The following is a 72,089-nucleotide window of genomic DNA, read 5'->3' on the forward strand; positions in this document are numbered from 1 at the left end:
ATACAAGAGCCCTCTTCACCGGTTAACTAATGTCATCAGTTACATCCCACAGCGTTCACTACAGCCAAGCGCACAGTTAAAGCAAATAATGCCACTTAATGAATATATCCTTGAGGCTATAAATGTTTACACTGTTGTGTCATAGGTTTTTGCAACAAGCTCTGCAAATCTGAACATGCCACTGACCCTGGAAAGGAAAGCAGGCTGAAGCAGTCATGTAACATATGGTATTCATTTCCACACAGATATGGAAGAAAAAGGGGAGGCTACTGTAAACGCGCTCATCCCGCATCCTTTAGTGCAGGGGTCTTCAACGTTTTCAGGCCAAGGACCCCCTAGCTGAGAGAGAGATGAAGCAGGGACCCCCTACTCTACATTGTATAAAATTGTGTTTTAGAGTCAACTTTTTTGGTTTACGTTTACTGTTCTTTTTTCCCTCCTCACCAAAGAACTCTTTGCCAAAAATAGCCGATCTACAAGCTCACAACGCCTCGCGCTGCGAGGCATTGTGAGCTTGTAGATCGGCTATTTTTGGCTCAAGTGCTCCTCAGAAAAGGGATGTTAGGGTTCAAACGGTTATGGTGAGAAAAAAAAATCATATCACACAAAGATTTGGCGGACCCCCTGTAGTAACTCTGAGGACCCCCTAGGGGTCCCGGACCCCCTGTTGAAGACCCCTGCTTTAGTGACTGACCAAGGCAGCAACCGGAATAGGAATATTCGAGTAAAAGATTTAAAATATCTTCAGGGTCAAAACGGCTGTCAGCTGCCACCTAAACGATGACAAACAAAATCAAATCAACCCGAGGAAATGAGCCATGAAAAAGTGATTGCTCTAGTCTAGTCTGGTCTATACATAATGCCTTCTTTTTTTTTGTTGCAATTCCGTAACTGGAGAATTATGGGATTGTGTAAGGCTGCTGACTTCACTGCAAACATGAGAACTGCATGCGCATATTGCCTGAGTGTATAATCAAATCAAGAACATTGATACAGAGGAGTGTACAAATATCTCTTAGTATGTGGAGAACAATGGATCTTTGTTTCATGTGAGGGCTCTTTAGAAAGCTGACGGACTGGCCGAAGGTAGTGCACCTCCAGGGACTCTCAGAGGGCCATTCTGTGCTCAGCGTTAATTTGTTGTGCTTTTATTGGATAATTCAGACATCAGCAGGGCCCATTTAAGATAATTGTGTAAATTATTTGCGAGCATATGTGCTTTGTCATGGCAACCATGGGAAACGTATCACAGAGAAGATAATGCAACAAAAAAAAAACTAAGCTAGAGCTTTTTGGTATGACGCACAATGAATTGAGTTTGCACAATGCATGCGTCCACCAGAGATGATCCATGTGATCGAGAAGACGGATCAGTAATAACACTGTGCTTAGTGCGTAGGTCTCAAATTACAAAACTAGACTACGCTCTTGTGCAGCACCGGATAGGTCAACTCTAAGCCCCCACCCCCACCACCCACCCATATCATCCCATTGCTGATGCATCCACACCTTGGCTCATACATCAAGTTAGGATCTTTCTTGGGGCGCCAGTCCTGTAACTAAAACCTCAACTACAGGGGATAGGTGGGGATTTCCCCTATACAGCCCATCAGCGAGAAGATACCCAAGACACAAAGAAAGTGCAGAGTAAAAACCCTCAAGTGTTAATTAAACTCGGCGAGTGTAAAATATTTCCACTTTCAGAGTTAAATTAACATTGGATTTTTACAGCGTACGCGTGGTCATGGCCTTGGAGGTTTCCTCCTTTGTCTGTATGGCTCTTAAAGGGATAGTTCACCCAAAAAAATACTTATTTTCTATCAACCCCACAAAGCCTTGAATTCACAGAGATTTTTTTTTGTTGTCGCATTCCTAAGCCAATAATTTGATGACCAGCGGAAAGATGCTAATGTCTGCGGTAGGAGACTCAAAGATGACACTTTGAGTCTCCTACCGGAGCTGCCACCAGTCATCAAATTATTGGCTTAGGAATGTGACAGAAACTAAAAAGATTCCATGAATTCAAGTCTCCATGGGGTGTGTAATTGATAGAAAAAAAGTCATTTTGGGGGTGAACTATCCTTTTAATACTTATGTCACCCTTAAGCCCTATTTAAAAACATTGCGAAAAAGCTGATCTACAAGCTTACGGCACATCAAGATGCGACATGTCGTGAGCTTGTAGATCTGCTATTTGAACTATTTTTTACGATTTCGTTTTTTTTTCTTCACTTCACCTATTACGACATGCCCAAAATAGAGACGCCAGGGTGAAAGTGGTTAACACTCCTGTATAGTAGCAGTCGCTGCTAACTATGAAGGGCTCTCTTGTGGCCTGGAGTCACAAACCCCCCCAGAGTTTGAAGTGCATACAGTAGCAGTTAACAAAACAGTGCACTTTGAAATTTCAGAGGAAAAACTACAGTAAAATGACTGTGGGAAGCGTTGCGAGCCAAGGCTCGGGGCCAACAACGTGTGGGCTTGACTGAGCCTGAAAAACCTCATGCTGATAAATGGCCTTTCCAAGTAGACAAACTAGGAACACAAGGCCCCCGCTCCGCAAGACTCAAACTGCTACCTTCTACTGCTGGCTGAATCTGATTACAGGCAGCCCCTGAGGACAGTCAGGTCATTGAGAGCACAGAGATGAGCAAACAATAAGATATTATCTGAAGGAATCTCCAGCCCTTCCAAAGGAAAATGCTCCCTCTCAGTGTCACATTGACGATAGGATCCTCAACCTGACATTGAATCAGCCATTTAAGAAGAATGAACACTGCTACCCATTCATAGATACTCACTAAAATAATGAGAGCTCTTTTTTCACCCTTGTTTAAGACATATAAAGGGAAGCTCATGAGGCTTTTGCGAGACAAGGCTGTGCAGAAATTGGAGCATGCAGCTGACTCAGATGAATATGCCTTTACAATGATTGGGTATTGAATGAACAATTCTATAGTCTTTCATTACAGTTCTTTGAAAGAGGGATATAGAATACGTGTGCTTGATTTCTTGGCAATTTGCTGAGTAAGTGTATGCAAATTTGTACTTGCCAGTAAAAAAAGAAAAAAATATATATATAAAGAATATATATATATATATATATATATATATATATATATATATATATATATATATATATATATATATATATATATTATGTGTGTTATTTTCATGTCACTATATGTTATATATATAACATTTAAAACGCATTTTTTAAATGGTTCCTCATGTTAGGCTGGCTACTCCAGCTTATCTAATATGTTGTTAGTTTGTAAAGGACTAAATGTAATTTCCCAGCAGTCTTTCATTACTATGAGAGCTGTAGGCTGAACAAAACCTACTTCTCTGGTCATGAAGTTTTTGGACGTGGCAAATTCCACTTCCTCGTCTTTTCATACAGTGACATCTTGTGGTCATACACCCTCACGCATTGTTGAACTGCACTGAATGCATCCATTGTAATGGCAATTGGTAAACATTAGTGTCAGTAAACAAACACTGTAGTGTAGTCCAGCGGTTCTCACCAAGGGGTCCAGGCAGGGACCCCAGAGGTGCTTGAGGGGGTACCAGGGGGTCCATAGATAATTGAATGATAACCAAATGTATACCCTCAGGGGTCTGAGTTAAATTAACATTAAGGATTTTACAGTGTAGATTGGGTTCCAGGAATTTAGCTTTTTTTTTAAATGGGGGTCTGAGGCCTAATGGCATCTTGAAATTAAAAAGGTTTTGAATCACTGCTGTAGTCGACTGATCATAATATTCACTTACTGTACTGTATGCTGGTTGGAACAATACCCATTGAAAATGTGACTATGTTACATAAAAGCCAGTGATGATTTGAATTATTGATGATGTGACATAGGCCTACATAACTTCAAAATTAGGCTATATTGCAAAAAAGATAGATGCATGAATGCAATTGAACTAAATGTCGTTCCACTGGCTTAATATAATCTAAAACTACTCCAAGTTAAAAGAAAAGCTAAAATACTACAATACTAAAATCACCACTAATATATAAAATCCCAGTCAGTTCTTGAGACAGAAATATTGCACAACAAGGAGTCCTCAGCAGCATAGGAGAAAGGTTAGGGGATATTGCGCTTGTAGGGGAGTATTTTTAAACAGTGAAATAGTCAACACATAATATATGTATATCAACAAAGCAATTACACTTCAGTCAATGATCGGTTCCACATTTCAGTCAAGCCATCCAACATGTGTAACATCCAACTTAATAACTTTGTGCTTATATGAGAAATATTTGGGGACAATGTCAGTCCACTTGTTTGGGAAAATGTCAAGTAATAAAGAACCTGGTGATGGGCATATTCACTGAATACTATCCAGACTCCAAAACCATAGATTCTTCTATGGCATCGTAGCCATGGACGAATTATAGCCCGGGCCAATGGGGCCAATGCCCAGTGGCCCTTGACTACCAGGGTTGGGCCAAGAGGCTTAAAGGAGTAGTTCAACCCAGAAACTACTTATTTTCTATAGATTTGTTTTTTGTCACATTCCTAAGCCAATAATTAGTCTCCTACTTACAGATGAATTAAAGTATTGGCTCAGGAATTCAAAAAAAAACTAAAAAGATCTCCATTCATTCAAGGCTTCATACTTATACAGTAGGTTAGCGCTCAAATATGTAGGTCCCTCAGCCTGTGCAGTAGCCTACAAGGACCATCCTATATATGGCTCTAACTGCACGGGCCCCGGCCCCGGCCCCAGCCTTTCTATAGCGCGAGTCGATAATCTGACCATAAATCCTGTTAACAGGTTTCCACAGGTGCTTTCTTGACCCACAAATGCTGTGTTTGCGTTGCCCACCCGACTGTCCATTCTGGGTACGGGCCTAGCATGGGGGGCCCTCAAAGATAATTGGCCCAGGGCCAGGGGTCCCTTCACTTCCGTCCCTGATTGTAGCCAGTCTAATTGAGCAAAATAGCTCTGCCTACTATAATGAACAGTTAACAGTTTAAAAATGTTTAAAAGTTGCTACTTACTTGCAATTTTATTCGTAGACTCTTCATAGGATCTTCTTGACTGAATATTCACCCCCCCCCCTATTATTTATCCCTCTAGTCCAGTAGGTTCTCAAAGTGGGTTCAGGGCCCAGGGGTCCTTGAGGGGGTTCCAGGGGGTCCCCAGCTAAATGTGTTAATACAGCATCACAATAATTTTAACCACTTTATCCATGTCTGCGTTGTTGGCTATTCAAAAATAGCAGATTTGCAAGCTCACATCGCGCCACTTTGGGGTGTGCAAGCTGCAAGCTTGTACATCTGCTATTTTTTTTTAAATTTGAAAAAATCTTTAAAGTGTTGGGAAAAAAAACATTTTAACACAAATCTTTAGAGAACTCGCTAACGCTCTGGACCAGAGCTAAATATATATCAATTTGGGGGTCCTCCTTGGCACGAAAAGGTTTGAGAACTACACACTGTGCACTACACACCAAATCTCTTCGCCGAAAATAGCCCAAGAACAGGGTCGCCAATCTCGCCATGTATGTGGTTAAAAAGTATGGGACAAAATTAGGGTTTGAAGTTGAACTACAATCATGGAGGGCATTCGTATCAACTCTCGTAACACGTAACGACGCGATATTGCCCAGCCTGCAAGGCAGCACGAAGAAGGAGGAGAAGAAGAGTAGGATGATGAGAGGAGAGAAACTGAGCCAGTGAAACAAACATCTATAGATTTGCTGTGGTTGTTAAAAGCTGAAGTAAAAAGAACGTATAGATATTGTGCTTTTAAACTGAGAAAAGAACAGTGTCTTCCAGGGCTAATTCCGTTGCCAGGTAGTGATTTGAAAGCCAGCTAGCTGAACCCCTAAATCGTATGGTGTCAAGTGCTAACTGTTAGCTGTCAAGCTAGCTAGCATAGCTGTAGCCATTGAGGGAGCAATGGCGTTGAAAAGAATCCAAAAGGTGAGTGACTAGAGAGTGCTCGATTATTTTTGTTTGTATGTTTTTCTGTATGTTTGTGTACTGGATAGAACACTCTTCTGACGTAGAACGCGAGGCGCTCGATGGAAAATACTTGATAAATGACCGTATAGCTGGAGAGACTTGGGTTGCTGTTTTGCTTTGTGTTTTTGTGCCACAAATATACTTGACAGTTTTCTCATTTATTATACTTATAAGACATTATTGTTTTCCATCGACACGCTCGTGCCACTGTGTCGATGGAAAACAATAATGTCTTATTCGTACGATAAATACAATAAAAAAAGACGTATTTTCTACTTATAATAGGGGTGTTGACGCGCCTATTCTGTTGAGAATATACGTATTGTTTGATTTATTTGTTGCCGAAAATACGTCATTTTTTAGGGGGTTTTCAGTTGAAAACAACATAACTTCTGTTGTTGACACGTTGGTGCGAAGAAAGTATTATTATTAGACAAAAGATGAGCTAAACAATGGTGGCCATTTGACGCATTGCTTGCTTGCCACTGTGAGAAGTAAGTCACATATTTACTTTTATCACCACGCTACAGTCAAAATTGTCTTAGTTGTACACATTACTTTAATGGTGGACTAGTTGATGTCTAAGGGGATCTGATTGATTTGACAACTATAATGTACTGTAAAATAGTTCTCTTGTTCAACTATGACTGGTCCTGGTTAGGTTTTTGAACCATGGAAGATGGTTGTGCTTGTTGCTTGACAGCTGTTTGCATGTTGCCAAAATTGAACCCCCAACGTCAATGTGGCCATATATGGGATGGCAAATGGGGCACTGGAGCAGGCCAGTGTGTGTATTTATATAACAGAATGGACTGGCTTCTTCATGTGAAGACTTTGTAATAATTCACTTTAAGAAATGCTAAGTTTTGTTTGTATTAGCTCTTAGTTTTGTGTCGGTATCTTTGGCATGCATGGTTTTAGTAAAGCAGGTATAGGTCAAATTGTTTAACGTTTACTGGTGGTATGACAAGCCAATGTGCTGTTTGTCATACTAGTTTAGATTATCGTGGCCTTTATTATGCCTTTTATATATTTGCTGAATCAGCTCTCTCAAAACCACCAGGCTACTTGGCAACAGTCACAGAGAATTTATGTGAACTGAACATGGCTGCCACTGGAACTTGAAATGGCCATGTTTGTCAATAGACTAGTTACACACAGTATGGCTGTGTGTAACATCCATTTTAAATGATTATAATTCGCCATTCTCAGGGAAATTATTGTGGCGTTTTAACCATTCAAACTGGTTATATCAATAACTACATACTGTGCTCAGTGAACACAGATCTCCTCCAAGCAAGCTGGCAGTTTGCTAACCTACACTGCAACACCCCCCTTTATTTGACCAATCTGTGTAAAAAAGGGTAACCACAACCAGTTCTTGATTGGCCCAGGACCAACCTTTCTACCAAGTTTTGAGCAAATCTGTTCCTAACAGACAGGCAAGTGGACAGACATACAGACAGGGACTGTAGTACTTAGTTGGTGGAGTTAATAATAATAATTAGACTAAAGAGTTGTGAGCTACTACGTATGTGTGTGTCTACCTATCCGTGGCTAATTTTCCCAAACCACCAGAATGCACCAGACAGATCAGTGCCAAATGTCTTGTGCACGCTGCCAGTAGGCCAAGGAAGTAAAATCCCTGTTTGTGCATATTATTTGTTTTTTGTGAATTCATAATCTCAGATTCACCGTCCCTGCGTCTGTATTTTGGCAAGACTGATGTTTATAAATATGACGTCATCAACATGACAACGGATGTTTTATTAGAGCTGGAGTTTTTAATATAACATAAGTATTGCTGTGAAGTTGTGGTAGAAATTAACCAGCCCAGCACAAAAGGAATGGCCTAGAATCTTTTGATGGAGGGGTATTGAGCAGTGTTATATCTTGGAAATGTCCTTGGTCTACTTACCATTGAGGCAATGGCATCTTTGTAAAGAATGAGACTGGTGAATGTCAAAGTTGCATTTTGCAACTGAAAGAAACATTCAGTTAAACTCTGTTTACTGATATATCTTGCCGACTTTAGTTTTTTATTTTATTTTAAGAGAAAACATTTCCCATGTTTTTGCATTCAGTTTGTTTGTGTGAAGGACTTTAGTACTGTTGATTTTGTGATTATCAGCTTGGCTGGCTTCAGCACAGGTTTTTTACCTTCATCTCATACTTAGGCACTAATTAGAGTGCAGAACTGCAGATGTTTTCTTTACTTATTACACAGTTTAAAATAGCCAGAATTCAATGCCTGCCCCATAGGGATGTAATGGAATTAGTGATGGGTTAATTAATGGTGGAGACTGTTTTACTGTCTTAATTTTATTATGGATAGGAACTGACAGACCTGCAGAGGGACCCACCTGCACAGTGTTCTGCGGGACCAGTTGGAGATGACTGTAAGTAACAGCACAATCGATTCTTCATCTTAAGGGATAGTTCACCCCCAAAAAATACTTTTTTCTATCGATTAATCACCCCATGGAGACTTGAGTTCATGGATATTTTTTTTTTTTTTTTGCATTCCTAAGCCAATAATTTGATGACCAGTGGACCGGTAGGCAGCAATTCCGGTGAGTCACAAAGGAGACTCTTTGTGTCTCCTACCGGAACCGCTGCCGGTCATCAAATTATTGGCTTAGGAATGCGATAAAAACTAAAACATATCCATGAATTCAAGTCTCCATGGGGTGACTAATCGATAGGAAAAAAGTCATTTTGGGGGTGAACTATCCCTTTTAGCAAACGCATAAACATAATTTCAGTACTTCATCAACATGTATACAGTGCTTGGGTTTCTTGAGAGGCACACTTATTCTCAGAATTTATTCTGAATCAGGGATTTGTTTTGACAGAAGGCACCCGCACTAGTTGTGTGCAGTTGTGTTATTGCAATGTAGCGTGAATACATGCCTTGACTAGATGGCTGCCCTGTTATTACAACCTGTATTTACCTTTTTTCAGTGTTTCATTGGCAAGCGACGATAATGGGCCCAGTAAGTGAATCTAACTGTTCACTTATACTAAGTAGCAGATATTATATATATTATGATTTATCTCACTAACTACCATGTTTTTACATTATTTTAACAGAATGACAGCCCTTATCAAGGTGGAGTGTTTTTCCTCACCATTCACTTCCCCACAGATTACCCCTTCAAACCACCAAAAGTAAGTAAAATGGACTGCTGTCATTATGCAGTAGGTGAACATTTTCCAAAATGGTAAAAGAATATCAGATCTGTAAGCTCAGAACACTTTGCGATGCAACACATTCTGAGCTTGTAGATCAGCTATTTTTGTTACAGAACACCATCATACACAGACAGAAATATAAAATAGGACTTAAGTGCTTGAGAATTAAAATTCAGTCTGCTTGGGTGCCCCAGTGACTCAGTCTATCGATGCATGTACAACATAATTGCAGTGTCATAATTTAGAAATACTTTCCCTTCTTCATCTATTGTGCTATTGTACTCTCTTACTCCTAATCTTAAAAATAAAATGATGATAATAAAGAATGTAGCTAATCTAAAAGAGATCGTATTATTAAACACAATGCTGTTACTGTTCCATCACAGGTTGCATTCACGACAAAAATCTACCATCCGAACATCAACAGCAATGGAAGTATTTGTCTGGATATATTGCGATCACAGTGGTCACCTGCGCTAACGGTATCAAAAGGTAGGTCATGGCAGGACGTTTACTGTAAATATTTGGTATTTTGATCCAGCAATGGGATTTATTAATGTCATCATGCCTGTCTATTAACCTGTGTTCAAGATTGTCCCATAATACAGAAAAGGAAGTGTTTGTATTGGATTGTGTAACAAAACATTTATTTATTGGCAGATATGAGTATAATTATTTTCCCCAAAAGTGCAGTAAGGTTGTATTTAGTAAACCAAATGGTACATGAGAATATACTATTCACTGGGCATACAGTAGGAATTTTTACATAGACATTTTTTTTTAAGTTTGCTTTCAGTACCTGAAACTTTCCAAAGATAACCAGCTTATACCCAGTAATTTTAACGAGTACCCCGTTTTTTTTTAAAGCAGAGGGTGGTCAAAATAAATGTCCCATAGTCCATAGAAGTTCTGACTGAGTGTTCGAATGCCCTTTTTTGTTACACTTAAAAGCGTGGTTATAAATTCTCTGTGAAGCTTTGATTTAATATAATATTAAAATATTTCTCCCACGGCGGCCGCCAGGCAAGCCGTGGGCACTGGGCATACAACACCAAATTAAGAAAAAGCACATGCCTGAAAATATCCATGGACGAATGGTGCATGCACGGGACCAACTGTTAAGTCCATGGACAAACGGCACATGCGTGGGACAAACTTAAAATGTCCATGGTAAAACGGTGCATGTGTGGGACAAACTGTTAACATCCATAGACGAAATAGCATGTGTGAACTGTCCGTGGATGAATGGCGCGTGCATGAGATGAACACATCCAGGGAAGCTGGCACTGCAACAGTGTATGTTATCCTCTCTGTGAAACTGTGTGGGTGAACGTTGGCATGAACTACATCACATTATTGGTGTTTATTACACCAAAGCATGTCGTTCAATCATCATACTGTGCGTAACGTTATGTGATGCTGGAAGCTGTCATGACTGACAAGCTAATCTGATTAAGTGCCCATTTACCTTATTTGCAACAAGTATAGCATTTGAATAGCACTACACCACCGATCCTGATCTTTTTCTACCCACTGAATGGGTGTTTATTAAACTCCATCCTTTCACACATTTGAAATATATTAAATCTTACCGCTTTAGGGTACTACAATATGAGGTTAAAGTGTCTTCAAAGTCTCCAAAGGTATTACACAGACTGCAATACCTGCTGCTGCATAAACTCTGCCTTTGCATAATGTTTTACACTGGAGAGAAAACAAACACACACACAAAAACATGAGCAAAGAGGCTAAAAGCCGAGCAGAACTATCTGAATCTAGAATCTTAATCCGAGTCAATGAACACAGATGCATTCGGCTCTGTCCAGTTGAGACCATTAGTGTTTTGTATTTTTCAAAACGTTGTGGGTGGTTTTAAAAGGATCCCTGCCTAATAAGCCAAATATGCCTTAATACATTATAATTGCCCTCTATAACTAAAATAAAAAATGTAAAACACCTTAAATATTTTTTTTTTTCTAGAAACGGTTAATCTTGTACTCAAGAGGGGCAATGCCCGTCGCAAGTTGATGATGTCATTTGTCCATGTGTAGTCTAGCCCTATGGAACGCATGTGCAAAAAAATTGATTTGATGCTCATATTAACCTTAGGAAGTATTATGTTGGTTTTTATTTTCACATGCATTCCATAAATTCCATAGGGCTAGACCACACATGGACAAATGACATCATAATCTTAGGACGGGCATTGCCCCTATGAGTGAAAGATGGAACTATTTCTAAAACGAAAACAATATTTAAGGTGTTATAGAGGACAATTATAATGTATTAAGGCATATTTGGCTAATTAGCCAGGGATCCTTTTAACAGAAAAAGTGGATTTTTCTGTTTGTTATGTTTTTTGCTGCATAGATACCTTTCCATCATTATGAATCATATACATTTATTATTATGCTATCTTGTGTTTTGATTTCTAATCCTCTTCTTTCTTCTATAGTTCTATTGTCTATCTGCTCTCTTCTTTGTGATCCAAATCCGGACGACCCACTGGTACCAGAGATTGCTCACACATACAAAGCTGACAGGGAAAAGTGAGTGTAAAACATATATGCCTCTATCAATCTTGTCTGACTCTGGCTTATTAACAACTTAAAATCCAATGTTCTTACTCTCATTAGAATGTAACTGTATGAACTTTCAATTTGTTGTTCAATTTCTTTCCCAGGTACAACAGACTTGCAAGAGAATGGACACAGAAGTATGCAATGTGAGAGTGGCGAACAATGGTGAAATCAAAAATATAAAAAGATAAAAAAAGAAGTAAAGAAACATGTTTGTGATATAACGCAAGGCAAATGAGCAAGAGAGGGGCGAAAAAAAACTAATTACACTACACACTATTGTCCGGAGAAGGAGGTACAGCGCCACCTGGCTTCCATGTGCTGAGCTGCTGCCGTGTGCTCGCTGTTCTTCATGACTTTTTATGGAATCCGTTGAGCAGGACCCCAATGAACTCCTGAACACCCTCCCATACGGATTACAGGAGCCTGCTCGACGATCCCTTGCCACCCACCACAACGACTACCACCACCACCTACATCACTCAGACTTAATCTATTACTACTGCTATCGTGATTATAACTATCAGTGTTAATCGACATACTCTTATCATGATCACTGTGGATATAAATGTCATATCATTGTGTTACTGAATGGTTAAAATATTGTTTGGTTGATGCAGGAGATTGGAGGTCTCCCTCATTGTCAACGGTACTGTGTCCCACTGGATGTCTTCTTGTGTTGCTGTATTTCCATGTATGCAGTGGCCTTTTCTGTATTGTTATTGTTTTTTCAGACATTTAGATGTGCAATTTGAGGCAGAATGTTCACTGTGGAGCACAATGCGGTGCATGGCTGTTTTAAACCAGCAGTTGGTCTGTTGCTCACATTCAGAGACTGGCTTTGCTTGTATACTGTCTCTCTCTAGCCCCCCAAAACAATGTGAAAGAGATAAAGAAGGATTTTTTTTAAATCATACATGGCATTTGTGAGATGCAGTAGTATTTTGGTGTATTTTGCGGTGACTGGAAAGCTACTGTAGAAGCTATAGGAGGGGGGGGGGGGGGGGCTTAATTGGCAAAAGACAATGGGAATGTCCTTTTACCATTTTTCTCACTCATGTCCTTTAGGGCTGAACAGTTAGTAGAACAATTATCAAAATTGCAATGTATGATATGATCTATTGCAATTTCCAAATCAGAGGCTGCAATGAATTGCATACAAGAGAGGGGAAATGTACTTTTGAACCAGGTATTCTAGGGTTTTTAGGTAAATATGTGGTCCTTGAATCACGTACAATATTCTTCTCACCCTAACAAAAGGACCATGTGTTTTTGCATGTTTAGCTCACTGTCTAGAAGTCATATGTTGTATACTTTATATTTCTACTGACAATTTTCCATTTTCGTGGCCTTCCACAAAGCCATTGGTGTCCTTTCATTTCAGTATGGTAATGCCAATCAACTTGCAGAGAGCTGCTTGAGAGAAGTAATCTAGCACAGTGAACTTAACATTGCTTTTATTTTTATCAGTTGCATTAATGTTGCATTTTAATGCAGTTGAATGATACTTAGTCTTGCTGAGAAGCTTGTTTTATTAATTAAATTCCAATGCACATGACTTCATGGTGACGTGGATATTATCTATAGAAGCTTATGTTTATGTCGGCTTATCACCTGAAAGTTTAAGCTACAACTCAAACTGGCTTAAATCTGGAATTATAATATATATAAATATATATATACATGTTTGGGGAAACTGTCAATAGTAATGTAAAATATTCATGCCTTGTAGAGACATTCAGTGGGCAATAAAACCAGTATGGTCCTTAAAATATCAAATTTGTTGACAGTATCTAATGTAGTAGTTATACTGTACTGTAAAGTAATACTGTAAATAGAACAGCTTGACCTGAAAGACTAAAATAGCAAATCGAATCGCAATATTGGTCTGAAAAATCATAATTAATTGGGACAGTTTTTTTTTAAATTGTTCAGCCCTATTGTCCTTGACCTTACGCCATATTAATTTCCCATCCATGGCTGGTGTTCTAGTACAGTGGTTCTCAACCTGTGGGTCGGGGACCCCCACATGATTTTGGGGGGTCCCCAGATGACTCAAGTGACAATTTTTAATAAAAATAAATAAAAAAGACTTTGACTGCATCAAAAGTAATCAACAAACTACTATAAAAACTTTGGCCAAATTGTCACACACACGAGGCAAACATTTTGAGGCTTTGTGAGCTTGTAGGTCTGCTATTTTCACAATGTTTATCTGGAACAGAGTCAAACAAAATTAATGCCTCAACTCTGCTTGTGAGGTTTGGGGTTCAAATATGATTATTTGGGGGGGGGGGGGGTGTTATGGCCTGAAAAGGTTCAGAACCACTGTTATAGTACACTCCTACTGTTGTATTATGTCTCTCTTTCTGTAGTTATGAACATAGCTTCACTTTGGCATACAACTCAGCCGTGTGCCACCTTCTCAATATAATTGCTCAGGTATCTAGCCAAGTCATCAGCCTTTTAACGGCGTTACCGTGACCCATGGTGAGAAGAATGACCAGGGCCCATGTCATCATACTGTACTTCAAAGAAACGGTACTGATCTAGGATCAGTGGTCAGTTTACATGACAAAATAGAAACCACGCTATGACGGAAGAGGCAAACCGTGTCAGAGCAGCACTCTTCAGATACTTGGTGCATATAGGCCCTGATCAACAATACTATACAGTTCTAGAAGTACTGGCATTTTCCCTTTGAGACGGGACTCCTGCTCACTATTCTCGCCATCGCCACAGGTTTTCATTGTTTTTGAACAACACTTGGATGTGAATGTTTTTATTAAGCAGCTTTCATGCTGTTGACAAATGTGTACTGTACATGCTACTGTTTTTGAAAATTGAAATAGCCTTTGGTTATGCTGGGGGTCATTTATTACAGTACCAAGATGGGAACTTAAACAGACATGACACTTTGCAGACCGTAGGATTTTGAAATAATGTTGGAATATTTACGTATTTGTGGAAATTCTTGGTATTGTCCATGATTTAATTGGTTATTATAACATAGGCCATTGTAACTTAATTCAATTCATAGTAATTGATCATATGAAGCATTGTACTCTTTCGTTCATCTTTCATGTTCATATCTAATTTATCCATGGGTCTGTCGGTTTGTTTTAGTATTAACATCTTAACAGCAAAACAAGTTTGCCTAGGTGATCTATTCACAACCTTTTATTTTGATTGAAATCTTATACAAAAGCTTACGTTTTTTTGTCATAGGAAATGAACATGATTGTTATACAGTATGTCTTGTAATAATGGTTTAAATATAATCCCGTGCTGGTGCTGGACTGACTTGTAAGCATACTCCAGGTTTTGAATTAAAGTAGCCTCTGGAGCTCGAAATGCTGCCAATATAAAGGGAGTTGAAACTTCTGCTGGAAAGGGATAGCAAAATGCTACTGGTGTGTTTTATTCGGATACAGGATAGGTGGGCACTAGGGACATCTGGGAACCGCAATGTAAACTTGGCTATTTTGTCCAAAATGTCAAAAAATAAAATATTTGAAAAATGGTCTTAAGTAATATAAAGTATACATGCACAGTACATCATTATTAAATGTAATTGTATCCTTCAACTTCTTGTTTATGGCCCAAAATGACTGGATATACAGGTTTTTTAGCCATTTCTAGCAATTTTAGAAATATTGTCGAATGTTTAAGCATGTTCTTATCATGTATACTTTGCTTTACTGAAATTTGTTTTCTAAATATTTACTTTTTTTTTACATTTTGGAAAAAATAGCCAATTTAACAGAGGTGCCCGCTCTTCCTTGGTGCCCACCTATCCATTTCATAGAGAAGGGATTAACTATAAACATTTAAAAACTTATATGGACTATGTAAGACTTGAGATCACAGTTTTGACGCCAAATACAATTTTCCATTATGAAGAGCTGCAGAAAAAATAATATTCAGAACTGGATGTCCTAAATTGTATACATTTTGTCCAACTCTGAATGCAGTCAAAAATCCTTATGCTGCCCGACCATCTTTGAAAACTTTGTCATCTGTTTTGTTTGCTTGTGTGGTTATTTATTTATTTATTTGTAAGCTGTGTATCTTCCAATAGTACGATTGAGAGCATTGGCAGCGCCTCGGTCCTTGTATTTCCCATTTACAGCCTGGTGTGAGTGATGCTAAACTAGATAGAGCTCATTTTGTCCAGTGTCCTCTATGGAGCTCATGTAGGCAGCTTGGCATGCTTTGCACTCTGGAGAATCTTCTCCCAGCCATTTGCCAGATATCAGGGATTTCGTTACAATTCATCTGCCTGACACCTCTGAGTAAATCTAAGCCTTAACCCTCATCTTGTATATAAGTACAGAGAACATTAACTGTAAATTTGCTATCAGGGCTGTCTCCCCCCCTTCCCCACCCTACAAAGGGTGTTTCATTTCATAAGTAGACTTGCAAGTTGCTATAAGACTATTTAAATAGTATACTATACATTTTTGAAATGTTCAGCCTAGCTTTCTCTGAAATACAGGACCAGCCTTCTAACATGAATATAAATGCATCTTAAAAATTTGGAATATAATGTGCTTGACCATTAAGAATAAAGAAAGAAAGGAAAAAAATACTCCTTGCATACACAAAATATGGGAAAATATCCATTGACTGTAAAAACTAACGAATAAAGCTCATTTTGTTTTACTGGTCTGTAATTATTTGTGTAGGCTATGCTATAGCTGCCAACCTCCAGTTGAGGGAATATATCAACCGTCATCCCACCATCCTAAATTGCATAGATGACTGTACTTGTGGGTAGCCAGGAATGAATATCAATAGTGTAGTGACCCCTCATAAGTAACTTGCTCATCTAACTTTTACCACTGTACAAGGGGACCTTCCAGAGCTGCCGATTCCCCCCCACATGCCCATATATGGGTATACCCATATATGGCCATGTAACTGAGAACATCAGGGATCTCCATATATGGGCATAAAAGGGACACAGGCATACAGACAGTGGCAGAGATCTCCATATATGGCCATGAATGGCTCAAGGACAGACAGACGGTTACAGCGGGTACTCTGACGGGTATAATGGGTATTGCATAACAGGGTGGGGCTGGGCATTTATTCCCTACTTGCATCGTTCCCAGGTGTGCATTGGCACTGCCCTCACGATTCAATTCAATTACGATTCACCAGGTAACAATTCGATTCGATTCTACAATGCATCTCGATGCATCACACTTTTCTATATTACTGCACAACATGGCACTTTTTTTATCAGTCAATACATTAAGCAGTCAGATATACTGAACAACATATTTTATTTAGAATTATATTATATATAATATTATATACAGTATTACAATTATATAATTATATTATATATTATGTATAATCGATTATGTCACGTTGCTGCATGGATGCAGAGTCGGGCACGGCCGGATTGCGATGCATTGCTGAATCTATTATTTTTGACACCACTAGGCACATGTCTAGTCTATCCAAATGAAAGGAATGCTTCCAGGTAAGGCCTAGGCAATCAAGAGAAAATACATTGTGCTCAGGGAGCTGTGGTGTGACAAAAGAAATCAAAGAAACAACGAAACTGCAATACACACTGAGCTGCAGGGTGATGATGAAGCTTGAAAATATCCAATATGACAGTAACGCTGTCTATTATATTTATATTTATTTATTATTTATTATCTATGGTGTGCCGCTACTTCTCCTCCAAGGTGCAGCAGCGTCGTGAGGAGCTGGAGTAGGCTCTTGGAATCAGGAATACCTAAAGTTTGTTCAGAGACGCCAGGCAAACGAGAAGACGTGCTGTGCTTTCAGTGTTTGTGAACGTTAGGGATGCTCAAAATGTTTTGACAAACAGACATATAGTTTCCTCTCAACGGCCAGCAGATCCATGTAAGCCTGAGACTCTGGGACCAGCTCTCTGATCCTCTGAGGTAGAGTTTTATCAGCCATCTTCTTCTTCTTTGTGTCGTGGTTGAGATTCTGTTGCTGGACCTGTTGGATATGCTGAGGTGCAGGCCTCTTTCGAGACGGGCCCATGACTCCAGGCATCCCAGGGCGGGACACAGGACTGTTGCCATATCCCAGAGGGCCCATGGCTAGTCCCTGAGGCGTCATGCGGCTGGATGGGGGCATGCCAGGTCTCGGGTATCCAGGCCCTGGCATCGGGGGGGCGGTACATCATGTGATTCTGGCCGCCCGGCGAGGGTCCCATCCATCCAGAGGGGGTCCCGGGTCCCATGCACCAATAGCACCGCCGGGGGAGAAGTTTCTGTTCCCTCTTCTTAATGTAGCGCTTTGCTACCCTTTATTGGGTATGGCAGAGTGATGGCAGAGCGATTATTATTTATTATCATTCTCTGTCCTACAACTACTGACCAACGTGGCTTCTTGGCAGTTATAACATAAATAGAAACAGATGTAACCTTTGCCCTTTCGCACACACGAACCACACCACCTGAGAGGCTGATGTAGGAGAGACTATCCTAGCAGGCTGTGGTTGCTAGGAGGTTGGTTGTGGTGAATCTGGGATATTTCAGAAAGAAAGAAAACCATCTTCTTACCAATTCACTATAATTTTAACACACGACTAATGGATTAAGGTGTAAACTCATTAAACATACATAACATATCTGAAACCACAATGTCTGTCATTCAAATAGACCTAACTAGACCTGTTGGTAGTCACCACTTGAAAGATCTCACAGAGTAGTGGGTCTATATCTCTTATGTAAACAGTAAATACACAGTGACATCACACAAACTGTGACGTTGGCTTCTGTCATCACCAGTGACTCACCACCAGAGGGGACCCATTTTTGGACCAATTTGTCCCAAGATTGTGTCTCTTTCGGTCTCCTCCTTGCGTTGGCGGTCGCCTGACAACCAACTAGCCAATCACAGTGTGAGCGGCCCTCCAGGCTGTGGGATTCTGGTGGGATTTAACCAGCGTTGCCAGGTCTACTTATAAGCGACTTGGGACTTATTTTTCTGTAAAGTTACTTATATTGGTAGTTGCGGATTGCGTTTTTTTTTTTTTGCGCTTGTTTCTAAAGTGTAGTCGCTTATTTGGGGGTGCTTCCACATGTTTTGATTTAGCTCCATAAAGAACCTCTCACAGAACCTCTAGCAGATCTACAAGCTCGTTGCGAGCTTGTAGATTGGCTATTTTCAAATATAGCCAAGTGCTCATGTGGCCCATAGCAGTCGCTTTTCATACACCTGGTTGCTTATTTCATAAAATCTGGCAACACTATATGTAACTTTTGAAGTCAGCAGAGAGGGAGGAGAGAGAGAGAGAGCATAGAGTTAGGAGGAGGAGAGAGAGAGAGCAGAGCACCGCCCGTCGCCACACCTCCACACAGAGGAAGGGCGCATCCCGGATAGCTAGCTGGCTAGCTATAATACTGTGTAAACTAACATAACAATGGCAGTTAACCTCAGCAAAAACGGCCCTGCTCTGACAGCTGCGTACAAAGAGGTCGTGGACGAGAAGTCCGACACTAACTGGTAAGATGGCAGAAACAAACATGCACATTGTAATGGTTCTCCTCCTATAATGTCTATCTGGTTAGCTAGATCAGTTAGCTACATCGTTGGCTATAGCAGCGAATCAGCAAGTAGGCAGACCACTTTGGTTATCTGTGGAAGTGATCTACAGTATATCTACCCTGCAGTTATATCTGTGGTATGTATCAGTATCTAAGGTTGGGCTAATTTAGGAAGTATGTGGGATTATGTCTTAACATTAAACCTCCTCTTTCAGACATACATGGATTGACATTGGTTTAGATTAGATGGTTTACAGGAGGACAGAATAGCCTGAAGTTAACTTATTCATCCATACAAGTTCTTCTGTAATCTGAGCCAACAAGTCAACAGCAGCAGGAGCTTTAGAAAAGAGCTTGCTGCAAGCCTTTTGTCTCTTCATCTGCTTCTGGTCAAGCGTGTCTATCATTAAATTTGCAAGATATAGACATTGGACAGACAGCTCATTGTTTTAGGAGCCTACTTCCTGGTGAGTGCAAATAAGTATAGTCATGATTGACAACTGGGGAAGCAATGAGGGAGAGGGAACATTTCCTATCTATCTCTGTATAATGGCTAGCAGGATGAAACCTGTTGGCCATGATGATGGTGTTTAAAGATGACCTGAATTAATTAATCTCATGGAGCAGATGTGTGTGTGTCAGTGTGTCTAGGGGTTTGCATTTCAGTGGAGCCACATGCACTCATAAAATGACTGTTGTAATTGTTCCACAATCCACATCCACTTTCTGGTGAAGCTGAATTTCTGGCTGACATGGGAATTTTTGTCTTCTTCTCGTGGCTGGTCCCTTCCCAGAATCACCAGCCACTGTTATCATTTTTACAGTAAAACATATTTTAGAACTGAACAGATTTAGATGAGTGGTTTTCGAAGTGGCGTCCAGGGACTCTCAGACGTCCTTGAGGGCATTCTAAATTGACCCTTTAAAGTCTGTAAATCTGACTGTATACAAATTGAACCGGTACAAATTCTCCCACCCTGTTGACAGGCCTCTCACATAGATGTGATGCTGCTGCACTAATTGGGATTCAGTGTCAGAAAGTCACCAGGCACGTCTTCATTCTGGGAGGAAGATGATGGCTATGATGAGGCTGTTTTGTCAAATGCAAAGTAAAATTTGTGTATAAAGGCATTGATCAGTGAACTCAAGTGCACTTAATACCCATTAAGACCTGAGGCCGATATAACAAATACCTTCTAAATCAGTTGTAGCTAGCCTCGGAAACCCAGCCATTTTTTTTTGTTACAAAAGAAAAAAGTCTGGGGGAACGATGCAGGAACGATGGTCTTTGAAGCTTGTTATCTCCTAACCATTCAGAGTGCAGAGGGGCGTCGCTCTAAATTTGGTGACGTCAGCCTGCTCCGTGCACAGACCGGGGGGGGGGGGGGGAGGGGGGAGGGGGGGGAGGCGGGGACATAGATTGGTGAAGCAATCGGAGGACGCGCCTGCTCCGGGCGCCTGGGTTTGGATCCGCCCTTCGAGACCATGGATTGCTCTCGTTCTCTCAGTCTAGTTGTAGCAGATGTACAAGGCACGAATTTGACGCACTGTGAACTTGTGTAGGCGTGCTATTTTTGAATAGCCAATGCAAACATCTAACATTACTCAGATTCTTTCCCGGTTTTAATGGGTTAAAACCACTCTAAATTATATTGTACTGTCTGCTGCTCATGTCCAAAATAACAAAAATCCAAAGAAGACTGTTTGAATTATTGTTTGTTCGTTGTGATTGTAAAACGGCACCTTTTAATAATTGAAGAGTCTGTGAGAGGAATTGCATAATGACACTTGGTACAGTATGGTGTCCAAAAAAACATGTTCTGCGGCAACAAAAAGTCAGATCTTTGCAGTAGAGTCTGAGTCACAGTGTATTACTGTACCCGTCAGCATCTCCTATTTAGAGGAATATCCACTGCCAGGGAATGGTTGAGTAGAAGCATTCCATGGGCAATGGAATATGATGGTCTTTTGCAGTGTTGCAATTAAAGCTACAATTTAGGAAATTATAATGAATTAATACATTTTATTTTAACCAATCTATATAGAGTATGTTAATATAATAAAACGGTACATCTTCTGCAGTGGTTGTCAGAGAGGGCACCTACAGATTGACATTGTCAATAAAGCTATTTGAAGCGGACAGCACACACCAGATTGGACGCTAGATGCATCGGCATCTTTTTTTTAACTAATTAGGAGATTGTTGCAATTACGTCTCTCGGGAGAGACAAAACGTATGGATTGTATCTTCAAGACCACGATTTCCTTTGTCCCACATAATTGTAAGCCAAAAGAAAATAGCTTCAGTGCTTTATTGCAATGGTATTTATACTGACGTTCAAGTTAAATATAGTATCGCTCTTATTTTCTACATGATTTGATGATGAAACTGTTTAATAATTGTCTCAACCACACTTCCTGTTTCTAGAGCGTAGCCTACTTGCACTTCTCGTCAGCTCTGGGACCGCAGACTTTTGTGGACAGGACGTTGTTGAAATAGTTTTTCCACACTGAATAATTTGCTGCTTTTGAGTTTTCTAGTTCTCTGCTGTAGCACATTAGATTTTTCCATCTAGCCAATGGTGTGACGGGTCTGCACAGGGATAGCTGTTCAAACATGCATTGGCTTACGATATGGAATTGAAGTTGCAGTCTTCAGTCAATTTTCAATTTTAACTTCCAAGGGTTTATTTGATTTAAGCTACTACTGTAATATAAAGATATAAATAAAACACTAGTAAATGTTTGGTATATTTCAAAGAATGGTTGGAAAATGATGGTGATAGTTTGAAATAACAGCTGTTTTAAACATGCACATTTTTTAAAACATGGATCATTTCTGTTTAAAATATTTCCGCACAGCATGTTTCCAACTTCTATCGTCTTGTGTAGGGGTTATCGTCTTGTCTGAATGTGTGTTTCGTGGGCTTATTTTGGCATCTCTGTGTCTTTCCGCCATTCTTCTCAACAGGGCCCTGTTCACTTACGAGGGAAACAGTAATGACATCCGCCTGGCAGAGAAGGGGGGTGAGTATTGTTCATCGTTACCAAGCATTTTGCCATGAACTGGTTTGGTCATGATTTATTTTATTTTTATTTTTACTGTGCAACAGCTGCACTGTCAGCATAAGGCAGCAGCATGTAGGTTTGTTGACCTAGGCTTCCTCGGCCCATTATTTGGAAGGGGAAAAAAAAGGTTCTTCAGTTACACAACAAACCACTTGACTTTGCCACACAATGTTTGTGTTTCAGACGGGGGACTGGAGGAGTTGGTGGAGGAGTTGAACAGTGGGAAGATTATGTATGCTTTCTGTCTGGTCAAGGATCCAAACTCTGGCCTGTGCAAATATGTCCTCATCAACTGGGTTAGTTTTTCATTGTCAGCTCCTACACTCCCCTCTGTTGGAGCCGTCCTTGTTGTGGGCCATTAACTGTTGAAGAATTATTTATTTCTCCTTTTTTTCCCAGACTGGAGAGGGAGTGAAAGATGCCAGGAAAGGACTGTGTGCCAACCATGTCAGCTCTATGGCCAATTTTCTCAAGGTGATTGTACTGTATGTTGTTCATGTCGAATATTGGGAGTTCATCTGCCTTTTTGGCCACACAGTATCCTCATGTTAATGACTGAAGCTACTAGTACTTGAAAGTCTATTTTTTGTAAAGGTTTTCAACAGGACCATACAGCAAGCTTTGTTGGATTAACACAGCAGCCGCATCGGATTGTGATTTATATCATGCCAGCACGACCAGGCAATTGGGCGGTGCCTGCCATAACCAAGATAATGGCGATTTAAATTGGCCCGCATTCCTTTGTTTGCTTGTCTGAGCATTAGAGGAACAATGATTTGACAGCTAAAATGCCTGCTTTATTATTTCCAGGGGGCCCATGTCACAATAAACGCCAGGGCAGAGGAGGACGTGGAGCCTGAAGTCATTATGGATAAGGTGGCCAAGGCATCAGGAGCAAACTATAGCTTCCACAAAGAATCCAACCGCTTCAAAGACACTGGTCCTCAGGGTCCTGTGGTATGCACCCACACACACACACAGCGCACCGCACACACTCAATCCTTCCTCTCTTTACCCTCCAGCCTTCCATTGGAGATCCTATTATCGAGGCCTTTTGAGGTCAGTGCTAAGTGTTAAGAGTTGAACTCCAAGTCTTGAGACCATGATTTCAAAATCATTGTATGATTGCAAGCTATATTGATTTGAACTTTTATCTCATTAATATTAACCCATTAAAACCGGAAAAGCATCTGTCATTGACTGGCATGATCCTATGGCAGGAATGTGATTTGTTGAGAATTAATCTGTAAGATTTGAGTACGATTTGATTTTGATCAGCCTAGCTCGGTATGTATGAAGTTCTGTCACCAAACAGGGTGTGGTGTTTACAATGATGTAACTCAGCTAGAATTCAGTGGCTTAGTGTGTCAGTCATGAGGATTGTGCTGGTCTGGGGCAAGAGACACAAAATCAGACTGTTATCTCAGCACATTGAGCCATCTGGCCGTATCGATTAAAGAACACATCTGGTGTTTGTCATATTCTCTGACACAAACATGTATGTTTTACAGAATGTTTCCTCACCCTGTCATTTGAAAAAGTTCACCTATATTTTTAGTTGCTAGGTATTGCTTATGCTTTCATGCCTAATTGCTTTTTGAAGTACACTGTAAAATATTTAGCTATGTGCAGGTGAACTTATTGATTATGTTGAAGTTAGTCTCCCAAGACAGATGTGCCGGATCCCATAATTTTCAAGGCTTCTGCCTAACGGTCTGTACTTTGGAAGCTCTGAAAATTATTTTCCCCACTTCCGATTCACGTCTGCATATAAATAACTCCTATTTGAAACCAAATTAGTCAAAGCCTACTACCTAGCAGAAATTGAAATTCCAAAACATATTTAAAAAAAGATGTTTTAAAATGCATTTGCATGAACACTGCGTTGTTATTGGTCTAATATCCTTGTGGTCTGAAGTGCAGATGACGACTTCCTATTCTCAAGTTTTACCTGGCAGTGTTACACAGACTCTGTAGCGTTTGAAGAGATAGTCTGGCTGTTGTAAGACTAGCCAGTTGTTATCACCTTTCTTTTCTTAATAGGGGTCAGTGTACCAGAAGACCAATGCCATGTCAGAAATCAAAAGGACCAACAAAGACAACTTCTGGGCACAGACAGAGGTACGTTTCAGCTTATGAAAGCTTCAGTTTCAGATTAAGCACAGTGAGGAAAGGGTACATGAATGATATCTCAATCCTCTTCCTCCTGAAATTTGTGATTGTAAAATAATGAGTTCCCAGCAAATGTTGCAGAAGGGCTTGCAGTTTTGAACCATTTATTACATATAGTATTATAAATCATAGAACCCCCACCCACACACATTCTCTAAGCAAATCACAGGGACTGTGACGTTCTTATGCTAACAACCTTACCACAGTAGTAAACAGCCAATCATAAAAAGCACAAAATAAACAAATCATTGCAACATTGTCCCGTGACTTATGTAGTTTTTGCCAAGCGCAACTAAATAAATACACAGAAAATGTCAGAAACTTGCCTTGGATGTTTTGTTTTGTTTGTTTTTTGGGGTTTCTCTTCAAAATCTTGTCTTGTAATATAATCTAAATTAGCGTTTTCCGAAATAGAAGTCTAGTAGTCACTCATCTAAAATGGTGCTGGGCTGAAACAACTTCAAGGGGTTAACCCATTCAAACCGGTTACGCATCTGTCATTTTTAGATTTCTTTGAGCTATTCAAAAATAGCACGAGTGCTGCGCTATGAGCTTGCTATTTTCTTTAAATCGTGACAAATATGTCAAATATTTGAATATACATTTTTTCAAAGGGAACATTATTGACTCAAACCTTTGCTATTACAAAATATTTTGAGATGGGGGTCAGCCAAATAAATATAATTTTGGGAGTCCTTGACATGAAAAAGTTTAAGAACCACTGATATAGAAACAAACGTTTTTCCCCCAAAAAATAGGATTTAGAAGACATTTGTAGAACCCCCAGAAGCAAAGATTTGAGTTCAAAATGTTCCCTTTAAAAAATTATATATATTCAAAAGATTTGCACAAACTTTCACGATTTTTCAAAAAATAGCCAAATAAATCTTAAAATGACACACAGATGCTTTCTCGGTCTTAATGGGTTAAAGTACATAAATGGGTCAGACCTGACGAAGACCCCTGTTGCCCAAAGCATCGTTAGATTTCGCTCCTAATAAAATGCGGTACCATGTGAGAATGTGTGCGGTTTCTTTACTTTTTAACATTACAAATAAAAAACCTAATCAAACCAGTCGCGCTCTTCTTGCCTTTTTTTAGAAAGACGAGGAGAAGAGGCGACAGGAGGAGCGGAGTAAGGCGGATGTGGACCGCCAACATCTTGAGAGGGAGCGGAAGGATAACGATGCCAAGGAGTCGGTGCAGAGAGACAAAAGGGAAAAGGATATCGCCTCTCAAATTGACCAACAGAAGTAGGTGTCCCATTGCTTGACCTGCAAAGTGCAGTATCACTTAGCAGTAGCAGTTCCCATTCAGCAAAGCGTTCAGCCTCCTAAATGGCCATTTGTTTGACAGGAAGTACCAGAAGCAACAGGAAGCTGAAAACAGAGACCAGGAGAAGCAACAATGGGTGAGTTGTCTCGTTGTGACTTGCAGTATTGCCCTGCTATCTTGTGTGTGTGACTGTGAGTCGACGTTTGTTCAGACTAGCTTCAGCTCTACTCAGCTATATGGAATTAACTGCACACTGGGCTGATGCCCATATGAGAAGATCTAGGGTGCATTCCTAAATCCATTGATTCCACAAACTCTACTGTGGAATCAGAGCGTAGACTTATTTTGTCACTTACAAATGGAAATCCAGACTCAGAGTGCCAAGATGGCAAACTAACATTTAGCCATGATAGAAAATATAATTTCTGTCATTTTAGAGGGTTTTCGAGACGGCGACGATGAGAAATATGTAATAAAAATGTTACTTTGTAATAACAGTAATATAAGATGTGTATTGTGTCGAAAGGTGATCAGGGGTCATGAATTACTTAAAGAGGTTAATGATATGGATCAATTTACTTTTCAAACAGTGATGCTGATAGATAGATACAGTAGATGTTTCAGCAGCATGCCAACGTGGTCTAGAAGGGAGCTAATGTCAGCAGTGTCAGTGTGATCATTAAACCATTAACATCATCAGGAGGTGCAGGAGAAGGAGTACCAGGCAGCCCAGAAGAGAGGAGTCAAGCGAGGTGAATCTGTGGAGAAGGCCAACGTGAGTCCCCCTGCCTGGAAACGGGTCTCCTCTGGACTCAATTAGTGCTACATTGATATACAGTTTTACAGACAGCAAATACATTTTTATAACTTTATCAAGAGCTGAGTCATTCCCATAGGGAGTTATTCTCTATAAAACATATCTCTGCTTACGTCGGTATCACCGATTGGGCCTTTAATTCTGACACAGTCAACAGAACTGTGCCTAATTTAAACTCACTCTCACAGAAGTTTCACTTGCTTATTTAAACTCAGGAACAACGTCACTCACCATAGCTAGTCTTTCCACACACACACACACACACACACACACACACACACACACACACACACACACACACACACACACACACACACACACACACACACACACACACACACACACACACACACACACACACACACACACACACACACACACAAAACAACAGTGGTGGAAAGTAACTATGTACATGTACTTTAGTAAAATAAAATATTAACTCAAAATTGTTCTTAAGTACAGTATGTCCAATTTGCAATACTTTTAATTCTACTCCACTACATCTCAGAGGCAAATATTGTACTTTTACTCCACTACTTACTTAATTACTATATTATAAAACATACATTAACCACTTTAGCCCTATTTTATACATAGGCTATTTGAAAATAGCCGATCTACAAGCTCACAACGTGTCGCATCGCGACGCGTTGTGAGCTTGTAGATCTACTACTTTCAAACATTAGTACTTTTACTTTTGGTACTTTAAGTATATTTTGATGCCAATACTGTTGTACTTTTACTCAAGTAACATTTTGAACACAGGCCTTTTACTTGTAACAGAGTATTTTTATATTGTGGTATTGCTGCTTTTACTTAAGTAAAATATCTGAGTACCACTGCAAAACAACACAGTGTATCTGTCTAGTCTATTCAGTTACTCCATGCTCTTTTCCTCGGGTCAACAGCCATTACAGAGAATGCATGGTCAGAACATTTTATGAACATTTTGTTCATCTCTGGGGGAATTGCTCGTGACTCCAGTAAAGAGCATCACACACCACTCATAGCCCACTGCTGTCTAGTGTGCTTATTAACTCTCACATCCCCTGTTTGGTTTCAGGAGGCGGCCTCTCTCATCTCTCAGCGTGCCATGAACCCCAGGGAGATGTTCAAACAGAGGGAGCGGGGCATGACTCCTAGTGACTCAGAGGCCCCTGCTCCTGCTGCTGCTGCTGCACCCGCCCCCGCAAGCCCCCAGCCAGGTAGGACCCCAGTGCACACACACTGCCCTGTCTGTATATCACTGGGCTAATTCTGAGATGGCAAAACGCAGCTTTTCTAGCATTACCGCGAGGCTGTCTAAACTAGTGGTTCCTCAAACTTTTTAGCTGGAGACCCAAAAGAGACATTTGATGTCTCACCAGGACCCAAACTTAGGGAAAATAGACGGATCTACACATCGGCAACATAGCCGGTCTCACAATGCGTCGCATCTTGTAGATCGGCTATTTTCACTGCTTTTTTTAAAAAAAAAGGAAATCAAATGTATGGAATTTCTTTGATTTTTTAAATTTTATTTATGAAATTCTCTTGAAAATGTTTTGAAATGTCTTTCTTCTTTCTGAAAATGTTCGATTATTTTCTTTTTTACTTTTAAAAAATAATTTTGAAATACAATTCAGTTTGTAGTAAACAAAGGGATATTTACTTAAAAATGGGTACGCGACCCAAACGTGGGTCCCCGACACAGTGTTTGGGTCTAAACCCCCAGCGCTCGGGTATGGGGAGAGAAGGTGTGGCCTGTCAAGCGGTCGTCCCAGCCGTGTCAGAACACGCTAGAGGAGATGGTTGTCTCTTATAACGCTGCCCTTTCTGCAGAGCTTCAACTTTTCCATCAGACTGTCTAGCCGTCTCATAGTCATGGTTGACTCTTAACTCATCCAAACCTCAAGCCATTGTACAGTATGTTTCTGCTAGGCTGTCACTATTATTACATAGTCGCCTAATCGCAATTACTTGAGATAATCGCAAGTATAAAATCGTTACCATGTTGAAATATTTTCATATATTTCAAAAAGTAGAAATGGCAGATCTACAAGCTTACAATGCGTCACAAAGTGACGCGTTGTAAGCTTGTAGATCAGCTATATTTGCAATTATATATATTTTTTTTAAAGTATAAAACGATAAAATATGTTTCATTTCTTTGTATATTTAAGTTATTTGTCATATCTGCCCTGTGCAATTTCTGCCTTTAAAGCCTAAAAGGCTTATTCATATGTTCAATGCCAAAAAAGATTGCACAATTAAATCATTAATCGCAATAATCTGAGCGACAATTAAGCGTCAAGTAAAATATCGTGACAGCCCTAGTTTCTGCTTCTCTGGACAACTTGTCTGCAAACCTTCTCTGTTTTCTTTTTTCTTTTCTTTCTTCTCTTACCTCTCCTGTCCTGTTCATCACCTGTTTGGGGGGGTTCCATGATGCGTGTGTGTCTCTCAGGGCGCCTGCAAAGCCCTTTTCTCTCTTCTAAGCAAGCTTGTGAGTCTGAGCGAGCCGAATCACCCCTGCGCCAACCCTCTCCTGTGCCAGTAGTCTCCATCTCTCCTGTTCCTGCCACAGGTGTGAGCTCACACACACACACACACACACACACACACACACACACACACTCAGGCCACGTTTACACGGTAACGACCAGAACAGAAAACTACAAAGTGCTGTTGCGTTCTCGCTTTTTATTCTGCATTTACAAGGAGACGCAACAGTGATTGAAAAGTGTAGTGTAGTGTGCATGCCAGGTTGCTAGGTGGCGGTCTGACGCGCTGCCAGATAGACCAGTCACACATGCGTAGAACCCCTACCGTTCTACTTCCTATCAAAGCTGTTTGTTTACTCCAATGTAATGGCATACGTGAGCCATGAAGTCACACGTTTTTCAGGTTTCCCCCGTATTGGCCAGTTTAAATAGAGACGCGAGGCGGAGTGTTTTCAAAGATTTCCACTCTGGAAAGGGGGTTTCACCTTTTTTGTGTTTTCAACCCCCGAAAATTCCGTTGCCGTCTAAACGGAAGGCTTATCTGATATTTTTATTTTACCGTTTTCTTAGAGACCGTTGTCGTCTAAACGGGGCCTCACACACACAGTGCATGTAAATACATATCATGCACAAATAATACACACATAAGCTCAGATATGTGTACATAAATACGTGCACGCCAAGAATACACGCATGCATATTATTTATGCATGCAAGTGCATAAATAAATACATACACGTCGTGCATAAAGAATAAACACACACACACACAGATCTGTGCCTCATTTCTCTGTAGTTTCTGTGTAACGTCATCCTCATTCATTAATTTTTAACCACTTAAACCCCAGCATCCGAAATTGGCCGGAAAGCTTTCGCAGAAAATGGCGTCAGCCAAAATAACAGAAAACAGAAAATACACAAGTATAGAGCCCTGAGGGACTCCGCTCAACCATATAGGGGGTTTAAGTGGTTAAGCTTCAAGCATCCATACATCCTGTCCGCATTTTGTCCATCCTGCAAAAACTATTTGTACCCGGCTTCCAGAAAAGGCTTTCCTGCACAGACAAGAGAAAAGAAAAAAAATCCCAGGAATGTCCCATATGTTTGTGTATGTGGTTGAACTTCATGCATGTTGTTGGTTGTGTGTGTTTGGTCGTGTGCACGTTGTGCGTCTGTGTTTGTGTTTGCGGTGATAAGAGCCTGATGTGGATGATGATGAGCTGTTTGATGATGAACAGGAAGTTCAGGAACCCGAACCCATTCCCATTCCCATTCCCCAAGAGCCGCCACAAGGTGGGACCCATTTCATTCAAACCAACTCACACACACACACACACACACACACACACACACACACACACACACACACACACACACACACACACACAGACTGAGACGTCAACTGTAGTTCATTTAACAATTAATCGAGAAGCAGTTTTTAATGTTTTATTTTTCATATATTGAATAGATTTCTTTATAATTGACTAAATCAACAAGTCACTATCATGCAACAATTTCAAAGTAGATAGTGAAAATAGACAATCGACAACCTCACAACACGTCGCGATAGTTTGTAAGCTTGTAGATCTGCTGTTTTCACCATTTGTAAAGAAAAAAATGGAAAGAAAAATGGGAAAACTGACATTTTTCTTTAGTTTTTTCTTTAAATCGATTTTTGTTTTTTAAATCATCGATTACATCAATTGGTTTGTTTAACTGTTGCACCCCTAAACTCTCTCTCTCACACACACACACACACACACACACACAATAGTCTCTGTCTGTACACACACTACACATACACATCAGATCTCCAGTGGATTATGGATCCATCTTTATTTTCACCATGACCATACATACCCGCCTTTCCCTCTCAACCAGAGGTCTTCTGCTTTCAGGATCAGCTGCTGCCACCTGCTGGTAGAATAAGACCAATGCTTAGTTTTAAATAATTGACCAACAATGTCTGTTATTTGTCACAGTTGTTAGAGAGGAGCCGCCACCAGCCTCCAAATCTCCGGTCCCGGAGGCACCCGTCTATGAAGAGCCACCTCAGGTGATTACCTCAGTACGTGGCATCATTTAATGATGGGGTTGCAGCACAGTTAATGCAAAGGCTGTTTTCTTTCAATGCCTGTTATTTATGAGTGGTAACCTTCCTCGCCTCTTCCTTCCCAGATGGAGGAGGAGAATAACACCGATGACGTGCCTGCAGATAGAGGCATCTGTGCCAGAGCCCTGTATGACTACCAGGCTGGTATGTCTTCTGTTCGAATCACTGCCTGTGCTGAAAACCAATGTTTGACACTGACTCTGCAAAGGGACAGATGATGCTAACCACTTAAGCCCTATATACTTGTAGTGGGGCGACGTATATTGGAAATAGCCGATCTACAAGCTCAGTGATTGTGGAATCTCATTTACTAACGTCTGGATTGGTACTCTTGGCAGTGTGGATAGCTTTGAAGCATGGGATGCTGTAAACGTATGAAGCTGATCAGTGGTTCTCAACCCTTTCTGAATCAGGGCCTGCTCGAAAATCCACCCATCTGACCGCTTAACACGGCAGCCTATCGGTGGCCGTGTTAAGTTGTCAGATGGGTTGGCTGTGTGCAATTTCAGAGCATGTTATGATCAATTAATGGATTTATGTTCCGGCATGGATCAGTGAAACTAACATAAGTATACTTTAAGTTTCTATTTAGCGTTCTCACAATAAACCTGCACACTCATTTGCTCCAATGTCATTTAAATTACATTGGAGCAGATGAGTGTGTGGGTTTATTCTTCTTCTTCACAGTATTTTCCAACCCAGCACCTCAACCAAGTGATATGTGTATTATATTAGTTTAAAAACAATACTGTGACATTTTTTAAACATTTTTTTCATGATCTTTTTTCATATTAATCTTATAGTATATAATAGTGTATTACTGATGATGATGACAATGACTATATATATAATAGGGCTGTCAAAAAAAATCGATTCATGAATAAATCGCGATTCTTAATGCCACGATTTTAAAAATCGATTCAAAATATTAAAATCGATTTAAAAAAAAAAAAAATATTATTATTATTATTTTTTTTTTAATTTAATTTTTTTTTTTTATAAAATCGCAATAAATCGCAGAATCGAATATCAATTAATCGCAGAATCGCAATTTTAATCGAATCGGCACCCTAGAAAATCGCAATAAATCGCAGAATCGCAATTTTAATCGAATCGGCACCCTAGAAAATCGCAATAAATCGCAGAATCGAATCGAATATCAATTAATCGCAATTTTAATCGAATCGGCACCCTAGGAATCGATTTTGAATCGAATCGTGAGGTAAGTGAATCGTGACACCCCTAATATATAATAATAAACAACCAATAATCAAATATGAAAGAGGGGGCTGATATTGCAGAGAAATTCATCCCTTTCCTATTTTGTGTCTTTTCAGCCGATGACACTGAGATCTCATTCGATCCTGACGACATCATATCTGGCATCGAGATGATCGACGAGGGTTGGTGGCGAGGCTACGGCCCAGGCGGCGGCTTCGGAATGTTCCCGGCCAATTACGTAGAGCTTGTCTAAAAAGCTCAGTCCGGTTCAGTGCACTCACTAGACCAGAGCACTGGCAGTCCTAGCCTAGCCTAGAGGACCTTTATAGCAGCAGGACCAACACACAGCCAAACCAGACCGTGTCACCCTAGTGAGCCGGTCGAAGCCTCTCCATATCATGGACCAATGAGTGAATGATTGGTAATCATGGGGCCACATAGATTATATAAAAAAATACCTAAACTCTATTCCTGTTAAAGGAAAGCAATTAGCATTGTTGTTGATGTTGTAAACCTTTTAATTGGATAGTTTAGGGATTTGTGAAAGACCAATAGGCTGGCCTACACCCCTCCCCCTCCACACACACCTATCCCTAAAAAAATACCTTTATCTATAAATGTGATGCGGTAAAATGTCAGCCTTTTTGTTATTAATGGTATAATCATAAATTCCATTGTGAGCATTGATGGCACTTCACATTCCTTAAATGAGTGAATTCAGTTTGATTTTCAGGTATATCTTTATTCTTATTTGTAGTTGTTGCTCCTGTACATTTCAGGAAAAGAAAAATCCTACACGATGGTACCGGCTACTGTTTAATCTTTGCCTTGTTTTGCCTTTATTTACAAGACTGATTTTTTTCCCTCTTTTTTTTGTACTATTTTTGTGGAAATTATTTTGTGAAATTTATTTTGGTTGAACAAAAATCCTGTGTGAATTTCAAACGGCGACAGTTTAGTATTGGAATCAAATATTTCAAAGCAGTTGCATTTGCTGTGCTGTGGGTGGCAGACTTCAGTGCTTCATGGGTGAAATGAGCTTTTCATTGTACAACGGTTGTTTCCATGCACCCATATCACCCCCTTTCTCTCTTCAGTGTGAAAATATTTCAACTTTTCAGGGACTAGTTGAAAAAGAGTAATACTTTCAGCATAATTCTGCTCATAACTTATTTCCTCGTTCTTGACGTGCCATGTTTGCCGTTGGCCCAAATGAAGAGGATACAAAGAGCACTAATCAAATATGACAAATTACCAAAAAGGGGTACGTCTAATTGTATGGGGCAATATCCTCTGAAAGACATTTTCTCACCATTAATCTGTCTGTAATATTCGATAAATAATTTGGAAACAATTATGCAAGTTCAGTGTTTTATTCCAAACATATATCCAAATCATTGTCATCTGAAGCGTTGTGCTCCTTTGATGGAAGAAAATGAATTGTGAATAAAAAAAGGGCATGTACTTATATTATTCCGTTTTTGTTTTTCCAGAGTATATTGTAATGCAGAGACATTCTTCATTATAAAAATAAAAGTTGTTTTGTGACATCTTTCTCAAGGCCTTATGCATAGTATTTGTTGCGTGTTAACTCTGTGAATTTGCAAGAGCTTGTACGAAACTGGGTGATTTGAGGGACTTTCAACAAATTAACTGTAACTTAGACTTGTACATAACTTGATAAATATTTGCTCTAAGATTCGTTTACTGGAATTGGACCATAAAGGCAACGACTGGGGATTTCACCTCTATTTCACAGGTTTCACTTTCACACAAGAACTGTTTTTACTTTTCCCACATCCATCAAGACAACCTCTAACCCGACAGTATTTCAAATAAAGTGCTGAGTGCCCAAAGAGGTTATTGTTCCAATTATACTTGTACAATTATACTTACTTTTTATACATATACTTCATAGAAAGCAATACATGACATTTGACAGCAAGGGAAAAGCCAGCTGAATCTGGGCTCTGGAAACTTTAAATGTAACATGATGAGCCATAGCTAGATTACAGATAACGGTGATCAAGGAACTTATTAGAAGTTAACTTCCGTTTAGCTTGTTTTCACCACAAATTTATTTTAGTGTTTTAGTTATTTGAGGGGGCTTTTTTGCCTTTATTTGATAGTCACAGTGGATAGACAGGAAACAGAGAAAGAGTATGGTAGTGACAAGCACCAAATGGTCCAGCTGGCCGGTAATCAAACCAGATTCTAACTGTCAGGCATCATAGAGCCCATGTGGTACCACTCCGCTATCAGGTTGCCCCATTGTTCTGACTTCTAGAACAAAATCTGTAAAGCTTCTATTTTTTATGTTCTACTTCTACCTCTGGATAATTCACTGCATAACTAAAATACAAGTACACAGATGTTGAATTTGTTTGACTGCTTAGGTTTCAAAATCCTGCATTTTTCAATATTCAATATTAGTAGGCAAAGTATACATAATATAATTATATTGCCATACTGCCAAACTTTAAAAGCAGCATGTTTATGCTGTTTTTTTAATAACAGCATGTGTGTGTGTGTGTGTGTGTGTGTGTGTGTGTGTGTGTGTGTACTGTATGAAAGGAACTGTTATGATTATTTTCCTAGGACACCACTGACTCAAACCTGAAAACATTACTGATTGGAATCACAGCCGTTGTCTCACTTCTTCTCAAACTTATACGTTGTGCTGTCCTCATCACATAAGCTCTATGTCTGTATCAGTGAAAGGCTCAAATGAATAGCAGGGGATTTTCTCAGACGGTTTTCTTTTTTTTCTCAGCCACTCAGGACGTTCTGACCACATGCTGTTACAGTATGTGAGAGACAGACGTCTTAAAAGAGCTCTCTTACACCACAGTGTAGGAAACACTTCTTAGAGTGATTGTATCGTGAAATGAAAGTAGTGCAAGTGAAATTTCCAATAGCTTGTTGTAATTTGACATACAACTGTCATTAACCCTTTATGACCTGAGGCCGATTCTACAAATGTCTTCTAAATCCTAACAGTTTTCTGAAAAACTTATGTTGCTATAATATCAGTGGTGCTCAAACTTTTTCATGTCAAGGACCCCCAAAATTATATGTATTTGGCCACCGATCCCCATCTAAAAATATTTTGTTCCAGGGATCCCCAGGATCAAAGATTTTAGTTAAAATGTTAGTTTAATATATATATATATATATATATATATTCAAAGATTTGCACACATTTTCAAGATCTTTCAAAAATAGCAGATCTACAAGCTCATAATGCGGCACGAAGTGACGCGCTATGAGCTTGTAGATCTGCTATTCTTTAATAGCCAAAGTATAAAATACTGGTTAAAGTGGGTAAGATCTAAAATGACACAGTAAGCTTTCCCGGTTTTAATGAGTTCAAGTGATTGTATCGTGATATGAAAGTAGTGCAAGTGAACTTTCCAATAGCTTGGCATTTGACATAAAAACATCATTAAAGGTATACGCAATTCAATGGAAATCGCATTGTATCTATCTGAGTGAAGCTGTGACTTGAATGTTAGCAGCTGTCTTTTATTTGTATTGTTTGTACTTTTCATTGAATACTTGCATAGGCAGCCTATCAGGATGTCATGCAATTGCCAAACTGTGTTGCCAAGGTGTAAATTGTGTCAATTCCATAATATAGGATCTAGGAGTAAATATAAAGAAAGTATAATCACTGGGGATGTAACATAACTGCATCGATGCATCGATTTTAATCAACAATCGGAAGTATATCGAAATGTAAAAAGCAACATATCGTATCGTTTGACTTTGTATCGAATCGTTTTTCAATGCAAATAATCGATTCCGAATCGTTTTGCAATGCAAATAATCACTGTGTTTACTTACAGTATTTATATCCATAATAATAAATGTTTCCCTTAAAAAACCTGCACTATCCACACGTTTCACACAGATTTAATTTCTTTGCTAAGTAGTTACTGTATCAAATTTAAATCATTGAATCGTATCGTATCGCCATGAATGAACCAATATTGTACATGTATCGTATCATCAACCATGTACCGTGATGCGTATCGTATCGCTGTTAAAATGTATCGTTACACCCCTAATAATTACAGAAAGAGCCTTGTTGATTGTGTTCTGTAAAATTGGCACTCTGAATCACACACAAAAAAAACTTGCCCTGGGTCTCTCAAGCAACAAAAAAAATCCCTCCGACATCAGGACAATAATGAATATGAATAATATTTTGACATTTAAATGTTGATCAAATTGAAATGTCACACTCTATCCGCAACAGGTGGAAAAATAGGGCATCCCCATTTCACTGAGATCATAAACAAGCCAAGCAAACTTGGATCAAGTGTTGAGCGACTGCACAAATTAGATTTAACATTGTAAATAACAAAGTTCAACAGTGTTGCATTAGTTAATAGTGTTACAGTTGTTGCCATTTTAATGCAGGACTTTATGTTAATGTAGGTCTACTGTACAGTAGCTGAAATGTTTTTTACATCCAGTCAAAGAGAGATGTGAAAGTGAGATTAGAGAAGAGGGATGGCACAATACTGATACAGAGGCAAATTCTAACCCACAATACTAAGATTCAAAGATTGAGAGACTTTATTTGTCACACACTCATTGTCACGGGGCAGCCCGTGCCCTATATACATATATACATATGATCTGACTGCTTTCTATAACATGCAAGGACTGCAATAGTTTTAAACTTGTGTTTTGAAACTGTAAATATTCACTTATTGTTTGCTAGTTGTCTCTATTCCCTTGATTAGGAAGTGATGTGGAGGAGAGGGGTGTTGCCTATGCTTGGAGTAATGTGTTTATTTAAATTGTCATTGAGTTTTCACCCCAAGTTGTACTTGTTTAATTGTAACACATCTTTAGGAATGTTTAGGTTACTATGTACGGAAGTATTATGGAAGTATTGTTGCTAATTGGTTCTGTGTCCTGTGGTAGGATCCACTCCCTATTTAATGGAGGCTGCAGTGCAAAGACAGTTAGACAGGTATGTTTCCCGTCAGGAACACAGGTAACATCCCTGAGGGCGAGCCACAGGGCCTTGTGTGTTGAAGGGTTAGCCGGAAGAGAGTTCTTAACTTTTTGAGTTTTGTCCATTGGTGTTTGCTTTAGGTGTTTATTTCTTTGTCTCATTTATCTATTTTTGCATTTTTGGCTAGTATTATTTATGCTATTTGTACTATATTTTTGGAGTGGAGTTTGGTGGAGGAAAAAAAAACAAATTGCATCTCTGCACTGTTTTTGGAGGCTTGGCCCTTCGGGCTACGTTACACTCATACTTGCATGAGCAGTGAAATGTTGGTGTGGCAGACTCTGCAGTCCGCACCAACATACTGTACTGCATATAGATAGTACTAAGATTCAAAGTCATAATACATATATATGTAAGGTACCACTAGTGAGTTTTGAATATAGTTTAGAATATAGTAAGTAGTAATGTGGTGGAGTCTCACAAGGAGCAAGGCACCCCAACCAAGGATGACAGACCAGTCCACATGTTCACTATTTATTCAGCATGAAGTACACATTCTAGGTCTAATCTAGCACACGCACGAGCAAGCGGCGGAAGCAGGCAGCTCCCGTGTCATTACTGGGTGCTTATATACCCTCTTATCATTCCCTATTAGGCAGACAGAATCAACCTATTCTTACCTACCACTCACAAGGTGTTTCAATATGCTCCTCCATCATCAGAATGCATGTTGTTGCAGTCCTAATATGTCCAGTCTGTCCTCTCATCTCTATTTGAATCACAGCCCTTTAGACTCACAGTGTCCGGTGGCTGGTCATTGTGACCCTAGATATCATATTTGTCATCATGTTGTATGAATCTTAATATAGCATTTCAAGCAGACAGTGATGACGCAATTCTAGTTACTACTTATGTAGTCTATTGACCAACAAACATATGTGTTTGTTTACTGAAATACATACACACAATGTACAATATGAATCTGGCAAATCACTGCATAGTAGGCCCACCGTGATCTAGTATGAGACTGACGACACTAGTCTAGCATAAACTCCCATTGTAAGACGAATGGAATGCGGAAATGTTCTGTCTATCTCAATGAGGAAGTTCCAATGTTTGGAACTACAGCCCATAGTAGCGTGCTTCGTGGCGAGAGCAAAGCGTGACGGAACTCCCTCTCTCTATGGCTCTGAGTAGGCCTATAGAAATTCCCTAACAGTAAGTAGGCTAATAGCGTTTTAATCAAATAAATAATCAAATTTATCAAATAAATAAATGTGATTGAGTGTGCACAGACTGGGTGTAGTATTTAAGAATAGCACTTTCTCTAGGACCGAGGATGTAAAGAACTAGGCCGATACCCGAAGGGCACTGGCCTAGTTCTTTATATCATACTCGGGGGCCACGGGGGCCACGGGAACGATGCAAGTCGGGAACAACAATATTATGCAATACCCGTTGTACCCTTTGTCAGAATCTGTTTGTCAGTGTACCTTTTTATGCCCGTAGAGATTTCTGTATCTGTCAGTCCGTGTGCCTATTATGCCCACATGTGGAGTTTACTGTATGTGGAGTTCATGTGAGTCATGCCCAAATATGTAATCCAGGCCAGTGTATGACATCAATACTGACATCATATTGATGACATCAGGGTACTACAATGGGTACTGCCTTCCCAACGGGCGCTGGCCTAGTATTTTATATTCTAAAATATATTAAATATAAAATATATATTTTGCACCTTTCACTTTGAGCACAGAGCACTTTATGAGCATGATAAAAGAAACGTTTTTTCTTAGTCTCTGTCTGTGTCTAAGGATCATCCTTGAAGTTTTTGTGGAGTGCGAGTCTTTTTCTGCCAGTTTTCCTTTATGTTTTTGAGACATGCAGTCAACCCTGAACAAAGGACAAAGAAGGGCGCAACAGTTTACCTTGGACTATATATTCTACAATGTGGCATTGTTCAGTTGGCAACCCTGATCAACAAAACAGCATACCTTCAAAAATGTTGAAAGTGATTTGTTGATCAGCGAGCGGTTGCAGGGTTGGGTATAGTTACTTATTCTATAACATTGCATGTTACAATAATCCGTAACAGTACAATAATCCGTAACAGTAAATACATTTAGGACTTAGGAACACTGACAGCTTCCACAACCAGGCCGGCAGTCCTGCTGAATAAGCTGCTGAAAAGACACAAACAGGCCTGAACAGGTGCTGAGCCCTGTCACCATGTTAGGCCATCACATTGGCACTGTCACTTTATGACTGTGAATCATACACTCTTTTCTAGTCTCATCACTCACTGTCACTTTGTATATATATGACTGTGAATAGCTATATATGACTATGAATATACTCCATTCCCACACCTTTAATGCAAACTTGATATCTATTGCGTGAGTGCTCTGCCTTATTGATTCATATTTTAAGTATACACCTTATGTATATTTGATATTTTTATTTGACATTTTTCTTCATTATTTTCTTCATGACATTATCTTTTGATATGTGGGAGATTAAACAGGAAAGAACGTCTCTCTTTTACACCTGTAAACTTGTGATGTGACAATAAACCTGACATTTTATTGTATTGTTGAACCTTTTAACGAAGCATGTTAAATTCATTGTATGTGAAAACATTACTTGCGGAATAACATATATTCTGATTCTGCTTCTGAAATAACGGAACATGTAGCAAAGCTACCGTAAAAAAAAAATTGTTATGCTTGTTTGACTACTACAGGCTTTCAGAAAACTGACCTTTTTATGTGTTCCTTTTTTTGTAAGAGACACAGCCAGTAGACACAAGCATCCACTCCATAGGAGGAGGAGTCCACAGGACCAAATTAAAAAAATGTGAGACTTCATGTGGGGACAGAAAACTCAATCTCCCAGACCCACTTGCTCTTCTACCATGCATGTCAACCAATGAAACTGTCCTGTGGAGACACCTTCCTATTTTGTGGTTAAAAGTTGAAAAGGGTGGTGCATGAGCTACTCGAAGAGAACTCACTGACGTCTCAGCACTTGTAAGCAACGCATCCTCTTGAAATGGGTGAGAATTATCTTTATTTGTATGATAATCATATGTTGCATAGATTTCTATTTTATTGATAATAGCAAACACTATGCTGATTGTCATAGCCAGCATAATTACCGGTTATGACATTCATTTATATAATTACATATTAATGTAATAATAATAACAATCATAAACATTTAATCATGAAGTGCCAATATAAGCTCTAACTATTCCATTTTAACCTCTTCAAGGCATATTCAGAAATTCAGTTACTAACACTAATACAATCAATTAAGAAGTAAAAGTAGATAAGATTGACCTTTATTGATCCCGGGAGATTAATTGAGGTATAACAGTAGGAATGAAACACAGGAGGTGAGAGTAAATAGTAATATGACAGCCAAACCAATATCATTTAAGAATAAATGAATAAAAAACATGTTAGATGAAATACTACAAATGCTGTCGATATTCATTTAAATCTGATATTAGTGTAACAGAAGTTTGCGCAGACATTTTTTAACCTGAGAAATGAAGAAGTTAACAGGTATTGAGAGCAGAACTGAAGGTTCAAGCCACAGCACAGGAAATAAGTGATATCAAAAGAGAAGCATATTTGTTCTGCAGACAAATGATATCACAGAGTGTGGCCGGTGACTACCGTTTTATTGTTACATTTGAGTTATATGGTGTAATGCTGCTACTGGTTGTAGAACAAAAATAAATAGATTGTAGATTACATTTTTTTTATACGGTTTATCATATTCATATTATACAGGTTACCGCACAAGAGTGGTTTGGCTCACAAGCAGGAAGTGGTTTTGTAAACTGTGGTTTTCTGTCGAATTTGACTGGGTGTAGAGGTTACTGGAATGTTAGGCAAAATGTTTTAATTATCAGAAAGGTTTGTTTGATACTCACTTCTGTTCATTCAAAATGTACTGAGTAGAAGTTAAAAAGTGTTGGTATCAAAATGTACTTAAAGTACAAAAATAAAAGTACTCATTGTGCAGAATGTCCAATTTCACAAGTTCAAAATGTATAAAAAACTCTTTTGAAAAGAACCGATCTACAAGCTCACAATTGTGGGCTTGTAGATCTTCTATTTTCAAATGGCTGAAATGTACATAGGGGCTGAAGTGGTTAGTGTGTTTTGCCATGATAATCGAAGTCTAAAAAGTAACTAGTAACTAAGTTTTCAAAGAATTGTAGTGGAGTAAAAGTGCAATATTTGCTTCTGAGATGTAGTGGAGTAGAAGTAAAAGTTATGAAAAATGGAAATACTCCAGTAAGGTAAAAAATACTTCAAAATTGTACTTAAGTACTGTACTGAGTAAATGTACTTAGTTACTTTACACCACTGAACATGGTTCAATAAAAAACATTGTTTCAACCCATAATGAACCTGCCTATTTCGAGACTCATGATAAATGTGTCATATTCCTGTCTTGTCTCGTCTTGTGTTTTTTTGGATCACATGTTTGAACAAGAAGAGGACCAGAGTGAGATGTCACAGCGAGGAGCTACCAGCGAGGATGAAAGAATGAATATAAGCCAGGTATAGTAAGACCTTTACTAATATAATGTAATTCGGTCTCCTGGCAGGAATTAGGCCAACATACAGTACAGTAGCCATAACGGGCAAATCAGTCAGTTACTGCCAACTTGAATATCTTGGGTGTGTTGAACTTGAAATTGCACATGTGTTTCCCCTTTTCACTTGAATGTCAGATTGTGGTGAATTCGGAGAGCTGGCACAATGGTGCCTAATTTTAAAATGAGGAATAAGGAATAAGTGATCTCTGTGAACTGCAAAAGACATGAATCACACATACACACACACACACACACACACACACACACACACACACACACACACACACACACACACACACACACACACACACACACACACACACACACACACACACACACACACACACACACACACACACACACGTACGCACACACGCACGCGCACACACACACACACACACACACACACACACACACACACACACACACACACACACACACACACACACACACATATATACGCACACATACGCACTCCCGCGCGCATGCCCACAACCACAGTAGCTACATAATGCAATTTCTCATTGCCTGGACCACACATATAGAAACTGCAGGATCTCTTCACACAGGCAACAGTTCTGGTAATCAGAATATGAGAAATTTCAAAGTAAGCTCATCGAATTTCCAGAGCAGTGAGATGGAAATCAAAACCACAGTTTCTCATGGTGACCAATGCCCTGCTGATTGCATCGACCCAGCATGCCACCAACAGTCATTGTGAGAGTTGTATATTATACGAAATGCTGTCATCAACACGACCCACACACACACAAAAAAAGGGAGGAGAAAAAAAGTGAATTTGTGGTGGAAATTAACTGCATTTCTCACAGCGATATTCACCATTCTTCCATCAAGAGTGTGATACAGTGTCGGGGCCTAGAGACTGCAGATACTTCCTGTGGGAAACCACTGTCACACCAAGGCTGTTGTGTTGTGTTGCCCAGATATTGCACAAACTAAAACTAAACAAAATTGGTGCTAAATAGTAGCACAAAAAGTTGTTCTTTTGGCTCGTAATCATAGGGGAACCTATATATATAACACCTACCTATGCTATATTGAACCATTGTCATAATGATGCTGTACAGCATAGAACTATTAGAGGTGCATGAGCTAAGCTGAAGAACCAGTGGAGGACCTCAAAGGTGCTTAACAGCTTTTAACAGCAGTGCTATAGCACCTCAATCACCCAATAGAACCGTCCACGCTTGCTCAATGCTTTATAAATGGTTAAAAAGGTTATATAAAATATATTATATATATATATTATTATTATTATATGAAAGCAAGCTTATTTCAGCACTTCCCAGTAAAATATATGAGATAGCAGGCATACTGTAGTTTTATAATGATGTCAAGATTCAGTCTGTGATATAAGGAATGTGAATAATGTGTAGCCTTTTAGTATTATCAATGCATGTGTTATTTAAAAAGTACCGCACATACAGTATATACTGCACACACACATATATTCTTTATTTTAGCTTAGCGTTGCAGGTATGGCATAATTGAAAATGTCTTGTTTTACTGGACTGACAAAATTAAGCTCTTTCGCGCTATCCCTGTGCCTTTTTGTTTAAATTGTGTTCATATCAGCACATAATACACACCAAGCCAGAGAGTGGTGCTCACTGTGGCCTGAGCCTGACAGTTAAATATTACGCGCATGGTGCCCTTTATCACATTTATACTGTATAATAATCAGAAAGGGATAAAACAGAATTCTGGGTATGATGACAGCAGCATTATAAGGTAACAGTGCAAAGAAGGAGAATGGTGTTTGATGTCTGGGAACACGGAGCAGCTGTATAGCGCTGTGAGTCAGTCAGGACCAGCTCGGTTAGAGGCCAACACCTTCACTATTACTCACTCAAGTCTCTGGAGGCCCACTTCTCGGAACCAAGCAACCACAGAGAGGAACTTGATTCAATATGAAACTGTGTTTAGGTGACGTGTCATACACATCGATGTGACAGAAACACACAAGTGATCTCTAAATGTGTCAGTTCAAACAGAAATATTGACATTTTGTCCACTGTGGTGTTGTTGTTTGATATCCTGCATCTTTCTAAATGAATCTCCCACCGCCGTCAATAATAATGTATGCAATTAACAACAGAACTGTTATAGCCTACATGAGGCATGTCTGTAATAAAAAAGATTCTACTATTCTGGATGTCCAGATTCTGGATATGTCCATATTCACACTCAACATGTTAGAAATACCATCTTATCTTATTGGCGAAAGGGCCTACTCTGTGTGGAGTTTGCATGTTCCCCCCATGTCTCCTAGGGTAGTTAATACCCTCACAAAAACATGTAGTAATCCTGGTCACTATATCGCCTCCCCCATGACAGCCGGGGCGCCTGATGGAGGGGAAGGGAACTGGTTGGAATAACGTGTTCCTTCCACGCGCTACGCCCTACCGGGGAAACTCCCCCCTGTCAGGTGATAAGAAGGTCAGTTGGCTCTCATGCATTGGAGGAGGCATGGGCTCGGCCTAGGCTGTGGGGGGAGTGTAGCCCCCAGGTTCGCACCGGGTGAAAAAAGGGTTACAATATATATAGAACATTTTTTTGGGGAAAAAAAAAGAAATACCATCTTATCTCTTTCATTTCCCTGATATTTCTAGGTATAGAATGAGTTGTGCGATTTGTAATTTACAATGGAGGAGTGACTGATATTTGCCTTTGACTAATACAGTAGTAGTTGGAAATGCAAAAGGACATGTGTGATATTATATTATTGCATCAGTAGCTTCATGCAGGGCACTTCTCTTCTTAATCACTTTGAAACTGATTTCTGCATACCTAAACTGTTTCATTTCTCATTTCTTGCGAACCACAAAGGGTGTCTTTTGTTTTACTTGAAATTCCAAATAGGATGTCTACAGAGACACTATGTACTTAAGAGGAATACATTTGATAAAACAAAAGCACATCTTTTGAATTCCAAATATGGATATCCTTTGAAGGTTTAGCATCCACTCAGTAGAATACCTTTAAAGCATGCACTACTACAACTGTTTGTTGTGAATACATTTTAATTTTGTCCAATCTGTATGGTAGAGTGTGTTCATATAATATAACTTATTGGGGTGGTTGCATTTAGTCTCCCTGCTCTTCTATTGAGACATTGTGTCAAAGGTCTTGTCTCACCTAGACACAGGATCTGACACAAATTTTGACCTGATGGTCAAGATTCAATTTATCCCTTGAGCAAGCAGGCAAGCTCTATTAGCTCAATGATAAAAATGTCAGCACTCGCACAGGAAACCTTGTTCAAATCTGGGGTAGAAGAGAAAAGTGATATAGTGCTGCTTTAAGGAGTATTTGTATAGGCCTATGTATTAGTGAGTGAGTGGCTGGGTGGATAAATAAATATACTATTATCTAATGTTGGGTTATACTTGTTTTTCAGTGTGCCGTTTTTGGTATCAGAGACTGTTACATCTAGAGTCTAGACTGAAACACCTCCTGTGCTCTGGCTCCAGACAGGATGCATAGTGGTTATCTATTGAAAGTAGTGGTAAAAGCCTTACTTCTACCTGTGATGTTTTATTCAATTTGTTTCCGCTGGAGAAGACAATCTCACATTGTCTCAGTTCTCTGATAATACCTTCCCATGAATAGCCTGATGATAGTGCCTACAGTATCTTCAGTCTCGTTGCTCTTTGTCTGAGTCTTTCATCTTCCTCCCTTAGCAGCCTTTATGAACATATGTACGTGTATATTGTCTCTGACCTATAGGCTTCTTCCACGATTGAATGTCATGATGACACAAGTGGTGAATGTGAGGCAGAAGCGAGGCCCAGCCCAATGGAGATGGAGCTGGAGGAGAAGGCCTTTGTATCGAGCCTGTACAGTTTCATGAAGGACAGAGGTACACCCATAGAAAGGATTCCACACCTGGGCTTCAAGCAGAGTGAGTCGGCATTCATAAGCAATAGCTTTGCTGTTCATCAATTCAACACCCAAACTTTAACCACTTTAACTCTTGTGTTTTGACAGTTTTCAACATAATTGTTTTTTTTGGAAATAGCCGATCTAAAGCTCACATCACATCATGGTGCGTTGTGAGCTTGTAGATCGGCTATGTCCGAATAACCGAAGCAGGCTAATAAACTGAACAATGCATTTCATTGTGAATGATTCAAGTAATTTGTTTCTGATGCATTTGTGTTTGTTTTTGTTCATCTTGTAGTTAATCTGTGGAGAATCTACAAAGCAGTGGAGAAGCTTGGAGGTTACGAATCAGTGAGTAATAGTAGTTGGTAATAATAGTTGGCTTGTGTTTGTAGTAAACAAAGCGATTCATCATACAAGTATGAATATAAAAACATGGCTAATCTAATCTGTATCTTTCACTATCATGCATCAAGTTAATCAGTGTAGTATTTATCAGGTGAAATACTACACTTATTAACTTGATGCATGGTAGTGAAAGATACAGATTTTGTCAATCATAATATTTATATTCACAATTGTTTTATATATTAATCATTGCTTGTGGTTTTTATATCGTAGGTATTTTTATATCGTAGGTACCAATGGGGGGTACCACTAAATTTCATTGTACATTGTGCAATGTCAATAAATGCATTCTATTCCAACTGTATGCTGCAAAAGGTCATTTCAGTGTCTAGTGGGTTGTCAGTGGAAAACAAGCTATGGGCCAGACGCAGCAAACCACCAGTTTCCACTAGGCTACATTAGATAAGCTATTGCCAATCGAGCTCTCATTGTGTAGTCATTTGCCGCAGTCTTTGATCTCCGATGACTGGATGCTGTTTCCACTCTCCATGTATGCATGAGATGCTCAGAGAATCAAGGCCTTGTTTTTATTGAAATGCCACGAGTATAAAAGGCCAGAAGCGTTTTCGTGTTATGCAAGAAGACCACCATGTCTCGTGTGGTGAGCTATTGAACAACTGTCAGCTTTCTTTGAATGGAAATTAGTTAGGTTTGTAGTAGTTTCGCATGAATGCACTTGCTAACCGTGACGTTCCCTTACAGGTAACGTCTCGTCGTCTTTGGAAAAACGTGTACGACGAGCTAGGAGGAAGCCCTGGGAGCACCAGCGCTGCCACGTGCACGCGTAGACACTATGAGAGGTGAAGATGTCTGCCCCATGCACCGAATCATTTCCACATCCTCAGGCGGTTATTCCTGATCATAAAAAGATAATGGGTTTTATTGTATTTGTTGCATCCGTAGGCTGGTGCTGCCATTTGAGAGAAGCCTGAGGGGAGAAGAGGACAGGCCCTTGCCTGCGAGCAAACCACAAAAACAGTATAAGAGGAACTCGGACGGCAAGATCAGCAAGCCTGAGGGGAAGAGAAAGAGGACACAGTCAGATAGGGACACAGATTCTGAGGTAGCGTACCACTCTCACAAAGCCTTAAGTGCCAAATTTGCATATCACGTCTCCGGCTATTGCTCATATGCTATTCATTTCATATTCTGAAAGTGACCCCTGTGTTTTGTTCTGTGTATGTGCTGTATATTGGTTACAGGCTCTGGAGCAAACTGAGGCTGCTAGCCAGTGTGAGACAGGAACACATGCTCTTCCCTCTGCATGGACCATCGCCCCGGACAGACCCCATCCTCCAGATGTCTCTCAGCCAAATAGAGGTGCTGACAATCTCTCTGCTCCGGTCCATGCGTATTCCCACCTGGTCCAGGTCTCTACCCAGTGCCCCTGGAGTGGTTATAGCTCGTCTGCTGTCGCCGGGGAGGTCATCTCTCCTCTTGAGAAGAAGAAGCGCGTGGCCCAGGCCAGCCTCGGCCTGCCGCCAAGCCCACACTGTGATGAGAAAGACAGGCCCTCTGTCATTCACTCTTCCCAGTCTCCAGGCCTTGCTTATTCCAGTCGTAACTGTAACTCCCCCGAAGGTTCCCCGCTGCCTCTTTCTTCCTCCTCATCCTCTTCCCGCAGTCCATCCCCCTATTCGGTTTCATCAGAGGACTCTCTGGTGCTTACTGAAGATAAGCCTGGATCAAACACGGTATTACCCGCAAACAGTTCCAGAATCATCAATGATGTATCTGGCTGCAGCGAAGAGAACAAGCGTTTGAGCTGCAGTCCAAAGTCCAAAGATCTTACGGGAGAACCTAAGGATGTTGCCTATGTCTGCTCCGGATCACGAAACAAAGGCTCCTTCAAAGGCCAGAGCAAAGACCCAGGATGGAGGCCTTCCTCCAAATTGAGTAGCAAAAATCCCACTCATCTGTGGCCATCGTCGACATCCGCCTCCTTCCCCATTAAGTCTGACTGGATTCCGGCATCGACCTCCAGTTTCACCAAAGTCATGCCTAAAGCCGTACAACCTCTACGACCCATTCCCTTTCCACCGAGTTACAAGCTCCACCAGAGCAGGTCGGTGCAGCACGATGACTCGCTGGCCTGTGCAAAGAAACTGCATAATATGGCTCCTTGGTTGCATCACACAGAGAAAAGGGAGAAGGCCAGGACAACACACGCAAAACCTCTAACAAGTGCCCAGCAGCAGCACCCTCTGTCCCATTCCCACGCTGGCCTGCCGGTGTCTTACTACCTGGCGGGTTATGACAGGTCAGGGAGAGACTCTCGGAACCAAACCCCAATACCACCACCGGCGTTTATACACAGCAGAATGAGGCTGCCACTCTCTCATCCGGTATACCGACACGTGCCGGTGGGTCCAGCCCACTCAGCCCTCATTGGGTCTGCTATCTATTCATATCCTTACCACATTCCAGTGTGGGGTCATCCCCAAACCGCATACAGTCTACCTGAGTCCATGTATCCTCACAAGCTCTGACGTTTTAGTAAACGTAGAAGAAGAAATTAATCAATGAAGATTCAACTTTTAGACTCATTTCTGTGTTGAGGAAGTAATGCTGTGATTGTTGTGTGTGAAAAGCTCCACCCTGTGGCCTGGAACTGAACTACTGTACCAATGTTGAGTGACTTAACCTTCCACTTTCTAGCTGGATCCAGGACAATACTTGTTGAAACATTGCATGTATTTGATACCATTGATTTAAATAGTTTTCAGTGCATTTTGTTTACTAATGCTGGAGTAATGGAACAGAAAACACATCATTATGCACAGACCGTACAAAAACCTAATGAGCCATTGCATCATTTCTGTACAGCCATCTGTGTTGTCTTTATTTACTGTACTACCTTTCTGGTGTTATGTCTTGGAATGAATGTATTTAATAACCTTAACTGATTTTTTATTGCTTTGTACAGAAGTGTGTCAAATTAAACTACTCCCAAAATTTCATTTTGTTGAATTTAATCTGTAATCAAAACGTGTAGGGGCTATACCGTTCAATGTCTGAAATAATTTTCATACATTTTTTTTTAATCACAATTAAGTTTTGTTATCACAATTAAAAGTTGTGGGCCCTTCCAGCAACTGTTATCTGTGGGCTGTTTGTCATTATTTAGCCATGTACTGTGTATCTCCCACTGGTGAATTGAGTGGACACGGCAGGTTCTGTTGTCAGTCAATAACTTTGATTCAAAAATGTCATTGATATATTTTACTAAGGCAATAAAACAGAAATGTTTGCGCTCTAGACTCAAGGCTTAACAGAGATAAAACCAGGTGCAAGGGCCAGCATTACAGTCCAGCATCACAAATCAACAAAAAAAAAAGACTTGCACACTGACCAAAAGAGACGTCCAGACATCAGGACTCATGGTGATGAAACATCCACTCACCTTTTTTCACCACATCACCTGTTTCACTTTGGTAAATAAATATTGTTGCATTGTCCACGTCTTTTTGGTCAGTGTGCAAGCCTTTTTTAGCTGATTCTATGTTTTACTATTAAGGGCCTGTCAACATAATAAAGGGAAGATAGCCTTGCTATAGGCCACATGAGGTGACGTGTCTGCAGAATCAATCACACACAAACTAAGACCTAAATATAAACCTATAGAGGCATGATATTTTGCTTACATAGACAACTATTTTATGCAGACAGAGGAAAAAGACAGGGACATCAAAGGGTGTAGAATAACAGCATATAAGATTCATGTCATTTATACCAGCCGAAGCACCACATGGCATCCTATCATATCAGGGTTTTTACCAAGTTATCAGCATTTCAGGATAGCATAGAGTAGATGTGATCAGGGACTTTTGAGTTAGACGTGACTGTAGAGATAAAGCAGAACAGAAAGCATCATTAGACAAGCTATAGCTAAAAACGTGACATGCATCATTACATTAGCTGCATGCGTGCATCTATTTGTGTAAGCTTTCCATTAAGTGCATATGGGACACTTACGTAACGTGTTACACTACTGTACAGTATGGTATAGAATGTCAAATAGTCCAGACGTCTCTCCAGGCTATAAATCTTGCTCTGCTATATTCTAGAATTACTAGGGGGCTCATTCCTAAGAATAGGTTTTTGGTTTTGGTCAATTAATTCAGTTGCTTGTTTGAAAAATTAAAATAATCTCTGCAATTGTCTGCAGACTGAGGGCCATTGCCTCCTGTAGGTTGTAAAAAATGGAACTGGTAGGTAAGCAGTCTCACACTTTCACTGCAGGTTGTCTGTCATGAAGTATTGGTTTCGAATCTCGGTCAGGCAGGCAGCTTTGAAAAATAACTCGCTTTATTGCTGGTGTGTGTGCGTGCATGCGTGCGTGCGTGCGTGCGACTGTGCGTGCGCGCGTGCGACTGTGCGTGTGTGTGTGTGTGTTGGGGGGGAGACTCCCTTTTGCAAGAACTGTCAGATTTGAACCCATTTGAACTTGAACTCATCATGGTAGGCTTTCAGCACACCAGTTTACTGATGTGTCACTATGTGACAGTAACAACTTATTTTGTTCCGTCCAGTCAAGCTCTCTTTAATGAAAAGTTGTGCTACATATGACGTCTCTTTTATTTTAAATTATGAAACATAAAAAACTATTTATAACTAATTATAAACCTTTTGTGTTAAAAATGTTTGGTGCACTTTTTCAGGATTTTTCTTTTTAATGAAAAGTGCCTATAGGTGTCAAAAAAGAAGATATGTGGAACGATTACATTAATTAAGTATAGTGTCATGAACATTAGCTGATTAATTATTGGTAAATTGAATCTTTACGAGATTGACGTTGTGACGTGTTTTGAGCTTGTAGATCTGCTATTTACACTATTTTTGAAAATCCAACATAGAAATGATTATGACGATTATGCAAACATTATAACATAATTGCGATTATCTCAAGTAATTGAGATTAGATGATTATGTAATAATTGTGACAGGCCTAACTGAGATTGCAAAACAAACAGATCCCTTGCAAATTGCAATGTACTGTATGTATGGCATCTCTGGAGCACTGACATGCCCTGGCAGGCACTCAACAGTTGTTGAGTGCCAGGGCCTGTGTCCGCCCGTACATGCCGCGGGTCAGGGCGCCCCGTACCCTGGTCTTCTTGGCCCTTGGCCTGCAAAGCAAAGCAAAGTTTGTTGTTTACCCAGGGTGTCGGACTAAGTACGAAACTTGTTTCCAGCCGGACCCTACATGGAAGCCTTGCTCAAGGGCTATTCAGCGGTGATTCATGATCGATGTGACGAATTGGGGAATCGAACTAGGGACCTTCCGGTATCAAGGCCGCCCCTCTAACCACTAGGCCACCGCTGCCAGCTCTTAACTTTACAGTCTATGGCTGAGGCCGATGGCTTCACAGTCAAAGTGGTTGACAATGTTATCACAAGAAAAGAGGAAATTACCTGCCTGGGTTTATATTTTCCGGTTTAGAGGAAAATCTTTCCAGTGAAAAAATGGCAACTAAAGAAATCAAAAAGGTCAACCAAAGAACACGATTTTTGTACAGGATCTCCTCTCTGGTCAGTAGCAATACATTGAGGACTCTATAGCAGGAGCACTCATCCAATGTCACTATGACTATGCATGCACCTCATGGTACCATGGCACCACAAAGGCCTTAAAAACAAGGCTCCAGACATCCCAAAACAAACTGGTCAGGCTACTGCTTGGCCTCACACCAACAACTCATCTAACCGCTGCTCACTTTGCTAGGGTGGGATGGCTCAGGGTAGAGGTTCACTGATTTTAGGAGGGGCATGGGGGGCACTTGCCCCCCCAGATTTTTGAAATATATACATTTTTGATATATATATATAAAAAAGAAATATGTCTCATATATATAGCTTATATTATGTCCACATATAGCCTATGGATATATATGTACATATATGTCTCTACATATAGACCCCTTAACAGACGACGTCACACTGATGAGAACCAGTATGCGTGCAACCAGTATGCACGCAATCAAACCCATTCTATCAGCTCTCGCTAGGACGCGCCTCACTAGCCAACACACAAGAGGGGGTTGGGGTGTGCTGAAACCAGCGCACCCCGAAACAACAGGTTGGAAATTGATTGCGTGAAACAATCACCTGTGCGTCCAGTCTAAATGTTAGTAAACAAATAATTGGTCTATATGCAGTTCAACCCAGATTCGGCTCAAACAAGGGATTAAATGTGTTAAACTGTTATGCCACCAAAATGTGGAATGCCCTACCAACAGACATAAAAAAGTGTCAATCCTTACTCTCCTTCAAAACCGCTTTAAAAGAGCACTTACAGGTGGCTGCAATTCACAACTGGCCCCTGTAAAAAGTCTAAGCATATCTACAGAAATGCCCCCCACCCCCCAACTGTTTACTGTACATATTTGTTTTTACTACTCGTTTATATGATGTTTTTGCATATTAATACATTATTCTTGATCGATGAATTGAATACACAGGACCCCAATGGAAACAAGCCAGTGCTTTCTTGGGTTTATCCTTTTAGCATCTTTGTATAAAACTGTACCTCTTTGCTTTTTTGTGAACTGTTAATAAAGTATTTAATCAATCAATCAATCAAAAAAAAAAAAGGTACTCAAATGTTTTACTTAAGTAAAAGTATCAATACTGTCATGTAGAAGTACAAGTGTTACAAGTGTGTCCAGAATTCAAAATTTACTTGAGTAAAAAAAGTACAAAAGTATTGGTATAAAAATGTACAAAGAAAAGTACCAAAAGTAAAAGTAGCCTACTAATGTTTGAAAATAGCAGATCTACAAGCTCACAACGCGTCGCCCGTTGTGTGCTTGTAGATCGGCTATTTTTAAATAGCCTAAGTATAAAATAGGGCTAAAGTGGTTAATGTATGTTTTATAATGTAATAATGTATATCTGCAAAGTAACTAACTAAAGTTTTCAAATAATTGTAGTGGAGTAAAAGTACAACATTTGCCTCTGAGATGTAGTGGACTAGAAGTAAAAGTATAGACAATTGGAAATACTCCAGTAAAGTAAAAGTACCTCAAAATTGTACTTGAGTACAGTGCTTGAGTAAATGTACTTTGTTACCTTTTACACCACTGTTCAATGCTACATGATGCGCACTTCTGCGCATTTTGATCCTCATGAAGCTGCTGTTTCTGTGGCGCGAGTATCAACCGGAACCAGGAAGCCGCTGCATGCATCTGCAGCTCCGTTCCGTCAGCAGAAATTGGACTTCCGGTTTTCGAGCTAGCAGAAATAAGGGTTCCGGTTGCCTTCAAAATAAGAGCGTAAATTTTGTATGTTTTTTAAAAGACACAAATCTAATTTAAAAATACATTTATGATGTATGCCTTTTAAATGGCTCATACTAAAACACTTCTAAGTGGCAAGTTTAAAAAAGAAAGACACAATTGTATTTAAAAAATACATTTATGATGTACATTATGTCTTTTTAAATGGCTTATACTAGATCACTTCTAAGTGCCAGGTTGTTCCAGTTTGAAATTGGCTATTGACCCCCATTAAATGTGCACTTAGCACTGTTTTGCACTTTAACTGGATATTGATTTGTGTGTGTTACATATATGTATTGTTTTTGTATTGTTTGTCCATTGTTGTAATAATGATGACTCTAGGCCAGGTCACTCTTGGAAAATGATGATGATATAATATTGTTTATTGCAGAAGCAAATAAACAATGATAAAAGAGACCACAAAATATGCTACAAATAATAATAGTAGATAGTGCAAGCGAGATAAAAAAAAAGAGAAGAATTTGGGGTTTATAAAGTTGATCTCACGTATTTAAAAACTAAAATACAATACAAATACAAAAGTAATCAGAAAAAAAATATTACAAATTTATATTATTTAACAACATATATACAACATGGAAACACAGCATAAAAAAAGATAGAGAAATATTAGTACATTTGTGTGACAGGTGTATTTGGAAAAGTGGCGGGCCGTCCAGTGAGGTCAGGGGTCAGAAAACAGCCATTTTTAGTGCATAGACTTCACAAATTGGGCGCTGGACACGAGACAGCTATTTGTGGCGGCACTTGTGACATACGCACGCGTTCAGGGAGACCCCCTCTACAACGCCACACTCTCCGCTAAGCCAGACAGATGTATTTGGAAAAATGGCGGGCCGTCCAGTGAGGTCAGGGGTCAGAAAACAGCCATTTTTAGTGCATAGACTTCACAAATTGGGCGCTGGACACGAGACAGCTATTTGTGGCGGCACTTGTGACATACGCACGCGTTCAGGGAGACCCCCTCTACAACGCCACACTCTCCGCTAAGCCAGACAGGTGTATTTGGAAAAGTGGCGGGCCGTCCAGTGAGGTCAGGGGGCAGAAAACAGCCATTTTTAGTGCATAGACTTCACAAATTGGGCGCTGGACACGAGACAGCTATTTGCGGCGGCATGTGTGACATACGCACGCGTTCAGGGAGACCCCCTCTACAACGCCACACTCTCCGCTAAGCCAGACAGGTGTATTTGGAAAAGTGGCGGGCCGTCCAGTGAGGTCAGGGGGCAGAAAACAGCCATTTTTAGTGCATAGACTTCACAAATTGGGCGCTGGACACGAGACAGGAATTTGTGGCGGCACTTGTGACATACGCACGCGTTCAGGGAGACCCCCTCTACAACGCCACACTCTCCGCTAAGCCAGACAGGTGTATTTGGAAAAATGGCGGGCCGTCCAGTGAGGTCAGGGGTCAGAAAACAGCCATTTTTAGTGCATAGACTTCACAAATTGGGCGCTGGACACGAGACAGCTATTTGTGGCAGCACTTGTGACATACGCACGCGTTCAGGGAGACCCCCTCTACAACGCCACACTCTCCGCTAAGCCAGACAGGTGTATTTGGAAAAGTGGCGGGCCGTCCAGTGAGGTCAGGGGGCAGAAAACAGCCATTTTTAGTGCATAGACTTCACAAATTGGGCGCTGGACACGAGACAGCTATTTGTGGCGGCACTTGTGACATACGCACGCGTTCAGGGAGACCCCCTCTACAACGCCACACTCTCCGCTAAGCCAGACAGGTGTATTTGGAAAAGTGGCGGGCCGTCCAGTGAGGTCAGGGGGCAGAAAACAGCCATTTTTAGTGCATAGACTTCACAAATTGGGCGCTGGACACGAGACAGCTATTTGTGGCGGCACTTGTGACATACGCACGCGTTCAGGGAGACCCCCTCTACAACGCCACACTCTCCGCTAAGCCAGACAGGTGTATTTGGAAAAGTGGCGGGCCGTCCAGTGAGGTCAGGGGTCAGAAAACAGCCATTTTTAGTGCATAGACTTCACAAATTGGGCGCTGGACACGAGACAGCTATTTGTGGCGGCACTTGTGACATACGCACGCGTTCAGGGAGACCCCCTCTACAACGCCACACTCTCCGCTAAGCCAGACAGGTGTATTTGGAAAAATGGCGGGCCGTCCAGTGAGGTCAGGGGTCAGAAAACAGCCATTTTTAGTGCATAGACTTCACAAATTGGGCGCTGGACACGAGACAGCTATTTGTGGCGGCACTTGTGACATACGCACGCGTTCAGGGAGACCCCCTCTACAACGCCACACTCTCCGCTAAGCCAGACAGGTGTATTTGGAAAAATGGCGGGCCGTCCAGTGAGGTCAGGGGTCAGAAAACAGCCATTTTTAGTGCATAGACTTCACAAATTGGGCGCTGGACACGAGACAGCTATTTGTGGCGGCACTTGTGACATACGCACGCGTTCAGGGAGACCCCCTCTACAACGCCACACTCTCCGCTAAGCCAGACAGGTGTATTTGGAAAAGTGGCGGGCCGTCCAGTGAGGTCAGGGGGCAGAAAACAGCCATTTTTAGTGCATAGACTTCACAAATTGGGCGCTGGACACGAGACAGCTATTTGCGGCGGCATGTGTGACATACGCACGCGTTCAGGGAGACCCCCTCTACAACGCCACACTCTCCGCTAAGCCAGACAGGTGTATTTGGAAAAGTGGCGGGCCGTCCAGTGAGCTCAGGGGGCAGAAAACAGCCATTTTTAGTGCATAGACTTCACAAATTGGGCGCTGGACACGAGACAGCTATTTGCGGCGGCACGTGTGACATACGCACGCGTTCAGGGAGACCCCCTCTACAACGCCACACTCTCCGCTAAGCCAGACAGGTGTATTTGGAAAAGTGGCGGGCCGTCCAGTGAGCTCAGGGGGCAGAAAACAGCCATTTTTAGTGCATAGACTTCACAAATTGGGCGCTGGACACGAGACAGCTATTTGCGGCGGCACGTGTGACATACGCACGCGTTCAGGGAGACCCCCTCTACAACGCCACACTCTCCGCTAAGCCAGACATGAGACAGCTATTTGCCGTGGCACTTACTATTACTTACTTACAATTATAACAATCTGTTCTTGCTTACAATTGGCCGCTGATCATTCAGGCTACAGTCACAATTTAACACAAAAAAATGTAGATTAATATCACAGACTGAGGTTACCTGTTGTTGTTTTTATTTCGTTTTAGTCATAGTCTTTTGAATAACATTTAATTTAGTTTTAGTCATATTTTATTCACCTTAAATGTTTGTTTTAGTGTAGTTTTAGTCGACTAAATATAATACGATTTTAGTCGACTAAATCTACAGTTGATTTTGTCGTCAAAAATGTATTTTGGCAGGCCTTGATGGCGTCGTAATGCTACATTTTACACTTGGTTGCATGCTGAAATTAGCCAATCTACTGCTGTGACTTCACCTATCAAATTAAATAAAATACCTTTTAAAAAGTTCTATTGATGTCACCTCCTTATGACTCCATAATAAATCAAACCTACTCATTGGCTTTTTGGAAGAGGATGCAAGTCCCAGGAAGTGCCACAGAATATCATCAGGAAGTTTTAAAGCATCTTCTGTGTATACAGTACTGTTGCGTTGACCAGTTATTGATAGATATGTGTGGATACTCCCACAAAACAGACATGGCTATGGACAAGCCTTGCTTCTATTTCAGTTTCCCAGTTTGACATCAGTATAAAATTTCAATACCATTATAAGGCACACACCGACATCTCGTTCTGTGTCTCTCTCCGTTCCTGAGATATGACTGATGTAACATTGACTGTGACTATGATTGTGACCTTGAGCCATTTTTATAGGGCAGCCTAGAGATCATTTCTACCAAGTTCCATGAAAATCTGAAACTCTCTTCTATCAGGTAATGGATGTGGAGCCATTTCAAAATGTGTGACATTTTCAAAGAGAACTCTGGAACTAATCTGAACAAGAATCAATAGGGATTTATTTGTCACTTACTCAATACAGGTACAAGCAGTGAAATGTTTGGGGCTGTTTCTACAGAGACTGTGCTAACACAACCAATATCTTTTTAGAATTATAGATAACAGAAATAAAATGAAAGTACAGATGGAATGGCATGTATGATAAACCTCTTAAAACATGTATGATAATCTGTAGCAGCAGTGGCAAATGTGCAAAAATACAAGATAGCAACGCATTGCAGGCTTGCAGGCTTATGCAAAGGCTAAAATGTAATTAGATACCATGTTATGTAGACAGATGCCAGGCCATTGTTGACCTGGCATCCTATAGTTTGAATAGTTTCAATGTAGAGATTATAGATTTTTTGGGGGGATAGGGAGCTGTTAGACTGATGATTCTTGGTTTACATACAGTATGATCCTAGATTACTATTTCTATGCATTTGATGTATTACCTTGCTTACTGTAAATCGCTCTGGATTAAGAGCGTCTGCTAAATGCCTAAATGCCTAAATTGTAAATCACATTGTGAGCTTGTACAGTATATCGCCTATTTTAACTATTTTAAAATAGTCCCAGTCCCACACGTACAGTCCCAGTCGGCAAAGTGTCACCTGGTACTACCAGGTGACCAATTGACACTTATTTGCACAATGTTATTTGCACAATGCACTGACAGACACATCTAAGAACTCTCAAACCCATAGAATCACTTTACAAACAGACATTAAAAACACTTGATCAAAAACCCAACCGTTACCACCATTGCCGTATAGTTCAAAAGTATAATTTATTTAATTTTGATAGCTTTAAACATTTTGCAGATGCCTGTCTCATTTTTAAGGTTTTAAATGGGCTTGCACCTCCACCACTAAAACAGTTCATAGAGCGAAGGGAGAGTGGTGACAGATCAACAAGGGCAACTACCAGAGGAGACTGTGAGGTACCATTCAGACGGAGTGTGTTGGTAAAACAGTCTTCTCTGTTAGAGCCCCCCATCACTGGAACAGTCTTCCTACCGAAGTAAGAGAGACCAACAACTTTCTAACCTTCAAATTCAACCTTAAAAGATGGCTAAAAGCTAACCAAATTTGTAATCATGAGTAAATTTCGCCTCCATTAATCACTGATGTGTCTCCTCCTATTTTACTGTATTGTACTATGTCTACTTGTTTTGTATAGTTGACAATGTCTCTTTTTGTATGGATAACTATACCACTTTTTTAACAGCCTGCCCAGGGACTACAGATGAAAATTAGCCAACTCTGGCTCATTTACATGGACGTGAATAACTGACATGTTGATCAATGTGCATTGTCCCTGTTAAATAAATAAATATAAATAAATGTGCACTGACAAGTGATTCTGACGTATATCTGCATGCTAATCGTCTATTTTCACTATTTCAAAAACATTTTTTTTAGAGGGGGTCTGAAAATGGCTGTTTTCTGACCCCTGACCTCACTGGACGGCCCGCCACTTTTCCAAATACACCTGTCTGGCTTAGCGGAGAGTGTGGCGTTGTAGAGGGGGTCTCCCTGAACGTGTGCGTATGTCACAAGTGCCGCCACAAATACCTGTCTTGTGTCCAGCGCCCAATTTGTGAAGTCTATGCACTAAAAATGGCTGTTTTCTGACCCCTGACCTCACTGGACGGCCCGCCATTTTTCCAAATACACCTGTCTGGCTTAGCGGAGAGTGTGGCGTTGTAGAGGGGGTCTCCCTGAACGCGTGCGTATGTCACAAGTGCCGCCACAAATTCCTGTCTCGTGTCCAGCGCCCAATTTGTGAAGTCTATGCCCTAAAAATGGCTGTTTTCTGACCCCTGACCTCACTGGACGGCCCGCCACTTTTCCAAATACACCTGTCTTGCTTAGCGGAGAGTGTGGCGTTGTAGAGGGGGTCTCCCTGAACGCGTGCGTATGTCACAAGTGCCGCCACAAATTCCTGTCTCGTGTCCAGCGCCCAATTTGTGAAGTCTATGCACTAAAAATGGCTGTTTTCTGACCCCTGAGCTCACTGGACGGCCCGCCACTTTTCCAAATACACCTGTCTGGCTTAGCGGAGAGTGTGGCGTTGTAGAGGGGGTCTCCCTGAACGGGTGCGTATGTCACAAGTGCCGCCACAAATTCCTGTCTCGTGTCCAGCGCCCAATTTGTGAAGTCTATGCACTAAATATGGCTGTTTTCTGACCCCTGACCTCACTGGACGGCCCGCCACTTTTCCGAATACACCTGTCTGGCTTAGCGGAGAGTGTGGCGTTGTAGAGGGGGTCTCCCTGAACGCGTGCGTATGTCACAAGTGCCGCCACAAATTCCTGTCTTGTGTCCAGCGCCCAATTTGTGAAGTCTATGCACTAAAAATGGCTGTTTTCTGACCCCTGACCTCACTGGACGGCCCGCCACTTTTCCAAATACACCTGTCTGGCTTAGCGGAGAGTGTGGCGTTGTAGAGGGGGTCTCCCTGAACGCGTGCGTATGTCACAAGTGCCGCCACAAATTCCTGTCTCGTGTCCAGCGCCCAATTTGTGAAGTCTATGCACTAAATATGGCTGTTTTCTGACCCCTGACCTCACTGGACGGCCCGCCACTTTTCCGAATACACCTGTCTGGCTTAGCGGAGAGTGTGGCGTTGTAGAGGGGGTCTCCCTGAACGCGTGCGTATGTCACAAGTGCCGCCACAAATTCCTGTCTTGTGTCCAGCGCCCAATTTGTGAAGTCTATGCACTAAAAATGGCTGTTTTCTGACCCCTGACCTCACTGGACGGCCCGCCATTTTTCCAAATACACCTGTCTGGCTTAGCGGAGAGTGTGGCGTTGTAGAGGGGGTCTCCCTGAACGCGTGCGTATGTCACAAGTGCCGCCACAAATTCCTGTCTCGTGTCCAGCGCCCAATTTGTGAAGTCTATGCCCTAAAAATGGCTGTTTTCTGACCCCTGACCTCACTGGACGGCCCGCCACTTTTCCAAATACACCTGTCTGGCTTAGCGGAGAGTGTGGCGTTGTAGAGGGGGTCTCCCTGAACGCGTGCGTATGTCACAAGTGCCGCCACAAATTCCTGTCTGGTGTCCAGCGCCCAATTTGTGAAGTCTATGCACTAAAAATGGCTGTTTTCTGACCCCTGACCTCACTGGACGGCCCGCCACTTTTCCGAATACACCTGTCTGGCTTAGCGGAGAGTGTGGCGTTGTAGAGGGGGTCTCCCTGAACGCGTGCGTATGTCACAAGTGCCGCCACAAATTCCTGTCTTGTGTCCAGCGCCCAATTTGTGAAGTCTATGCACTAAAAATGGCTGTTTTCTGACCCCTGACCTCACTGGACGGCCCGCCATTTTTCCAAATACACCTGTCTGGCTTAGCGGAGAGTGTGGCGTTGTAGAGGGGGTCTCCCTGAACGCGTGCGTGTGTCACAAGTGCCGCCACAAATTCCTGTCTCGTGTCCAGCGCCCAATTTGTGAAGTCTATGCCCTAAAAATGGCTGTTTTCTGACCCCTGACCTCACTGGACGGCCCGCCACTTTTCCAAATACACCTGTCTGGCTTAGCGGAGAGTGTGGCGTTGTAGAGGGGGTCTCCCTGAACGCGTGCGTATGTCACAAGTGCCGCCACAAATTCCTGTCTCGTGTCCAGCGCCCAATTTGTGAAGTCTATGCACTCCAGTGAACAGCATTTATCCATTTAGATACATTTTTTATGTTATTAAAACAGTTAAACACTTTTTTTATTACAAATATACATAATATGTGTTTTCTAGCTTCGTTTAAATGCTTAATTTATAGTTTTAATGTGCAAATGAACCGTTTTTCAATGGTTTTCAATGGTTTCTTTTTACTCTAGAGGGTACTCTTATTCTGAAGAGATCGTCAACCGGAAGTCTTATTTCTGCTCCGTTATTTCTGCTGACGGAACACAGCTTGCATCTGCAGTGTGTTTACAACTAGAACGGCAGCGCTCACTGTAGCCTTGGGTTAATAGCGATATTATTCTATTTATAGTGCCTTCAAGGCTATACACTATAGTAAATCAACTAGTGGTCTTTTACCCACATCCTTTCATTTAGTTTATGTAAGTTTATTTGGTCTTCCTCAGTGTAAATAGGCTATAATGTCGGACGCTTTGTCTGACGCGGGCAGTGCCTCCAGCGGCCATCAGGAGGATGACAGCCAGGAGGAGGTGATGACCCCCGCGGAGCTGATTGCTAAACTAGAAGAGGTAAATAAATGAATAATGAAACGTCAATAAAATCATCCTTTACTTACCCCACCTGTCATAAAACTGCCTTTAGTTCAGGGGTCTTCACTCTTCATAGCTCTAATGGAACCTCTCCCTTGCTGTATAGCTCCAAGATGAGGTTCCACAGTCTCGGGCGCCGAAAGGTGACGACACAAGCTAATATTGATCACTTTTGCATATTTCTTACCCTTTTCCGCACATCGTATCCAAAAAGTAAAGGTCAGCCTCCCTGCTCTCGAATGTTAAAAAAAGATTAGCGGCCAAGAACATCTAAGTGACGGGTTTAGTGACGGGTTTTAAAACAAGCGTTTAAAACGCTTATTTAGTCATTCTGTGGCCAGTCAAATTCGCTGTACTGCTCCCGTAAGATTGCATTGGGAAAACATGGCACAGGCTGACTATGAAAGCGATTTAAACGCTTGTTTCAACCCGTCGGTTAGATTTTCTTTAGCGCTAAAATATAAAACGTCTGAGAGAAGGGGGGGCTGACCTTTACTTTGTGGATACGATGTGTGGAAAAAGGTAAGAATCATACATAGTGACAATATTCACCGGTGTCGTCACCTTACGGCACCCGAGACCGTGGAACCTTCTCGGAGCTATAGCGGAGGGAGAGGTTCCAAATGGGGCTAGGGGTCTTCAACGTTTTTCAGGCCAAGGACCCCTTAGCTGAGATGAAGCAGGGACGGACCCCCACTACATATTGTCTACAATTGTGTTGTAGATTAAACTTCATAGATTTCATAGTTAGCTTTATAGACTTGTTTGACACACATTATCTTTTCTATTTTATTGAAATTTCAGTTAATAGGATAATATAATAGGTTGGATTCGTGCTGATGTGTATTTTCAGACCTTTTAAACCCTCAATATTTAGTCAACTTGACAGTTTGCTCTGTAGGCCTACTACTATGTTTCCCTCTACACCAACTCTGATCTTAACTCTAGTGATAAGTTAAGATCACTCTGTTCAGAGCTTACTGCACACCACTCTACACTGCCCACTTGTGGTCAAGGTACAAGAGAGCTAGTTTTCAGAAACTGCAAGTTGCATATAATGATGCAATGAGAATTCTACTCAAAAGGCCAAGATGGAGCAGTGCAAGTGAAATGTTTGTGGCTGCAAGAGTCAATACTCTCCAAGCTGTTCTTAGGAATCTAATGCACAGATTCATGTGCCGTTTGGATGAGTCTGAGAAAAGCATCATTGTCAATATAAATAACCCTGTGAAGAGTTGCAGATATACCTCTGGTCTTAGGAGACATTGGCTGAACTGCTTGTATTTATAACCGTCCCAATTTATTGTGGAAAGGACTGTTTTTAATTCATGTTTATTGTTGGAGTCTGTATTTTGTATGTATCTATGGACCTTGAGTCTGCAATAAAGACATTCATTCATTCATTCTACGAAGATAGCAGATCTACAAGCTCACAAACGGGCACAAGGCTTTGTGAGCTTGTAGATCTGCTATTTTCATCACACAAAGATTTGGCGGACCCCCTGTAGTAACTCTAAAGACCCCCTAGGGGTCCCGGACCCCCTGTTGAAGACCCCTGCTTTAGTTTATTTATCCCGCCTGTCATTAAAATCATCCTTTACTTACCCTACCTGTCATTAAAACGATCCTTTATTTATGCCCTCTGTTATTAAAAAGATCCTTTAGTTACCCTCACCTTGCCTGGTAGGTGAGGTGACTCAGTTGAGTCTTTCAGCAAGCTGCAAAAAGTGACTCGTGGAGTATATGTACTGCTGGACAACGGTCGGGTACTCAACCTTTTCAGGCCGTGACCCCCCCAAAATTATCATATTTGAACTGGGGAGTGGGGACCCCCCACCCTGACAAGAACTTGTAGGAGTTGAGGCATTACATAAGTTTGACTCGGTTCCACGGATAAATATTGTGAAAATAGCAGATCTACAAGCTCACAGCGCCTCGCATTTTGCGAGGCGTTGTGACCTTGTGGGTGACTCGACCCACAGGTTGAGAACCACTGGTTTACAGGGTAACCGGGTACAAAAAAACTTTCATAAATGGTGGCCAAATACATGTCCTTTTTAATTACATTTAGCGCCTAATATTTCTTCAATAATTTCTACAAATTGCTAGAAAACCTGTGCATCATCACCAGTCATTATGGGTGTAAGAAGTTGAAGGGTAAATTTAGGTCTGACAATGATGTACCTTGATGTTCAAGTCAAATCATGTATACTTCACATTATTTCCAGCCATTTTCCACCATACATTTATTTGAAATAGCCAATTTAACATTGAGTTGCCCTCAATGTTAGGTGCCCTGGGCACCGTGCCCACTCGACCTGAATCCGTTTACATTTTATGCATGTGCAGACAGTCTCTTATCCAGAGGGACTTCAGGTAAGATAAGATAAAGCTTTATTGTCCTCAAGGTAACCATCAGAATAGCAGCAAGGAAGCAAGAAGGGGAGGGGGGGGGGGTCACATCTACAGGTGATCACTGTCACATTTTGTTTGAAAAGCCAATCGCTGATGGAATATAAGACTGGTAAAACCTCCAACCTGAGGGGAGCAAATGGCACTCTCTGTGTCCAATAAGCCTGAGCTTTCTCTGTGGTTCTGGCAAGACGGAGACATGCAAGGCCCTTACTAAAGAGTGCAGACGGCAGTGGTGAGCCTTTTAATAAATACACTATCAATCATCTGTGTTTACTCCCGGGGACTCCTGTCCAGGACGGGTTTCAGACACGCCTCGTGCAGGAGACTTGGCTCAAATCTGAAGTCTGAACCCATTTGGTGCCCATGCCCTCACCGCATGCCCTTGCTGACGTCAACCCCAGGCAGAGTTTGAACCCAATGCACTATACATGCACAAAATGCACACATCTGCACCTTCCACTGTTGTGACGTATGCTACACCGCACTGCACTGCTAATAGACAATATAATTATTCTACAATTAGTTTATACACTGAGCAAACTACTGGACTATCTCTTTATCGGTCTACATCAAACTACAAACAGCTTAATTATGAATCACTTGTTTATATACATGGCAAACTGATGGACATCAAACTGTCACTGACACACTAATCTCTCAAGAACAGATTCAGAGCTGCGCTACTGAAATAGCTAAGGTAAAAAACAGCAGAGGGCGCTTTCTTTTTGACGATGGGTTCCCAGATTGCACCCACACTGAATAAAGTGACAAAGATCATTTAGATTATCGCCAGTGCAGTGCACCTTCACAATTCTTCCCAGCATCTTTTGGCTTTTCACACTGAGATTGCACAACAACAAAACAGATCCCTTGCAACGTGCAAGGTACTGTATGTATGGCATCTCTGTCTGGAGCACTGACAGGCCCTGGCACTCAACCGTTGACATGTCAAGGGTCAGGACGCCCTGGCCGTACCCTGGTCTTCTTGGCCCTGGCCTGCCAGCTCTTGGATTATGTGGCTACACTGATTTCGCAAGATGGCCTTGCACCAACTGCAGCGAAGGTCTTCCCCAGTAAAAGGCACTAACTCAGTCAGTACATTGACAGGGTAAATGGTCAAGTAAATTGAATGCAAAGAAAAGAAATAAGTGCTACAAACTAACTAGGATACCAGGGAAGCACCTATGCAGTCTACATAACATACTGTACTTGGCATCCGTGATTAAGAAAACGGCAAAATAACTAGCATCTATCAAAAAATAGGCGATAAAAAGTGATATAAGGAATGAGGAGTGCTAGGGGTTGAAGTGTAATCTAAAGAGGTGAGTTATCAGACTGTGGCGGAAGTTGATGAGTGTGAGTCTACAGTCCTGACTGTGGGGAGGTTATTCTACAAGCCAACTTGAGCGCCAGGAGCCAGAAAAGCCTACTATAGGTCACTTGGAATGTTGGACGGGAAGGTCATACATCTTGTGATGGCTGATGGAAGCATACAGAAACGGGTGTAAGGCTAGATACTGTCCTGCAGGTACAGGTTTGAGGTTTGTTTAAACTCATTGTAATGTCCATTTCCCTGCACAGGCTTGGCTGAATGAGAAGTTCTCTCCGGAGTTGCTGGAGAACAAATCGGAGCTGGTGGAGTGCGTGATGGAACAGCTAACTCACATGGTAAATGCAGTAATGTACAGCCTCCTCCATGAGTTACAGTATAGTATGTAATGATGTCTGTACACAACTCTGTTCTGCACATTTGCATTCTTGAATTCACTAAAGGTCTAAAATAGACTTAAAATAGAAATATGTATATATTTTCCTGAAATCTCTTCTGAATATATAAGCAATAGGGAAAAAGGAGAGGGAGTCCTGCTCCGGCACACTATCTTGACTTACAAAGAAATGTATTTAAGATGCAATGTTTCGGTCGCTCTGACCTTCATCAGGCACCATGAAGGTCTGAGCAAACGAAACGTTGCATCTTAAATACATTTCTTTGTAAGTGAAGATAAATAAGTGAAGCAGGACTCCCTTTTTCCGAATTACGAATTCATTACTCGGACGCACCTGTCCTTCCGTAGGTGGGCAAAAGCACATTTCTTCAAAGTTTGTGCCTGAAATCTCTTCAAAATAAAAAGCCTATGAATCATCATATAAAGACATTTACTTTAACTTATCATAGGCTATGATAAGTTAAAGTAAATGTCTTTACTTTTACTTTAACTCCTAAAGTAAATGTCTTTATGTACAAAAATCACAGATATAGTAGAACAAAAAAGCATCCGTTATACATAGATGGTGTTTATGCAGCCAAAGGTACAGCTGGATTTAACAATTATACGTGCATCACTGCAACAGCAGGTCTACAATGTACTAGAGGTCTGTCCTGCAATCCTGCTGGCAGTTATTTTTACTGGCCACGTTTGAACACACAAACGCCTAGTGCATTTGATTTATGAAAGCGTCACAAGTCTTCACAACCTTTCCCTTTTTACAGGAGGCCAACCTGCAACGGGTGAAGAAAGGGGACATGAAGGCCAGCGTACATCGCATGGAGATAGACAGGATACGCTTTGTCCTCAGCAGCTATTTGCGCTCTCGCCTGCAAAAGGTCAGCCACGCCAGTGTGACTTAGAACATTTCGTGGGGCCTTGAGGGTGCAGACGACAAATAATACTTGCATAAGCTCCTGTCGTCTAGATTATTGCAATTTCCTCATTGTCCTCACTGTCATTAGCAAAATTTCAAAGCCATTTCAGGTGATCCAAACTGCAGCAGACAGAATTTAAACTGGCACTAACGGCCACCATCTGCAATTACCTCTTACTGTCGCCAGACATATCGTACCCCTAGCTACATAACTGAGAGAGACAGATTCTGAAAAGCACATAGTAAAGAATGTTTTAAGAAAGAAAGGTGCTATATACAGTATATTATTATTATTATTATTAATGCCATCTGTGACACAGCAATCTTCTGTTGTTGAATTTATTTAGATCGAGAAGTTCTTCCCTCATGTCCTTGAGAAAGAGAAGTCACGAGCTCAGGGCGATCCATCATTCCTTTCACCCGAAGAGTTTGCCTTTGCCAAAGAGTGAGTATATGCCAAAAATATCATTTTTCATATGATGGGAACATGAGAGAGAAGGGGAAGCTGTGTGTTTGCTAGGGGTGTTTACCCATTCTGTGTTATTGTTTACTTGTTTCATGTTACATTGTTTTCCTGATGCTCTACATAAAACATTAAAGGGTTGGTTTTTCTGTGCAGATACTTTGCGAACACAGAAACCTACCTGAAGGCTGTAGCTCTGAAACACATGCCACCCAACCTACAGTCGGTGGACATGCAGAAAGCAGGTAAAGACTTTCTATCTGTAATAGAGCATGATCCCTTGAGCAAGAACATTTAAGTCCGATACCAATAATCGATGTCAACATTGCTGTCATGGTCGATAACCGATATTTACCGATGTCGAATATCTGTAAAAATGACTGTAAAAACAAGTTCATATGTTGTCCTTTCTGAAAAAGGCATATAAACACTGAATTTGAAAAAGCAATGCCTCTTTATTCCAAAAGTAGGAAATGCACCGTTTTTTAAATGTTGGCCCATATCCCAACATAAACGGCTTGAATGTTAATTAAAAATGTTCCAACTTGTTGACCCTTTTGAAAGCTTCCCCAGAAAACGCTGATAGAATCTGCAGCCTTCATCATCACAAAAGCCTTTTTCAGCTTCACATTCAAACATAATTATTATAAAATAAAATATCGGCTAAACAGATTATTTATTATTTTCAAATCGGTTCGATACCGATATTGCATTTTAAGGCCAACAATGGCTGATACCGATATGATGACCAATGAATTGTCCATCCCTGCACATTACAGATACATACTGTATTGATCCAGAAGGAAATTCCTTTAAAATGTGTTTTGGATGTTGCATGCATTTTTGTTTTTAAATGTTTGTTTTTTTTGCAAGCTGACCAATTCAGTTATTCAATATTATTCCCCAGTTCCTGAGCCCTGCTTGGACTCCTTTGTGTTTTTACGAGTCAAGGAGAGACAGGACAACATCATGGTGGAGCCTGAAACAGACGAGCAGAGGTATGGGTCATTTTGAGTGGGTCATCGAGTTCCCTTTCAGTTGATATTTAACCAGATATTTCCCACTGTTACTTATCTAGGCCAGTGGTGTTCAGTTACATGGCATGGAGGCCCAAAGGCTATTTTAAGGTTTCCATCACAGCCCTGACACTGGACTTTCACTTTCTGACTTCACTGCTTTTTAAAGCAGGGAGTGGGGAACAAAGTAATGAAATCAGCTGCTGCAGTGTTCAGGTTGTTGGAATGAAAACTTGAATATACACTCCATGGCACACAATTGCTCGCCCCACCACCACCAGTTAAGATGCAGCAGGTGGCAGTGTTCAACCTTCATGTATTCAGTATCTGTAGATCTCACCATGGTTCACTGAATATCAATTGACTTATTAACACTTTCCCAAACGGTTTGTATATTTCCAGAGAGTATGTGGTAGACCTTGAGGAGGGCTCCCAGCATCTGATGCGGTACAGAACCATAGCACCGCTGGTGTCGAGTGGAGCTGTGCAGTTGATTTAACTGTGTTAAGGTAGGTAAGCAGGCAATCATACTGTAACTCCTCACACATCCTATAAACCCTTATTTTAAATTCATTTGAATAGTCAATAGTATATATGGGTGGCAGTGGCTCAGGAGATGGAGCGGCCATTTGGGAATCGGAGGGTTCACGGTTCAGGGTTCCTCATGGCTTAAAGGGATAGTTCACCAAAAAAAACTATTCTATCGATTAGTCACCCCATGTAGACTTGAATTCATGGATATTTCCTCCTCGTTTTTGTCGCATTCCTAAGCCAATAATTTGATGACCAGCGGACCGGTAGGCAGCAGTTCCGGTAGGAGACACAAAGGAGACTCTTTGTGTTTCCGACCGAAAACGCTGCAGGTCATCAAATTATTGGATTAGGAATGTGACAAAAAACAAAAAATATCCATGCATTCAAGTCAACATGGGGTGACATTTTGGGAGTGAACTATCCCTTTAATAGAATATGGGTGGTACTAGAGAGGCCATTTGGGAACCAGAAGGTTCAAGGTTGAATTCCCAGCTCCTCATGGCTTAAGGTCAATGTATTCTTTACACAAAGTGTCAACTGATGCATCGCATCATGACAAAAATGACAAATGTGTCTCGTAGGACCTTTGCAGATGGTGTCGTATACCTCTGGAAAGTGAATTAAGCTCCAACGCTCCATTACCACGGAGATGCACAAGAAGACCACAGACTACATTCACTTCCTTGTTTACATTTTTGTGACGATGCTGTAGGCAAGTCGTAGACCGTATGAATATTCATGACTCAACAATGTCCTGAGATACGTAGTGTGGTGATGCATCGTTCCACACTCAAAGCATACATCGACCTTTTTTGTCAAAGTGTCCTTGAGCAAGACACCGAGCACCAACTGCTCCCCGGGATGATATTCAGTAGTTGTCCACTGCTCTTAACAGTTAGGAGGGGGTAAATATAGGATGAATTCCAGGTTAGAGTGCAAATGTACTTGGCATTATACCTCAGCAACAGCTAGAAGGGGACACATTTATTATGTTATACTGTGGCCACTGCTCTGTTGTGTCATCTTGCTTTATTGTTAGCTCTTGTTTTGTTTTTGAACTGTCTCGCAGTAGATCATGCTTGACAGTTCTCTTCTTTATAAACACAGTTATTAAAGTTATAATAGGCAATTAGAGAAGCAATTTTCATTTTCAGTCGACTGCAATTGTGGCTCAATTATGTTGGGGTTAGGGTTATTAATAATAATAATAATGCATACATTTCATATAGCGCTTTTCTGAGTACTCAAAGTCGCTTTACAGAAACAATCGAAAAACAACTTTATTATGAAAAAAACGGCATTATGATGCAAGTCTGAAAAGGTGGGTTTTGAGTGTTAGCCTACAGGTGACACGTTTTACATTTTAGGTTTTTCTTTTTCTTTATTTCAGGTCCTTCTGTCAATGGGAATCTATTATCCAACGCTATTATTACAACTATTGGATATAGCACATGCTCATTTATGTCAGGAGGAATGGACAATATCTCATCGTTAGAGCTTAAAGAACTCTGAACTGGAATGGCTGACCTGTGACCTATGAGAGCTCTGTGTGGAGGACACCCACCCAACCCCTTCCACCAGCGGCCTCTCTTCAGTGTCTTTATGGAGGCTGACATTTGAAACGACACTAAAAGAGACTTGTGTCACGAGTGCAAGAAACGGGACTTGTTGGGACAAAGTTGACTGAAGCATTGGCTCTCTAGCAGTTATTGTTACCGCAAGTCAACGCAGGGGAAGTTCCACTGTGTCTTTGGAAGCAAAGTATTTCAGAAGTGATGTAATGTAGAACATGTTAAATATGACCACACTGTAACTTTGGATACAATCAATAAGGATGTCGCATATCATAGACATTTTCTCAATGCTCGAGTGTGATGTGCCTTGGTGGTATCCTGTTCCAATCAGGACAGTAGTTTTGGATATGCCGTCTTCATGATGGCACATTATAGCACTGGTTCTCAACCTGTCGGACGGGACGGACCCCCACATGATTTTTTTGGGTGGGGGGGTGTCCCAGATGACAATGAAGTGACAATGTAAAGACTTTTAAGACCTTTTTAATGCCTCCAAAAAGAAAAAGACCATTACTGCATCAACTATATTATAAAAACTGGTCACAAAATGGCCAAATTGTCAAATAATATAAGAAATGGGCAAAGATTTTGAAAATATTTTCACAATATTTATCTGTGGAACTGAAAATGTAATACCTCAACTCCTATATTCCAAGTGCTTGTCAGGATGGGGGGGTCCCCAGTTCAAATATGATTATTTTGGGGGGCCACGGCCTGAAAAGGTTGAGAACCACTGACTTAAAGGACCATACCAGCGGCAATACAGGTCACTGTTTATTCACAGCTACTGTAGCTGTACGATTTCTCCCCTTATAAAGGGTTAGTTCACCCAAAAAAATACTTATTTTAGGTTCCGGTAGAAGACACAAAGGAGACTCTTTGTATCTCCTACCGGAACCTACTGCTTGTCATCAAATTATTGGCTTAGGAATGCAACAAAAACAAATAAACATCCATGAATTCAAGTCTCCATGGGGTGAGTAATTGATTAAAAAAAAGTCATTTTGGGGGTGAACTATCCCTTTAATGGCTTTTGTTACGTCCCAGACTGGTGGTCTAGGGGGGGAAAGGGACGTAACATAACCAGTGATAAAGGAATAGAAAAATAAACGAATGGACATCGTGAGTTGGTGTTTATTTTACATTGTGAAGGTTAACGGGTACATAAAATAGATTATCACCGTTATTGATCCTGTGGGGGAAATTCTGTTGCCAGAGGCAGCACTGCACTTCAGTTACAGATACAGGGTAAGGAAAAGTACTGCAGGGTACAGCAGATACAGGGCTAACGATCACAAAAAAAGAACCATCAATAATGAACCAACGGTATACAGTAGTAGCCTATTACACCTGTACAAAAGCCTGCACAGTGGCGGAAGAAGTAGTCATGTTTTTTACTTGAATAAAAGTATCAATCCCACAATGTAAATAACTCCGTTACAAGTAAAAGTGGTATTCAGAATTTACTTGAGTAAAAGTATGAAAGTACTGGCATCAACATATACTTAAAAGTAAAAGTACTCTTTATGCAGAATGTCCCATTTAGACCATTTAGACCTGAGGCCGATTCTAAAAAAAAGTTACACAAAGGGGTTCC

At 40.8% G+C, this 72,089-nt stretch overlaps 4 protein-coding genes across 7 annotated transcripts; all 4 read left to right on the forward strand.

Moving 5' to 3' along the window:
* Positions 1 to 5,644: 5,644 nt before the first annotated feature.
* Positions 5,645 to 15,112, forward strand: ube2d4 (ubiquitin conjugating enzyme E2 D4). Its single transcript, XM_084055969.1, has 7 exons — positions 5,645 to 5,942; positions 8,320 to 8,383; positions 8,949 to 8,980; positions 9,078 to 9,155; positions 9,566 to 9,671; positions 11,635 to 11,728; positions 11,863 to 15,112. The coding sequence occupies exons 1-7, from the start codon at positions 5,919 to 5,921 to the stop codon at positions 11,906 to 11,908; spliced, it is 444 nt and encodes a 147-aa protein (XP_083912095.1). The 5' UTR covers positions 5,645 to 5,918; the 3' UTR covers positions 11,909 to 15,112.
* Positions 15,113 to 19,083: 3,971 nt separating this feature from the next.
* dbnlb (drebrin-like b) lies at positions 19,084 to 33,999 on the forward strand. Of its 3 annotated transcripts, none has more exons than XM_084054807.1 (15): positions 19,084 to 19,261; positions 22,274 to 22,329; positions 22,555 to 22,667; positions 22,771 to 22,845; positions 23,182 to 23,328; positions 24,415 to 24,492; positions 25,645 to 25,796; positions 25,900 to 25,954; positions 26,519 to 26,593; positions 27,699 to 27,840; positions 29,082 to 29,201; positions 30,315 to 30,410; positions 31,100 to 31,185; positions 31,296 to 31,374; positions 32,568 to 33,999. In XM_084054807.1, the coding sequence occupies exons 1-15, from the start codon at positions 19,179 to 19,181 to the stop codon at positions 32,702 to 32,704; spliced, it is 1,494 nt and encodes a 497-aa protein (XP_083910933.1). In that variant the 5' UTR covers positions 19,084 to 19,178; the 3' UTR covers positions 32,705 to 33,999. The 3 variants fall into 3 exon arrangements, with proteins under 3 accessions (XP_083910933.1, XP_083910934.1, XP_083910935.1); XM_084054808.1 differs by having other exon boundaries at positions 19,085 to 19,261; positions 31,100 to 31,173; XM_084054809.1 differs by lacking the exon at positions 29,082 to 29,201 and having other exon boundaries at positions 19,085 to 19,261.
* A 6,448-nt stretch (positions 34,000 to 40,447) lies between these two features.
* On the forward strand, positions 40,448 to 49,409 carry arid5a (AT-rich interactive domain 5A). The gene is made up of 7 exons (XM_084054882.1): positions 40,448 to 40,481; positions 41,939 to 42,006; positions 45,795 to 45,969; positions 46,249 to 46,301; positions 47,061 to 47,158; positions 47,262 to 47,421; positions 47,561 to 49,409. The coding sequence occupies exons 1-7, from the start codon at positions 40,478 to 40,480 to the stop codon at positions 48,845 to 48,847; spliced, it is 1,845 nt and encodes a 614-aa protein (XP_083911008.1). The 5' UTR covers positions 40,448 to 40,477; the 3' UTR covers positions 48,848 to 49,409.
* A 12,131-nt stretch (positions 49,410 to 61,540) lies between these two features.
* Positions 61,541 to 70,580, forward strand: gins4 (GINS complex subunit 4 (Sld5 homolog)). Of its 2 annotated transcripts, none has more exons than XM_084054929.1 (8): positions 61,541 to 61,826; positions 65,844 to 65,930; positions 66,754 to 66,867; positions 67,253 to 67,350; positions 67,525 to 67,613; positions 68,276 to 68,366; positions 68,787 to 68,897; positions 70,309 to 70,580. In XM_084054929.1, the coding sequence occupies exons 1-7, from the start codon at positions 61,719 to 61,721 to the stop codon at positions 68,881 to 68,883; spliced, it is 684 nt and encodes a 227-aa protein (XP_083911055.1). In that variant the 5' UTR covers positions 61,541 to 61,718; the 3' UTR covers positions 68,884 to 68,897; positions 70,309 to 70,580. The 2 variants fall into 2 exon arrangements, with proteins under 2 accessions (XP_083911055.1, XP_083911054.1); XM_084054928.1 differs by having other exon boundaries at positions 68,787 to 68,893.
* Positions 70,581 to 72,089: the final 1,509 nt, after the last annotated feature.

This window comes from Gymnoscopelus microlampas (genome assembly GCF_963454915.1).
Source record: "Gymnoscopelus microlampas genome assembly, chromosome: 4".
NCBI classification, from domain to species: domain Eukaryota; kingdom Metazoa; phylum Chordata; class Actinopteri; order Myctophiformes; family Myctophidae; genus Gymnoscopelus; species Gymnoscopelus microlampas.

Bases quoted from the DNA above. Each gene is read 5' to 3' on its own strand.
- ube2d4 (XM_084055969.1), top strand. From the start codon at position 5,919: ATGGCGTTGAAAAGAATCCAAAAG. The intron at 5,943-8,319 runs GTGAGTGACTAG...TATTATGGATAG, and splicing joins CGTTGAAAAGAATCCAAAAG to GAACTGACAGACCTGCAGAG. The intron at 9,156-9,565 runs GTAAGTAAAATG...GTTCCATCACAG, and splicing joins ACCCCTTCAAACCACCAAAA to GTTGCATTCACGACAAAAAT.
- dbnlb (XM_084054807.1), top strand. From the start codon at position 19,179: ATGGCAGTTAACCTCAGCAAAAACGGCCCTGCTCTGACAGCTGCGTAC. The intron at 22,846-23,181 runs GTGATTGTACTG...TATTATTTCCAG, and splicing joins CTATGGCCAATTTTCTCAAG to GGGGCCCATGTCACAATAAA. The intron at 30,411-31,099 runs GTGGGACCCATT...TATTTGTCACAG, and splicing joins TCCCCAAGAGCCGCCACAAG to TTGTTAGAGAGGAGCCGCCA.
- arid5a (XM_084054882.1), top strand. The intron at 42,007-45,794 runs GTATAGTAAGAC...TCTGACCTATAG, and splicing joins AAAGAATGAATATAAGCCAG to GCTTCTTCCACGATTGAATG. The intron at 47,159-47,261 runs GTGAAGATGTCT...TTGCATCCGTAG, and splicing joins ACGCGTAGACACTATGAGAG to GCTGGTGCTGCCATTTGAGA.
- gins4 (XM_084054929.1), top strand. From the start codon at position 61,719: ATGTCGGACGCTTTGTCTGACGCGGGCAGTGCCTCCAGCGGCCATCAG. The intron at 61,827-65,843 runs GTAAATAAATGA...TTCCCTGCACAG, and splicing joins TGATTGCTAAACTAGAAGAG to GCTTGGCTGAATGAGAAGTT. The intron at 68,367-68,786 runs GTATGGGTCATT...GTATATTTCCAG, and splicing joins CCTGAAACAGACGAGCAGAG to AGAGTATGTGGTAGACCTTG.